The sequence below is a fragment of the Hordeum vulgare genome, chromosome 3H (genome assembly GCF_904849725.1).
Source record: "Hordeum vulgare subsp. vulgare chromosome 3H, MorexV3_pseudomolecules_assembly, whole genome shotgun sequence".
In the NCBI taxonomy this organism is placed as follows: Eukaryota; Viridiplantae; Streptophyta; class Magnoliopsida; order Poales; family Poaceae; genus Hordeum; species Hordeum vulgare.
In genome coordinates this window covers 10,833,424-10,903,390 of record NC_058520.1, presented here as the reverse complement: position 1 = coordinate 10,903,390, position 69,967 = coordinate 10,833,424, and the positions used below count along the sequence as shown (strand labels likewise).

Genomic DNA, 69,967 nt, shown 5'->3' with positions numbered 1-69,967 from the left:
TAATGTCGGTGAGAAATACGTACTCCCCTAAGCTTAGGCTTTTGGCCTAAGTTGGTATAAGGCCACGGCTGGAAATAACCCTCTCCTAGATAATCCGGGGGATACTGAGGGTTCCACTGATTTGCGATCTCTTCCGACTCCCACTGAAAAACTGGAGCCTGATACGGATCGAGGGTGGTACAAGCTCAGGTGCTAGGGGTTGCGACAGGCCCCAATATTTGTAAATGTCCTCGGGCATAATAGTCTACGTGCGTGAATGGGTATCGAACAAAGAAGAAGCAGGCAAAGCAATAATCCCACAAGTACCCTAACTAAATACTGAGTTATAAAACAGCATCTTATCGTTATCTTTCTTAATAAAATCATGTGCTACCATCCTATCATAATCAGCATTTCCTCTTCCTCGTCAAGCCTAATAGGTATCTCAAAGTGTTTAGCTAAACGAGATGCATAGATACCTCCGAATATAGGGCCCTTCGAACGGTTTAAGTTCAACCGTTGGGCCACTATAACGCCCAGACTAAAGGTTCTATCAGCAAGTAAAGCGTGGCGCAGAATAGTGAGGTCGGGAGCACCGACGCTTCCACTCTCGCCGCGACCAACTAAACATCTCCCTGCAAATAATGAATAATAACATAGAATAGGAAAAATGTACATTGTCCGCTCTTGCCTTTGATACCCCTCTCTCTTCCCCTACAGTGATTGCGGGAATAAAATCCTCCATGTCTCTAGGACGTGGTTCACTGATGCTGCCCTCAAAAGGTATTTTGCAAACATTGCAAAAATCATAAAGTGACATTTCCTTAGGCACATCATATAAATGAAATTCTACCATGGGAGGATTCTTCCTAGGATAGAAGTGAAAATTTTGCACGAAAGTATTATTAAGTAGGAGATACTAGTCACACTTATCGTCGAGGAAGTCGGTGATGCCTACATTTTCTGCTAGATAGTAGAAATCTTCATAAATTCTGACCGCCCTCAAGAATGCCTCACTTGGCCATTCACATGGTCATACTTCCGCGGTCCGAGGAATATTGTATCTAGGCTTTTCATTTTCATTTTCTTTAAAACCCCGGCTTGAAGAGCCTCTCAACAATCTCCTCGTCTTTTCTTTCTCCGAAAAATAAATCTGAAATTTTTAGTGACTCCACATAAAAATGAACAAAACTCAATCAGAACTTATATCAACTACTCCCACAAGTGTCTAGAAGCTATACCGTGCATCAAAACTACTTGGGAACCTACAAATTTGACATGCAAGCTCAAGAACAAGGTCACCACAACAGCAAAATTTGCAACATAAAAAGCACTAGAACAAAAACTAATTGGACCATTGGAGGAGTTACATACCGATGATCAATCCCCTAAAGTAGTTTTGCAAATGGGGCTTTGAGCAAGGAGATAGAAAATGGCAGCAAGATGAGCTAAAACATGGGTTTGAGCAATGGTGGGATTTTTCTGGAGGAAGAAGGAGTGGATGGGTACTAGAATAAGTGAAGGAGCCCCACGTGGGACCCATAAGCCAGGGGGCGCGCCCTGTAGGCTTGTGGCCCACTGGTGCAGCCCCCTGATGTGTTCGTAGTGCCAAAAATTCTTAAATATTCCCGAAAAGATCATACTAAATTTCGAGGGTGTTGTGAGAACTTTTATTTTCAGGTCATTTTTCTAATACACGGATAAAACGGAGAACGGAGAAATAATAGCATTTTTTACTAAACTGAACAAAGGAACAAAAAATAAAAGTTGGGTACAGAAGGTTGTGCTTTCTAAATTCATCCATATCATGCCCGTCAAAAAGAATCCATCAATAAGGTTGGTCAAGTATTATTGACAAACTTTTTTCAAATGACATGGAACTAGAGAACTTTCGAATAACACTAGGTTACCTCAATGGGGATATGCATGTCCCCAACAATAAGTATATCATATTTCTTTTTGACAGTAGGGAGAGGGAATTCAAAGTCTCCAACAGTAAACGTTGGAATTTTTTCAATGGAGTTGATGCTATGAACTTGAGGTTGTTTCTTCGGAAAGTGTACCGTATGCTCATTACCATTAACATGAAAAGTGACATTGCCTTTGTTGCAGTCAATAACAACCCCTCCAGTATTCAGAAAGTGTCTACCAAGGATGATCGACAAACTGTCGTCCTCGGGAATATCAAGAATAACAAAGTTCGTTAGGATAGTAACGTTTGCAACCACAACATGCCCATCCTCAAAAATACCGATGGGTGATACGTCTCCAATGTATCTATAATTTTTGATTGTTCCATGCTATTATATTATCAACTTGGGATGTCTTATATGCATTTATATGCCATTTTATATCATTTTTGGGACTAACTTATTAACTCAGTACCTAGTGCCAGTTTCTGTTTTTTTCCGTGTTTTTGACATTTTTCAGAAAACAATATTAAACGGAGTCCAAACGGAATAAAACCCGCGGGATGATTTTTTCCATAACATAAGATACGCAGAGGACATGAGAACCAAGGCAGGAGGTATCGTGGGAGGTCACGAGCCCCCTAGGCGCGCCCTAGGGGGGGCGCGCCTAGCAGGCTCATGGGCCCCCCGTGGCTCCTCTGCCCTACCTCTTTCGCCTATAAATTCCCAAAAATCCCGAAACCAAAGAAGAGAGCCACGAAAATACTTTTCCGCCGCCGCAAGCTTCTGTCTCCGCAAGATCCCATCTGGGGACCGTTCTGGTGCCCTGCCGTAGGGGGATTCGGACACGGAGGGCTTCTTCATCAACACCATTGCCTCTCCGATGATGCGTGAGTAGTTCACCACAGACCTTCGGGTCCATAGCTAGTAGCTAGATGGCTTCTTCTCTCTCTTGAATCTTCAATACAAAGTTCTCCATGATCTTCATGGAGATCTATCCGATGTAACTTCCTTTTGCAGTGTGTTTGTCGAGATCCGATGAATTGTGGATTTATTATCAGATTATCTATGAATATTATTTGAGTCTCCTCTGATTTCTTATATGCATGATTTCGTATCCTTGTAATTCTCTTCGAGTTATGGGTTTCGTTTGGCCAACTTGATCTACAATTCTTGCAATGGGAGAAGTGCTCGGTTTTGGGTTCATACCGTGCGGTGTCCTCACCTAGTGACAAAAGGGGTAGCAAGGCACACATCGTGTTGTTGCCATCAAGGGTAAAAGAAGGGGTTTATATCATATTGCATGAATTTATCCCTCTACATCATGTCATCTTGCTTAAGGCGTTACTCCGTTTGTTATGAACTTAATACACTAGATGCATGCTGGATAGCGGTCGATGTGTGGAGTAATAGTAGTGATGCAGAAAGTATCGGTCTACTTGTCTCGGACGTGATGCCTATATGTATGATCATTGCCTTAAATATCGTCATGACTTTGCGCGATTCTATCAATTGCTCGACAGTAATTCGTTCACCCACGGTAATACTTGCTATCAGGAGAGAAGCCTCTAGTGAACACTATGGCCTCCGGGTCTATTTTACACATCATATATTCAGATCTACATACAAAAATACCAAAAATACCTTGCTGCACTTTTATTTCTTTTTACCTTTTATCACCTTCAGATCTCACCTTGCAAGTAATCGTGAAGGATTGACAACCCCTTTATCGCGTTGGGTGCAAGTTTGTTTGCTTTTGCGCAGGTTCATTGGTGCCTCATCTTGATACTCCTACTGGATTGATACCTTGGTTCTCAAACTGAGGGAAATACTTATTTCTACTTTGCTGCATCACCCTTTCCTCTTCAAGGGAAAAACCAACGCAAGCTCAAGAAGTAGTAATGGGTAAAGCCGTTGATTTATCAGCCATTTGCAGAGAGATTTCAGTAGGTGTCAACTTATTCAAATCAAGTCTATGATATAAAGAGAACGACATAACACTAACACGAGCTCCGAGGTCACATAAAGCAGTTTTAACACAATTTCCTTTAACAGAGCATGGTATAGTAGGTACTTCGGGATCTCCTAGTTTCTTTGGTATTCCACCCTTAAAAGTATGATTAGCAAGCATGGTGGAAATCTCAGCTTCCGGTATCTTTCTTTTATTTGTAACAATATCTTTCATATACTTAGCATAAGGAGACATTTTCAGAATACAGTTAAGGGCATACGTAAAAAAGACATGTCTTAGCATTTCACTAAAGCGCTCAAAATCCTCATCATCCTTCTTCTTGGATGATTTAGGAGGGAAGGGCATGGGTTTCTGAACCCATGGTTCTCTTTCCCTACCATGCTTCCTAGCAATAAAATCTCTTTTATCATATCTCTTATTCCTAGGTTGCGGGTTATCAAGATCAACAACAGGTTCAATCTCCACATCATTGTCATTACTAGGTTGAGCATCAACATGAACATCATCATTAATATTATCACTAGGTTCATGTTCATTACCAGATTGTGTCTCAACATCAGAAATAGATATATCATTTGGGTTTTCATGTGACTCTACAACAGGTTCACTAGCAGCATGCAAAGTCCTATTGTCATTCTTTTTCCTTTTATTAGAAGGACCAGGTGCAACAATATTGACTCTCTAAGACTCTTGCCCAATTCTCTTAGGATGGCCCTCAGTATACAAAGGTTTCTGAGTCATTCTACCACCTCTAGTCACAACTCTAACAAAATGATCATTGTTCTTACCAATCATCTCATTGAGCAAATCATTGTGTGCCTTAAGTACATGTTCTACTTGAGTAGTTACCATGGAAGCATGTTTACTAATAAGCCTAAGGTCATTAACAGTCTACTCATATAATCACCCAAGCGATCAAGCATGTAAGCATTATGTTTCAATTGTCTACTAACATAAGCATTGAAATTTTCTTGTTTAACAACAAAGTTATAAAATTCATCCAAGCATTGGCTAGCAGACTTATTATAAGGGATATCACCTTCATCAAATCTACAAAGAGAATTTACCTCTACTACCTATGTCGGGTTATCAAGACCATGTATTTCTTCAATAGGTGGTAGATTCTTAACATCTTCAGCTTTAATACCTTTTTCTTTCATAGATTTCTTTGCCTCTTGCATATCTTCAGGACTTAGGAATAAAATACCTCTTTTCTTCGAAGTTGGTTTTGGAGGTGGTTCGGGAATAGTCCAATCATTATCATTGCTCAATATATTATTCAATAGTAGTTCAGCTTGTTCAATACTTTGTTTCCTGAAAACACAACCAGCACAATTATCTAGGTGGTCCCTAGAAGCATCGGTTAGTCCACTATAAAAGATATCAACTATTTCATTTTTCTTGAGAGGGTGATCAGGCAAAGCATTAAGTAACTAGAGAAGCCTCCCCAAGCTTGTGGGAGACTCTCTTCTTCAATCTGCACAAAGTTAAATATTTTCTGCAAGGCAACTTGTTTCTTATGGGCAGGAAAATATTTTTCAGAGAAGTAGAATATCATATCATGGGGACTACGCACACAACCAGGAGCAAGAGAATTAAACCATATCTTAGCATCACCCTTTAATGAGAACGGAAACAACTTAAGAATATAGTAATAACGTTTTTTTCTCATGAATAAATAGAGTGGCTATATCATTCAATTTAGTAAGGTGTGCCACAACAGTTTCAGGTTCATAACCATGGAAAGGATCAGATTCTACCAAAGTAATTAACTCAGGATCGACAGAGAATTCATAATCCTTATAAGTAACACAGATAGGTGAAGTAGCAAACTTGGGATCATATTGCATTCTAGCATTCAAAGATTTTTCCTTCCACTTGCATAGCAATTTCTTAAGATCATCTCTATCCTTACAAGCAAGAAAGTCCCTAGCTACTTCTCCTTCCATAACATAACCCTTAGGTATATTCATCAATTCATATCTAGGAGAGCTAGGTCTAGTAGGTGCATCATAGTGTATAGTTTCAATAATTTCATCAGATTCAGAAATATCATCAGTTTCAGCATTCACTCTAGCAATTTGTTCATCAAGAAATTCACCAAGTGGCACAATAGTATCAAGCAAAGTATCATCATAAGCATCAGGCATAGCAGAAGTAGCATCATCAATTACTTGCGACATATTAGATTCAGTAGCAGGTGGTGGTGTCGCAAATTTACTCATAACAGACAGTGAATCAAGTGCAGATCTAGATGGAAGTTCCTTAACTGTCCTCGTAGTTGAGGGGTATATCTTGGTTTTAGCGTCTTTCAGATTCTTCAAAGTGATCAACAGATATAAATTCCAAGTGACTCAGAGAATAAATCTATGCTTCCCGGCAACGGCGCCAGAAAAAGTTATTGATAACCCACAAGTATAGGGGATCGCAATAGTTTTCGAGGGTAGAGTATTCAACCCAAATTTATTGATTCGACTCAAGGGGAGCCAAAGAATATTCTCGAGTATTAGCACCTGAGTTGTCAATTCAACCACACCTAAAAAACTTAATATATGCAGCAAAGTATTTAGTAGCAAAGTAGTATGGAAGTAACGGTAATGGTGGCAAACGTGACAGTAGCAGTTTTGTAGCGATTGTAACAATAGCAACGGAAAAGTAACTTAGAAAAGATCAATATATGGAAAGCTCGTAGGCAATGGATCAGTGATGTATAATTATGTCAAATGGCATTCATCATGGAACAGTCATAACATAGGGTGATACAGAACTAGCTCCAATTCATCAATGTAATGTAGGCATGTATTCCATATATAGTCATACGTGCCTATGGAAAAGAACTTGCATGACATTTTTGTCCTACCCTCCCATGGCAGCGGGGTCCTAATGGAAACTAAGGGATATTAAGGCCTCCTTTTAATAGAGAACCAGACCAAAGCATTAACACTTAGTGAATACATGAACTCCTCAAACTACGACAATCATCGGAAATAATCCCAGTTATTGTCACTCAGGGGGATGCGGATCATAACTCATAATAGGTGTCTACAACTTGCAAGATAGGATCAAGAACACACATATTCATGAAAATATAATAGGTCCAGATCTGAAATCATGGCACACGTGCCCTAGTGACAAACATTAAGCATAGCAAAGTCATAACAACATCAATCTCAAAACATAATGGATACTAGGGATCAAACCCTAACAAAACTAACTCGATTACATGATAGATCTCATCCAACCCATCCTCGTCCAGCAAGCCTACGATGGAATTACTCACGAACGGTGGAGAGCATCATGAAATTGGTCATGAAGGATGGTTGGTGATGACGATGGCGTCGATTTCCCCTCTCTGGAGCCCAAATCAAACTCCACATCTGCCCTCCCGGGGAAGAATAGTAGGTGGCAACGGCTTCGTATCGTAAAACGCGATGAACTCTTCTCTCTGATTTTTTTTCTCCCCGAATAGGAATATATAGGAGTGGAAACGAGGTCGGAGAAGCCACAGGGGCCCCGCAAGCCAGGGGCGCGCCCTAGGGGGGCGTGCCCTGTAGGCTTGTGGCCAGGTGGTGGCCCCTCTCCGGTTGATTCTTTCGCCAATATTTTTTACAAATTCTAAAAATATTCTCCGTAAATTTTTCAGATCAATCCGAGAACTTCTATTTCTGCACAAAAATAACAGCAAGGCAATTCTGCTAAAAACAACGTCGGTCTGGGTTAGTTCCATTCAAATCATGCAAATTAGAGTTCAAAACAAGGGCAAAAGAGTTTAAAAAGTAGATACGTTGGAGACGTATCACTACCTTGTTGTTTTTACATTTTCAAATCACAAAAACCTATATCTACTATCCATACTAAACTTGTATCACCATCTCTTCGTCGAACTAGTGCACCTATACAATTTGCCATTCTATTGGGTGTGTTGGGGACACAAGAGATTTCTTGTATTTGATTGCAGGGTTGTTTGAGAGAGAACATCTTCATACCACACGTCCCACGGATTGATAAACCTTAGGTCATGCACCTGGGGGAAATTTGTTGTTGTCATGCAAAACTCTGCGTTTGAAGGCCCAACAGAGTCTACAAGAATAAATTTGCGTAGTAGACATCACTCTCTCACCAATGTTCGGGTTAATGTTCCATATCATCCTCACTCCTTACCTTCTTGACTGATCTATGCGAGACGGGGGGAGGTGGCGTGCAGCAACTTCTGGCAGTGAATGTTGCAAGCAGCGCCGCCAATGTGACTAACGACGAGGACGATGTTGCAAGCACCCAAGGGCGGCGGTAGCATGGCAGGTCATGGGTCATCTACTGTGACATGGCGTGTTTTTACGTGCTAGAGTTGCAAGGAGTGTGGAGTGGAACCTTGACATGCTAGGGCAACAAGGACCACCTAGGAGCCGATATCCAACAATTGCAGTTGTCCTAAGGCCAACTCGAACGCACGACCCCAAACAGACGTCCGTTTTGTTTGGATTTCACCCATTTGGGGGTGGCAATGGGGCCGTGTCCATCCGGATTTTGGTTTGCGTCGGCCGGGCGGCCATCGCGCAACTGCATCTTCGGTCGCTTCTCGTTCCCATTGATTTTTTTGTCTTGTTTTTTAATTATTTCCATCAACGATTTTTTGTGATACATTGGAATACATTCATCAAATCTTGGCTAGAATAGAAGCCCAAAGAAAACGAGAACTACAAGAAGGCATTTTAAAAGATATTCAACTTTCACAATGATCTACGACATCTTGATCTTGAATGCTTCTTTTTTTCTTCGAGTCTAGAGAATTAGACATTGCTTCCGTACATCTACTCTCATCTCTAGCGTCTATTCTACCAAGAAGTGCACGAAATCTATTAAATTGCGTGCTATCAATACATAAATGTATTCTTCTTCCCAAAACCAAAAATTACATTCATCCTACACAATAAATATTTAATTGTAAGTAAAATAAACCGAATCCAGAATCACAACCGAAGCTAAACTAGCACGTACCCCATTATTTTTGCACTTGGCAAACACCCATCCGGGGTGTTCCGGCGTTGTAGACACGCGGCACACGACCTTCAGTAGATAGTCGTCACACTTTATGAGTGGCATCGGTGCGCCGACGAGCATTTTGGCCACCACCGAACCAAGACGATGACCGTTGGTGTATTTGCCGAACCGCCGACGGGGTAGATCATAACGGCTAGAGGCAGAGTCAGTACCTCCATGCGGTCGGGGGGCGTTGACGGGGCTGTGCGGACCGGTACCCGGCCAGTCCATGGCACGTCGCAACCTCCAGTGGCCTCCCGCGCACAAATCCAGCTAGATCCTCTTCAAATCCGGCTGCCGGTTGTGTTGAAGGCGGGGCGGGAGTTTGAACAGCTCGTGATGAGAAAAAAAACGTGGGCGAGCACGCGGTCGTGCTCGGCAGCTACACGGCCGCGACAAGGGCGGCTAGGGACGAGAAGGGAGAGGGGGCGGGGGTGTGTTCGAAGTTTGGGGGAGGGCGAACAGAAAAAAGAAAGTGCGTGTCCCCGACGGACGGGCTAGGGAGCGGACAAGGGCACGCGTCGACGCATGTCCGTTTTACCGCAAACACGATTCAAACTTAAACCGAAAATGATCATTAAAAATGAAAAAAAAACAGTTATCCGTTTGCTTCCGCGAGGTGTTTTGTGTCGGTTTAGCCCAAACGGATCCGGAACGATTTGTGGTAGTGCGGAGTTGCCCTACCTAGTGCTGCTGGACTGATGGCGCCAGACCATCGTCCAAATATTTCGAGACATCGTCATTTTTCGCCTTCGCTCTTCTTCCCCCACTTTCTCCCCTTTCCCCACGACCGCGCCGCCGCTGCCGCACCACTCCAGCCGGCGACCGGCACCGCAGCTCGCCCCTGCGTACTAGAGGGCGTATCGATTAACTGGCAGCAAGAATCTGCTCTTTTCCTGATCGATTCCCCCCATATTTGGCTGGCTGGTCACCATCTCCATCTCAAAACCTAGCCACACGGCCATGGGTTCCAGTCCCGCTGCGCGCTCCAATCCCAGCAGGAACGGAAGGCGGGGGGATGCCATGGACGGCGCTAATCGACCAAGCAGATCTGCAAAGAAGCCCCCTTTTCTTCTCCCGAAGGGCTGGGTCGGAACTCCTCTGCTTTGCTTTGTCCATTCAGTTCAGTTCAGTTCAGTTCCATTCATATTACATCCGAGTCTCCTCAGCTGACCCTCTCAATCGTACCTTGCAGAGCGGGACGGCGGTGTACAGATGCTCCCCTCACCTCATTCCGTCGATAACGGAGCTCCTCAGCGAGAGGCAGAAAGGCTTCGTCAGAAAAATCGGGTTCGGGAGCCTGCTGTCCATGGCGGACTTCGAGATCAACAAGGCCCTTACCATGTGGTTGGTTGATAGGTTCAGTTGCGACACCGAGGCGCTCGAGTTTGGAGGCGGCGTGTCGATTCCGGTGAGGCCGCTCGTCAAGTGCGTCCTTGGGATCCCTTCGGGCCCCATCCAAGTCGTACCGGGTCAGAATGTCGACCATGCTCTCTACAGCCAGTACTCTTGTGATGCTAAAGTGAAGAAGGCAAAGGAAGTGGCTGAAGAAATGTGTAGCATAACCGAGGAGGAACCCTTCTGTACAGCCTTCATGATGGTGATACTCGCGATTTATCTAGCGCCAAATACAACCATGCTTGTCAACAGGTCCTTGCTTGGAGCTGCTCAACAGGTTGGCAGCCTCAAACAGATGGATTGGTGTGGTTTCGTCGCTGACTATCTCTTCAAAGGAATCAGGGAATTCAAGGAATCGGATGCACCCTTTGTTCATCTAAAGGGCTGTGTGCACATCCTGAGCGTAAGAAATGTTCCTACCGCACTTATGGAAATTACAAACTGTTCGGATGTGCTCATGTTGCTTGTTTATTTATAAATTTATTTCCATTCACTGTCCTTGAAATGCAGGTCATTTTCATTGATCATGTGAAACACGCTGCATTCCCAGTACCAAACGGCTTTCCACGCTTGGGGGTTGTCACTACAGAGCATAACAAATGGGTAGCTTCACATCCCTTTGGTAGCTTGCTGGTAATTACTCATGCACTAAATTCTGCAAGCAAACTGTGATACGCTATTTATTTGAAACACACCATTCATTATTATGGATTTCAATATCTTATTGGTTTTGACTTGAGCCTACCCCAACTTGTTTGGGACTGAAAGGCTTTGTTGTTGTTGTACACTATTCGTTACTATATGACATGTGCCTTGTTCAAAATAATGGCATGCACTATGCTGCTACAAGTACTCCCTCCGTTTCTTTTTACTCCGTGTATAAGATTTGGTCAAAGTCAAACAACATAAAGTTTGACCAAATTTATATAAAAAAATATGAATATCTACTATATTAAAATTATATAGTATGAAAATACATCTCGTGGTGCATCCGATAATATTGATTTCATGTTGTGAATGTTGATAGTTTTTAGTACAAAGTTAGTCAAACTTTACAAAGCTTGACTTTGACCAAACCTTATATGCAGACTAAAAAGAAACGGAGGGAGTATTACCAGTCTTGTAACCCACAACCATCCAATGAGTAGCATTTGTTTACCAAATTTTGACCGATCAAGTTTATTACTTACACGGAATTACATTTGAGTGACCTCTTTCAGAAGTATTTTTCTTTTAATTGAGTTGCATATAATGATTGCTACAGTCAGTAACTTTACGCGTATTCTCATTCATATAGGTACGTCATCTAGAAGAGTCTGTCTATGCTCCTGTGCTTAATAATGAAAATGGTAACATTGCTCAAGGCGGAAAATGTGCTGATTCTGATACAAATACTGATGCTCTAGCCAATCTGCCTGCTACCGACAACGATCAAAATAACCAGCATCCGGTTTCAGCAGGTCCTGGCAGCTTGTCCATTGCTGTAGCGTCAGAGACATCAGCTCAATCTGCAGGTACGAACCATCTTCACGGGGGCATGAGTTCCAATCCTGCTGCGCATGCTAATCCAAGCAGTAACGGAAAGCGGGGGAGTGCCATGGATGGTGGTAGTCCACCAAGTAGATCTGCCAAGAAGCCCCGGAAGGTACGATCACGGAATCCCTCCACTCCTCTCCTCTGCGTTTTTCAGTTCACATTACGTCTGAATCTCCTCAGTTGATCCGCTCGTACCTTGCAGAGCAAGAGCGCGGCGTACAGATGTTCCCCTCGCCTCATTCCGCCGATTATGGAGCTTCTCAGTGAGGAGCAGAAGGGCTTCGTCAGAAAAATCGGGTTTGGGAGCCTGCTATCCATGGCGGATTTCGAGATGAACAAGCCCCTTACCCTCTGGTTGGTTCATAAGTTCAGTTGTGACACCAAAGCGCTTGAGTTTGGAGGCGGTGTATCGATTCCGGTGAGGCCACTCGTCAAGTCTGTCCTTGGGATCCCTTCGGGCCCCATTCAAGTCGTGCAGGGTCTCCCTATTAAAGGGAAGAATGCTCTCTACAGTGAGTACTGCTCTGTTAAAGGGAAGAACGCAAGGAAATTGGCCGAGGAAATGTGCAGCATAACCGAGGAGGAACCCTTCTGTATAGCCTTCATGATGGTGATACTCGCGATTTATCTAGCACCAAACACAACCGTGCTTGTCAACAAGTCCTTTCTTGGAGCTGCTCAACAGGTCGGTAGCCTCAAACAGATGGATTGGTGCGGTTTTGTTGCTGACTATCTCTTCAAAGGAATCAGGGAGTTCAAGAATTCGGATGCACCCTTTGTTTGTCTAAAGGGCTGTGTGCACATTCTGAGCGTAAGAAACATTCCGACTGCACTTACGGAAATTACAAACTGTTTGAATGTGTTCATGTTTCTTGTTTATTTATAAATTTATTCCCATTCACTGTCCTTGAAATGCAGGTCATTTTCATTGATCTTGTGAAACACGCTGCATTCGAAGTACCAAACGGCTTTCCACGCTTGGGCATTGTCACTACAAAGCATAACAAATGGGTAGCTTCACACCCCCCTGGTAGCTTGCTGGTAATTATTCATGCACTAAATTCTGCAAGCAAACTGTGACACGCTATTTATTTGAAAGGCACCATTCATTATTATGGATTTCGAGATTTTATGGGTCTCAGCTCTAGGCCACCGCAACTTGTTTGGGACTGAAAGGCTCTGTTGTTGTACACTATTCGCTATTATGTGACATATGCCTTGTTCAAAATAATGGCATGCTCTATGCTGCTACAAGCATTACCAATCTTGTAACCCACGTCCATCCAATGAGTAGCATTTATTTACCAAATCTTGACTGGTCAAGTTTATTACTTACACGGAATTACATTTGAGTGTCCTCTTTCAGAAGTAATTCTCTTTTTCTTAAGTTGCATATGATGATTGCTACAATCAGCAACTTTACGCGTATTCTCATTCATATAGGTACGTCGTCTAGAAGAGTCTGTCTATGCTCCTGTGCTTACTAACGGAAATGGTAACATTGTTGAAGGCGGAGAATGTGCTGATTCTGATACAAATACTGATGCTCTGTCCAATCAGTCTGCTACCGACAATGATCAAAATAGCCAGCATCCGGTTTCAGCATGTCCTGGCAGCTTGCCCATTGTTACAGGGTTAGAGACATCAGCTCGATCTGCAGGTACAAACCAAACCATTATAACTGACTCCTATTACATTTTTTATAGCCAGACTATAAAAGATAATATTACACAAGCATTTTCAACCGTTAATTGACATGACATGTATGTAACATGCTATAAATTATGTATTGTATTCTCCCGACTCTGTTATCCTTGTACAAATATCTACATTCAGAAGCTTGCCTAAAAGATGTAAAGCATGTAGCCATTAATCAAAAAACAATCATTTTTCTTCAACATTGGTTATATGTATCTGAGACAAAATTCTTCCATGTATTGATTTAACTTTTGCAGAACACATTATTTCTCCAAGAAGCGGCGAGCAATTGCAGTCTGCTGGGCCTTCTTCTGAACCGTGTTCTGCACAAGTTTGTCAATGCTCTTCCCTCCCGTGACCATATTCTTTGAGTTGCGCAGAAGAAACATCTGTAGATTGTGGGTACCAATTCATGATGTGATGTTTTTTCCTTTGCAGCTTCCTAACGGGCTGGAGGTTCTTGCGGCTGCCGCCGAGAGCAGGAACAGGGGTTCACCCTCGACGATGGAGAAGCATGATCGGAGCGCCAAGAAAGCAAGGGTGGAGCTGCCCGAGAGTGGGCAAGTGGTGCGAGCTGGAGAAGCCACCATAAGGATGGACATGAGTTTGTTTAGTTGCCGCGTCTGCTCCCACCCTGTCAAGCCCCCTGTCTTCCAGGTTAATTTCTTTCTCCAATATGCTCAATCAGTTTCTTGTTCCATTCAGCCGAAGGTCTGAGGATGGCAGCAGTATCTGATACAATTTTGTGCAGTGCAATGTCGGGCATTTAGCTTGCGGCAGATGCCTTGCCGAGCTCCCCGACGAACAGTGCCAGATGTGTGAGCACGGCGGTGGCTTTAGCCGCTGTCCAGTGATGGACGACGTCGTCCTGTCGAGCACGATGAAGTGCTCCTACGACGGCTGCCAGATTTATGTCCCCTACCACGAGCTCAGCGACCACCAGAGGGCGTGCCCACACGGGCCCTGCTTCTGCACGGAGACTGGCTGCGGCTTCGTCGGCGTGCCGGCGGCGCTCCTCGGCCACCTTGCGGCCCTGCACTCAGTGCCAGTGCACAAGGTCCACTACGGCAGTGTTCATCAGCTCCGGGTGTCGGAACCACGGGTCCTGTTCCACGCGGAAGAGGACGACAGCGCGTTTCTCCTGGCCATGGACGTGCTCGGCATGGCGACCGTCGTGTCTGTGGTGTGCATCAGAGCGGGAGCGGGAGGGTCCCCAGAGCCGCGATACGCGGTCAAGCTCTGGGTGAACGGTCCGCCGCCACCGAGCGGCGCGGCGGGCAGCATTACGTTGGACATGACGGCGGCGACGAGCAGCTACAGGCCCGGCGAGGTGGCGGTGGAGGAGCTGCCGGCTTTCCTGATGGTGCCGCCTGCATACCTTGTTGACTGTGGGGCGTACAAGGAGGTGTCTCTCCACGTTCGCATTGACAGGATGTGATGCAAGTGTTCTGCATAATTTCTTCATTCATGGATGTAATCGCTGCTTAGCTTAGATGCCTCTCCTGATGGAAGTAGAGTAGGTGACAGACACCAAGCTAGGAGGTGTTTGGTAGCGGTAATTTTAACCTAATCAAATGACGGCGTTCAAGGAGGTATAGTGAGTTTTCTGCATGTTTGTTTGGTTCAGGCTTTGCTCTTGATCGGCTCTGCTGCTCGCCAGCCACCAGCGGCTCCGGATCTCAAGCTTCGCTGGACATCCCTGAAATCAAGCGGTTTCAGGGATGTCTGCGGTTCTGCCATCGATCATTGATCGGAAAGAGTTCTGGTCATGTTTATGTTTAACCCAACTTATGGCCACGCGTTTAAGTGTCATATATTTTCGGAGTACTAGAAAAGGAGTATTTATGAAAGAGTGTTCATAAAAAGGTTTTGGAGACACTGAAAATGTTCAGCGAGAACTGGAAATGTTTTGAATAAACCAAAAAATTGTTTCGGAGTAAACCATCAAGCCAAGAAAGTTTTGAAATTCGTTCGGAATTTTGATGGGGGGTGCCAAAAAAGTTGTAGGACCTCCAAAATTCCGGAGCACAATGATCACGCAAGGGGGAGAAGGTTCCCCTTTTCGTGGTTGGCCCAAAGGTCTGAGGATGAATTTCACTTGTTTTTCCATCCACTCGGCAAGTTCAGTGGCATCTAGCAGCCATTACACCAGTGTATTTTCCATGAAGAAATCATGCAAAATACTTACATCAGCCAGCATAAACCATATCACATCTTGTCAATGCGAATGTCGAGAGACACCTCCTTGGACGCCCCAGAACCAACCAGATAAGTAGGCGGCACCATCAAGAAAGACGGCAGCTCCTCCACGGCCACCTCCCCGGGCCTCCTGCTGTTCGTCACCGCCTTAATGTCCAACAGAATGCTGCCTGCCGCGCTGCTCGGTGGCGGCGGACCATTCGCCCGGAGCTTGATCGAGTATCGCAGCTCCGGGGATGCTCCCGCTCTGATGCACACGGCAGACACGACGCTGGCCATGCCGAGTGCGCACACGGCCAGGAGGAACACACCGTCGTCCTCTTCCGCATGGAGCAGGCACCGTGGCTCCGAAAACCGGAGCCGGTGAATGTTGCCGTAGTGGACCTTCTGCACTGGCACTGAGTGAACCGCAGTGAGGTGGCCAAGGAGCGCCGGCGGAGGTCCGCCGAAGCCGCAACGGGGCTCCATGCAGAAGCAGGGCGCATGTGGGCACACTCTCTGGTGGTCGTCGAGCTCGTGGTAGGGGACGTAGCTCTGGCAGCCGTCGTGGAAGCACTTCATCTTGCTCGACAAGACGACGTCGTCCATCACTGGACAGGGGCTAAAGCCACCGCCGTGCTCACAGATATGGCACTGTTCGCCGGGGAGCTCAGCGAGGCATCTGCCGCAAGCTAAATGACCGACATTGCACTGCACAAAATTGTATCAGATACTGCCATCCTCAGACCTCACCTGAATGGAACAGGAAATTATTCGAGCATTATTGGAGAAAGAAACTAACCTGGAAGACAGGGGGCTTAACGGGGTGGTAGCAGACACGACAACTAAGCAAACTCATGTTCATCCTTATGGTGCCTTCTCCGGCTCGCTGTACTTGCTCACTGTTGGGCAGCTCCACAATCGCCTTCTCGGGCCTCCAATCGTCCTTCGGCGAACCCCTGTTCCTTCCCAAAGTGGCATCTGGAGTAATCTGCATCTTCTCCGTAATCTGCAAAGGAATCAGAGGGAAACACATTACTTGAATTACATCCATGCCATGCCGTGTGGAATTGGAACCCGCAACATAACGTAATTCAAATAATAAGGTCACAGAAGTGAAGTGTCAACAAACTTGTTCGGAATACGGTTCAGAAGAAGGCCCAGCAGACTGCACTTGCTGACTTCTTGTAAAAACTACACATTCTTCCAAGAAAGTGCACGCTTCAACTCTGGGAGTGTTACCTGAATCTGTAGAATTATGTGCAGAAAGAAAAAGAATACATGTTAGAATTTTGTCTGAGATATACAAACACAATGTTAAAGAAAAACAGTTGTTTTCATTTCATGAATACACTGTAGAATTATGTGCAGAAGAAAAGAATACATGTTACTCCCTCCGTTCATAAATATAAGTCTCTCTAGAGGTTTCACTAGTGGACTACATACGGATGTATATAGACATACTTTAGAGTGTAGATTCACTCATTTTGCTTCGTATGTCTTAGTGAAATCTCTTAAAAGACTTATATTTAGGAACGGAGGGAGTACAATTTTGTCTGAGATATATAAACACAATGTTTAAGAAAAACAATTGTTTCCATTTCATGAATATGCATGCTTGTAAAGGGTAACAAAGTCGAAGAATACAGTGTTTATAGCATGTTATGTTGGCCGGGACAAGTCATGCCAATTAGTGGTTGAAAATGCTTGTGTAATATCTGTTATAACCTGGCTATAGATAGATAATGTAACAGGAGTGAGTATCTGGTTCGTACCTGCAGATTGATCTGATGATAACTCTACATATTCAACACAGGCCAAGCTCGTTATATTAGGGGTTGTTCTGGCAGTGCCAGGACCTGCTGAAACCGGATGTTGGTTATTTTGATGGGTGACAGTGATAGCAAGCTGATTGGCCAGTGGATCAGTATTTGTATCAGAATCAGCACGTGTTCCGCGTTCAATAATGCTACCCTTCCCCATGTTATTGAGCACGGGAGCATAGACAGACTCTTCTAAACGACGCACCTATTTGCATCAGAATGCGCATAAAGTTAGTGATTGAGCAAACATTACATGCCACTTCATAAAAAGGAAAAAAAAAACTTCTGAAAGAGGCCACTCAAATGTAATTCCGTATAAGTAATAAACTTGATCGGTCAAAATTTGGTAAATAAATGCTACTTGCTGGATGAATGTGGGTTGCAAGGCTGGTTTGAATGCTTGTAGCAGCATAGAGCATGCCATTATTTAAAACAAGGCATATTATGTCACATAATAACAGTCAGCTTGATTGCAGAATGTAGTACATGGGTAGTGATTACCGGCAAGCTACCAAAGGGGTGTGAAGCCACCCATTTGTTATGGTCTGTAGTGACAAATCCCAAGCGTGGAAAGCCGCCTGGTACATCAAACGCGGCGTGTTTCACAAGATCGATGAAAATGACCTGCATTTCAGTGAAACAAATTTACAAACAAACAAGCGACACAGGCACATTGAAACAGTTTCCATAGGAAATTTCTTACATACGTTCAGAATGTGCACACAGCCCTTGACGAAAACAAAGGGCGCGGCCGATTCCTTGAACTTCCTGATGCCTTTGAAGAGGAAGTCGGCGACGAAACCGCACCAGTCCATCTCTTTGAGGCTGCCGACACGCTGAACCGCGCCGAAAAGGCACCTGTTGGCAAGCAAGGTTGTGTTGGGCGCCAGGTACATGGCGAGCATCGCCATGACGAATGCTATGCAGAAGGGCTCCTCCTCGGTCACGCCGAGCATTTCCTCGGCCAGTTTCTTGGCGTTCTTCCCCTTGACGGAGCGGTACTGGCCGTAGAGGGCGTCGTCGACGTCGAGGCCCGGCACGACCTGGATGGGGCCGGAAGGGATCCCGAGGACGGAGGCCACGAGCGGCCTCACCGGGACGGACACGCCGGCTTGGAACTCGAGCGCCTCGGCGTCGCAGCTGAACCTGTCAACCAGCCACATGGTGAGGGCCCTGTTCATCTCGAAGCCCGGCATGGACAGCAGGCTCCCGAACCCGATCTTTTCGACGAAGCCTCTCTGCTCGTCGCTGAGAAGCTTTATTATCGGCGGGATGAGGTGCGGCGAGCACCTGTACGCCGTGTCGCCCTGTGTGCAAGAAGATGGTTCAGATGTGGAGCAGAGGGATTCCGGCCCTGTCAAAAAGATGTGCCCTTTGCGGGAAGAAAAGGGAATGTACCTTCCGGCTCGACCTCTTGGAAGATATGCTCGGATGGTAATGGCCCCGCTTCCTGCTCCTGCTGGGATTAGCAGGCATTGCTGCGTGGCTAGGGTTCGAGATCGAGACGGTGAGCGGCCAAGCGAAAGGGGGAATCGAGCGGAAGAGGAGCGGATTCTCAAACGCGGCTCCCGATTAATGGATCCTCCGTCTGGCAGGAAGCGGCGAGCTAAGGTGCCGGCCTCCGGCAGGGTGCGCCGGCTGGAGCGGAGTGGAGTGGAGCGGCGCAGCTGGGGAAGAAAGGGGAAGAAGAGTGAGGTTTCCTAGCGAGGTTTCCGGTCGACCGGCGCGGGCTCAGATCGGTCGGCTTCGGCACTGCATGATTAGGCCAACTACAGCCGTTGGATCTCGGCTCCTACAGCACAGACTGCTTCCACTCGCAAAGCGGATACGAGGCAGCCGTATATTATATAGAACTAAAATTTGTTCAAAGTATTTAAATTTTGTTTTGCGTTCCCAAAAGATGTTCAGATTTTACAAAGAACGTTCCAAGTTTAATTTTTTTTTCGCGTTTTGCAAACAATGTTCAAAGTTTTAAAAAGATGTTCCGGTTTTCAAATTTGTGTTCGTGTATTAAAAAAATTACCGCGTTTCCAGATTTATTTCTAATTTCAAAATAAATCTCCATTCGAACTTTGCTCTCAAAATTCATAGAATGCTCATGATTTTCTTGGGTCTGTCGATTGTTTTCCCATTTTCGAATTTTGTTCACAAACTCAAAAGAGGTTCATGTTTTCAAAAAAACACAAATTCAAAAAAGTTTCATGTTCCAAATTCAACGATTTTTTTAATATGGATTTGTTAAATGTCATTTTTAATACAGTTTCTTTTATTCCTTTTTGGACCAAAATTTTGTAATATAATTTTGTAAAAATAATTTCATTATTAATTCTTATCCTATTAAAAAATTATTTCAATTGTAATATGGAGTTTTACTTATGCACTTAGGTCCTTAACTTATGCTATTTGAATTGCGAACAAAATACTAAAAATGAGCAAAAGTCATGTTAAATGTTATACTTGAGTCAATCTCATCTAAATTCAACTAAGTCCACTGAAAGTTTTAAATGCACCCCAATGTTTAAAAGCATGAATGCAATGCACATTTGAAATAAATAAATAAAATCCTCTCCCTATCTCTAAACTACGAGACATTACAGAAGCGTGCACCATCTTTTTGATCTATTGGCCTTGTGACACCTCCATTTGACTTGGCTTTTGCTCCTACACTTGGTGTTTTGTTCAATATGACGAGTTTCTTTCATGTCCGGGTCCATTTCCTATGGAAACACATTAATTCAAGGATTTCATAATTTCTTGCATTCATTATTCGTTATTGGCAATATCAAAGTGATTCTCTTGGATATTTAGGGATTATCAAATTTAAACAACAGTGTGACGAGTGATATCACTCATCGACCTCCTCAAACTTAAAATATTTATTGTCTTCGAGCAAGAAGCGAAAGTCGCTAGTAAAGAACTCAATTGTTTAAAACCGAAATAACGAGAATGTTTCGGGTTCACTTGCGATCGATACACCTAGTGGTCTCCGTGTTATGCGGGTGGTCTTTGAACTTCTGGTGGAGAGGGCGTTGTTGCTTCGTGTCTTTGTCCTCTGGCTCCTTCTCCGGCAACGACATGCGACTAGCTTCACCTTAGTCGGGGAGCGTGTGAGGTTGGTCACCTCGAATTCATCTAGTCAAAATCTACTTGGACCCCAAACCCTTTTGTCGCCTTCCAAAATCCCATTTTCAAGAACTTCCGGTCATTTTCACCAAATTTCAGAGTCGGTTTGAAGAAAAATTAGCGCCACTATCAACAGAATTCTGAGTCATTCTCACTTTTAGCAATTCTAGATTTGCTTCTAAAAACAAAGTGTCAATGATGAAACAACCCCCGCATCTTCATTCACTGCTCGCTCGAACAACGAATATGGCAACGGATTGGCTTTCCACCTACAGATAACCTTGATGATTTTGGGGCTGTTGTCTACCTACCCAAGTAGAAGCGGTGATTTGGCACTCAATTCGCCTCATTATCCTATGAAAAAATTGGAACTCCAGAAATGCTATGATCTCATCACCACAACATTACACCCTCAACCGAATCATTGATGACCTCATGCCCTGGACATGCCGGATGAAGAAACCGGAGCATAAACAGGACGCCTATACTACCGACGATCCTATCTCCTATCACGTTTACACATGCTTATGTAATTCACCTTATAATCCGACAAACATTGGGTTATAAACTTGAGAAATATATTTAGGTGGGAAGCTCCCCCGGGTGAGTTTTCAAAAATAAAGACGAAGTGTCAATTTCAACAAATACGGTATGGCGCAGCAGCACAGCGTGTTGGTTGGAGCAGCGTGTTGGATCGGGCTGCACCGCAGGAGATTCTATCCATCCATCCATCCTTGCTCTTTGTCAGCTAACACCAGCACCATACGTACAGGCAACGCACGCAGGTGACGTATCTCTCGCCATGGCCATGGCCACGAAGCTCCAATGGCTGCCACGGCTCCTCCTGCTCGTCCACTCCACCTTCTTCCTGGTCAGCCACACCGTCGCCTTGCCGTTGCCGTGGACTCTCGACCACGCCTCCGGCCTCCACCCTGTGGTGCTGCTGCCGGGCAGCTCCTGCAGCCAGATCGAGGTCCGCCTCACGGACGACTACGAGCCGCCGTCGGCGCTCTGCGCCGCGCACAAGGGCGACGGCCGGTGGCACCGGCTATGGAAGAACGCCGCTGCTCCTGATGCCGACGCCGTGTGCTTCGCCGATCAGATCCGCCTGGTCTACGACGATGCCGCCGGCGATTACCGCAACGCGCCGGGCGTCGAGACCCGCGCCCTCTCCTTCGGCTCCACCCGCGGCTTCCTCGCCGACGACACCGCAGACAAGTAATTGCTTCCTTCGTTCTATAATATAAGATACTTTTACAAGCTATTTCAGCTAATAAGAACGTTTTATGCAACTAGCAAAAGGGTTCGTGCGTTGCAACGAAAGAAAAAATAAATAAATATTCAATGGTGCTGATTATGTCTTTAAAATTTTAGGACATTTCTTAAAATGCATGAACATTTTTTGAATTAGCATACATTTTTTTTCAATTGCACTCAAAAAAATACACATTTTTGTTTTGAAAATCATGGACTTTTATTGTTCTCACCAACATTTTTCTCAAAATTATGAACATTTTTCTGAATATGCGAATATTTTTACAAAAACCCCGAGCATTTTTTGAATTCACAAACATTTTATGTTTTCTTCAAACTTTTATTTCAAAATTCTCAGTCTTATAAATTGCAAAAGTTTTCAAAGTTCTAAATTATTTAAATTAAAAAATGGAACGGAAAAATTTAAATAAAAAACGAGACTAAAAACAGAGGCACAAATTGTTTTTAAGATTTTTACACGGACTTTTGTTTAAAATCATTGAATTTTATATTTTATGGACATTTTCTCAAAATTTAAACATTTTTTTGTATATGCAAACATTTTCAAAACTCCTCAGTAGTTTTTGAATTCTCAAAAAATTATGTTATTTTGAATATTTTATTTCGAAATTCTTAGTTTCTTAAAATTTAGCAAAGTTATTTGGAGTTCTAAATTATTTAAAGTACAAAAACAAAATGGAACTGAAAAGAAAAATAAAAGAACTAAACCAAAAAAAACAGGCACCCACGCATGGGCCGGCCCAAATAGGTGTGCTGCATCTTTTTCCAACGGCCAGAGCGTAATATAGGAGGTGCCTATATGGGCCGGCCCAGTCCGGAGATTTTCCTGTTTGAAACATTTTTTATGACTTATAGGTGGCATTGGTGGGTAATTTTAGTCAACTTTAGGGATAATTTAATTGACGTACTGCAGAAGCAATATTTGCTTTATTAGTAAGTAAGATAAGATAATAAAACAGAGAAATTAATTAATTATAGGGAAAAGCATATTTTTTGTCCCTCAACTCTCGGCAGAGTATAGATTTGGAACTTCAAAACCGAACAACTTGGACGCTGACTAGCAAAACCGGACAAGGTTCGTCCTCGACACGGTTTTGACCGGTTTTGGTGCTGATTTTTGCCGGTTTTGACCATGTTTGACTCAATTCTTGTACTTTCTTCAAGTCTGTTTATTTTTTCAAGGTACATTTCCAAATTCACGTGCTTTTTTCAAATCCGCCTACTTTCTACAAAAGTTCATGAATTTGAAAAGGTGCACGGGTTTAAAAGCAGTACACGAACCTGAAAAAATCAGGCGGATTTAAGAAAAATACGCGAAGGTATGCGAATTTGAGAAGTTACGTGAACTTGAAAAGGTTCTTAGAGCCTGTTTGAATTGGGACTGCTGTGCTTCTTAAAATTCAACTCTACTTCAGAAAAGACAAACCAAACGGAGTAGCTGCACGATATGCTGCTCCGAAAAAAAACTAGAATCTGGGATATAATTTCAAAGTTTTTATGAAGCTTCTGAAAGGGTGTTTCAAAAAACTCTAGAAGCTGGAGTTGAAGAGAAATTACCCACCACTGCCACCAGTAAGTGGATACACCTTCATTTTCTTTCCCCTTAACCAATCAAGTAGATTTCTTTCCACCAATTTTTTTATTCTTGAAGCTGGAGCTAGATGGAAGCCAAACATTCTCTTGATAGTGCTATAGCTTTCGTATGAAACTGCTTCAAAGTGAATTTAATGAAGTGAAGCTGATTTTCATGAATCGAAGTAGTCGGAAACAGGCGATTGATTTGGTTCATGTGACACAGGGAGCTGTGCATGGGGAATCTGGTGGAGGCGTTGGAGCGAGCGGGGTACCGCGACGGCGAGACCCTCTTCGGCGCGCCCTACGACTTCCGCCACGCGCCCGCCCCGCCGGGGACGGCGAACAGGGAGGTGTCCCGGTTCCGACGGCGGCTCCGGGAGCTGGTGGAGCGCGCGAGCAGGACGAACGGCGACATGCCGGTGGTGCTCGCCTCGCACAGCCAGGGCGGCTACTTCGCCCTCGACTTCCTCAACCGGAGCCCGCTGCCGTGGCGCAGGAGGTTCGTCAAGCACTTCGTCATGGCCTCCACGGGCGCCGGCGGGTTCGTGCTACTGATGCAGGGCCTCCCCTCAAGCGGCAGCTACGGCTCAGCATCCCCCGCCGACGTCCTCTCGCCGCCGCAAGCCAGGATGACCTTCCCTGGAACTCTCTCGGCACTGCCGTCTCCCGTCGCTTTCGACAACGACACGCCGCTGGCGGTCACACAGAACCGGAGCTACGCCGCGCGTGACATGCCGGCGTTCCTCGCGGCGGCAGGGCTGTCGCCATTAGAGGTGCGGCTTTACAAGACGCGTGCCCTTCCCGTGGCGCTGAGCCTCGGACCGCCGTTGGTGCCCATGACGTGTGTCAACGGCGTCGGCGTGCCGACCGTGGAGAAGCTCGTCTACACCGGCTCCGGCGGCCTCGGGGCGGCCCCGGAGGCGGTGTATGGCGACGGGGATGGCGTCGTGAACTTGGCGAGCATACTTGCGCTTGATGTGGTGATGGGGGGAGACCCACGGCAGGAATACTATAGGTCCATCAGGATCACCAATATGTCTCACCGCGGCGTCGTCTCCGACTCTCGAGCCCTCGAGCAGTTGCTCGGTGTGATTCTTCACGACGTCGCATCCACGGTGGATACGCATGCGATGTAGTGAAAAGAATTGGGGAGCTCACTCGTGAGGAGATCTTGACCCAAATGGAGGTCTCTCTTCGGAATGGTGGTGGTGGTGGTGGTGTGGATGGAGGTGGCCGTCGAGATGGTGTGGTGATTTCCCTCACGAGGATGGTGTTTGATTTCGTGCATGCATTTGGTTTGGCTCGATCCATAACATGAAACATGCTATGTTGTAGTGATTTCGGATCAAACTTAATCGATGTGACGCCTTCCGAATAAACTATTTGCATGTTTAGATTTGAATTCCTCAATCCGTGCAACTATATGATCGTTCATGATATTATGTGCAATTGTTTGAAATTTATGTGGCTAGGTAAAAACATTTTTATTTAAATATCCTTCTCTAAATATAGGGGGTCGGTTAGCTAGACTCGGCCTCCGTTATCGTCCTTCTCTAAGGATACTCAGCCGTTTACTCCTCTAACGGATATGTGATTATTCTGGGTCATTTATAAGAATTCAACCTCACTTACGCCTCCAAATAAGAGCTAAGGAGATGAAGTGATTTTATCCACCATGAAAAAGAAACCATTGAAATGAGAGCTAGCAACACATTTGCATGATAAGAACCATAAGCTTCGAGGGTTGTCGACAATGCTGAGGAATTTTATTTTTCTCCAAAGAAATGTAGGTTTGATAATGTAGGCAGATGACAGTCAAATTTTTTTCATGTTGCATACCATGTGTACTTAGGTGAATGTTGGTTAAACTACCGTCGATTTGCTTCTGCATTTCCCCAAGTTGCTTCTCCCGGTTGAGTGTCACAAAAAGATTGTGTGAACTTGTTTTGTGCTTTGAATTATCAGGTTGTATTTTGACACGGCGATATATAACGCAATAGCCGACATGTCGAAGGTTGAAAGCAAAAGTTATAGGCCAAAATTTATGAGCCCAACGGGCATTGTTAAAACTTGAGAAAATTGGATGGTTTGGTATGTGAAAGCTACATACATTGTACTCAGTGTTCACAGATGAATTTACAACAACACCAAGGTGAATAACAATTATTTTTTTCTTTACAAACAGCAGAAGTCAGTGCTACTTGCATGAAGCTCTAACCATGAACATAACCTGACATTTTCACACAGCATATCCTAACTTCGGCAACAAAATGTGTAGATACATCGTTATTAAGATGGCACATTTACTAGCTTATCTGATGCTATGCCGGACCCAACTGTTGTTACTATGGTTCAGAAAAGATGGTGACACAGCAGGACTTATGTGAAACATGCATGGATACAAACTTCACTTTGGATGCATGATCCTCTGTCCCCAGTTTGTACTATTTCTCACCTTTCATGTGCTCTTCTAATACGTCTCACACAATAACACACAACTTGACGCCAGTCTGATAAGAAGAAGAAAACAATATACTTTGAAATGTGACCCTGTTAGTTCGAACCTCAAGGTCCTTTGACTCTGAGCATCAGGTCCAGCTTGCTCCCCCCCCCCCCACCCCACCCCCCAACACACACACACACACACACACACATAAACCTGAGAATGGTTTCATACTTGAACCATATCCATTCATTTCTCTCTTAAAACCATACTTGAATCGTACCCATTTTATGTCATTTTTAGCCCAATCAAAACCGAACCCACTATTTTTTTCACCCAAACCAATTTAAACCCAATACATAACCGTGGGTTTAAACCCAGTACATAACCATGGGTTTGTTTCAATGTACATATGATTGCACAAATTGACATGTTAAGAAACAAATGAGATAGAAAAGGCATAAGTGCGTCTACAACAGTTTAGAAACAAAGTAATCCTTGAGATACACTCAACACACAGTAAGAGGTAAAAAGAACATGCCCATGGCTGAAAAGCTCACTAACAAGTGTATTAAAACCAAATTGCTTAGCGAAAGCACAACAAAACACTTCCGATTTTCATCTGTTGTTTCCCCATAATACATAATTACATAGTACATTACAGCATGCACGCGGATCAAAGATACTCGTTCTCGGTCGTCGTTGATTATTACATATAACCAATGCCTAGAAACCGGTTTGGACCCATAGTTTATAACCGCTAATAACCAAATCGTTTAAACCCATAACCAACTATACCCAAACTGTTTTCTCCACATACCCAAACCAAAACCCAACTAAAAAAATCTCAGTCCAATAAAACCTGAACCAATCAAACCCAAAATAAGACCGAACCGTTAGACCCGGTTTTTTAATAACCATTGTCACGTTTACACACACACAAACAAAGAGAACTATCTGAGACAAGAAACCAAAATGGATGTTGGTTTTCCTAATTAAGGGCTGGATTTATGATCGCCTCATTCACTCCAATCTTACAATAACAAAAAAGGAGTCGCAACATTTTCCTTGATGCCAAAAAGTAATTCCCAGAGAAGAATCTGCACATAGTACAGTAATAACCGCTACAACAAATGCATATTTCGCCCTGCATACTCTGCTGCAGGTTATAGTGATTCTGGTATAGGATGTTCTATTTGACTTCAATCGGTTGCGCAACTGAAATTAACTTGGATCAAATACAAAGCAGTAGCTGAATTTACTACTCCCTCCGTTTTCAAAATACTTTTCATGGTTTTAGTTCAGTTGGGAGTACTACCGAGGCCACTTTTTCAGAACAAAGAGTGAAGCATCCCTACCCTTGCTTAGCAACATTACTGCATTGCTGCTCAACAATCCTTCCCTGGCTTTGCTGCATTACTAATACTCCCTCCTCCCAAAATAAGAAATTAAACTTATCTACTCCTACACCAGATCATAGTTACCATCCATAACGTGCAGCAGATCAAGATCAGATGCATACTTGACTGCATCCTCTGCCCCGGGATCACTACAACCTGATACATACTCTGCTGCGGGTTATGAAAAGAAAATATAGAACATGCTCTGGTGCAACATCTTCAAATTAACTTGAATTTGTTGCACTTGACTCAGATCAAATACTACAAACCAGTAGCTGCATTACCAGTAGTACTTGTGCCATTTGTTCAGATTTTAGAACATGCCTACCCTTGTTTAGCTGCATTGCTACTTATGAGAAGCCATGTAGCTTAACAAGCCCACACAATTCATAGTCTCTCACACACTCATATACTGATCATGCATAGCTTAACAATACCGAATTGAACTGTTCATCATACCACTACTGCTACTGCATCAAACAAGTGAGTTATTAACCATCAGAAGACAGAACAAGCTAACCAGTGGTGCAGACAATCAATCAAACGCATAGTACTTGACTCACTGCATCCTCCTCGGCGTCCTGGCCAGTGGTGTGGCGGACTTGGGAGCGGCGCCGGCGGCGGGTCGGATCAGGTCAATGCGGAGGCTGAGCGTGAGCGTGTCGCCGGACAGCAGCTCCTGGGGCACCGCCAAGAACATCCCCTGCCCCGGCGCCGGCGCGCCGGTGGACAGCGCGCTGTTGCTCACGGCCGAGGCCATGAGGACCACGTTGTCCTTGCCGTCGCCCGCCGGGCGCTCCACGGAGAGCTTGCACCGGAACTGGGGCGCCGCCTCGCCGTCCGGCCTGACGCAGAGCAGCGACACGGCGGTGGCCGCGCCGAGCGGGCCGAGGGAGACGAGGAAGACGCTGCGGTCCTCGTCCCCGACGAGCGCGTGCCAGCGGTGCGACAGGGAGAGGCCGAGGTTCCAGGCCCGGCCGTAGCGGATGGTGACGGCGGGGCGCTGGTGGGCGGCGGCGAAGTGGCCGAGCAGCATGGCGCGGGAGCCGACGAAGGCGCAGCCGTGCTCGGGGCAGGAGCAGGGCGCCCACTGGCACGCGCGCTCGTGGCCCGCCGCGTCGTGGTACACCACGTAGCGCTCGCAGCCGAACGCCTTGTAGGGGCAGGGCACCTTGGCGGCGCCGACCACGGCGTCCAGCTCGCCGCAGTGGGCGGTGGCGCGGCTGCAGAGCGCGGCGTGGCCCGCGCGGCAGAAGCAGCACACCACGTGCCCGGCGGCCTCGCACTGCGGCCGGGCCGGGCCGGAAACGCAAATCATCAGCTTCCAATGCCGTGGCAAGAAGACGGATAGATTGAAGGGAAAAGGGGACGAAAAGAGGGTTTTTTTTTGGGTTCTTGGGAAACAGAATCGTGGGTGAGGGTGAGAGGGGAAGTGTGGGATCACCTTGAACACGGGGGGCTTGAGGGGGAGGAGGCAGGCCTGGCAGTGGAGCAGCACCACGTCCATCCTCACGTCGATCTGCGCCGGCGGCGCCATGGCCTCCGCCGCGGCCGGAGACACCACGGCACCCCCTCCTTCGCCTCCGTCCTGCGTCGCCGTCATCATCAGCGCCTGTCCCTCCTCCCACTCCGGCTCCCCCTCCTCCTCCTCCCCACTCACGCTCTTGCCGCAGCTCACCCCTCCCTCCATTGTTATTTCTGCCCGCAGAGTGTTGGTTAGACGGTGAAAAAGTGGGAAAAGAGGAACGCAAAAGGAGCCATGGCGGCCATTGCGGACCAGCAGAGCATCCCAAAACGGAAAGAAGCCGGACAATAATTCGAGATGGCACCAGAGGATTGTACAGCTGAGCGCTTTGACTGTTCAAACACTGAAGCAGCTCAACGTTACTTACTAGAGGACTGCACATAGGAGTATGTACCGTACACTTTTGATGATCCTCCGTTTTGTTGTTGCTTTACAAAATTTACAACGTGGGATTCGACCTTACGAGATTTTACATCTACAATAGTGAGCACTCCCTCCCTTTGTAAAGAAATACAAGAGCTTACTTCCTTATGAATTGCGTGGTTAGTCGTGGAACTTGTGGCTCGCATAATTCAACATGAAAACTGTGTGCGATTTGAATTAACATCGCATGCGGTTATTTCATGAAAATTATATGTAATGCGTGAGACATCGCACACGATTGAAAAGAAAAGACTATGTGTGTGATGTAAATGCCATCACATATAATTAGATCCAGAAAATTATGTGCACTGTGAGGGGTCATTGCTTACATTTGTACTGTTCAAACTGTGTGCAACATGTGATCTTAACGACGCGTTAATTAGTCTTAAAAGCAGCTAGGCAATAATTAATTTAGTATGATTACCTTTTCACAAACAAACATGGCGTAGATCTTGAACATTCAAAATCAACTATATGATTTAGATCCAAGGTTTGTCATACAATATACACCAATACTGCCATACTATCTCACAACATACGACAGCCAACACATACAACTAGTAATCACATTTAGTTACGTAGTAAAGCCTTACCAATCTCTTGTTTATCAATGACATGAACTATCAAACGTTCTAATATTTCTTATTGTATCTCATACGAAACCAAGAGAAAAATATGACAAGGTCAAAAAAATACATGACTACACACAGCAGCGATTCTTTGACCAGGCTCATGTGCACCTATGATACATAAAAAAAATCAAAACAAATACTAGAAAAATTCAGAAAAATCCATTTTTTTATGGTGGAGAATTTGGTGCGGGAGGTGCGCTCCAAATTTCTGATCAATTGGATATTTGAGTAGTCCTCGGCAAAAAAAGATAAATTTGGGGTATGTAAAAAGTTTGATGTTCATGTATTGTTCTGATCCAATTTGTCTTTTCTGCTGACAGCTACTCATATGTCCAAATAAACTGAAATTTATAGCATACCTCACGCACTAAATTATCTACTATGCAAAAAAAATGTATTTATTGATTGATTTTTGTTTGGATTTGTTATGAATTTTTCATATTATGTACTCAATTATCCTACCTGAAATTAGCTCTTCAAGTGATTATGCATATGTTTTTTTCTCAAAAAGTATTGGAAGAGAAAGTTTGATGCCTTAGGGCATCTAGATGGATAAGGAGAATCAAGAGGAGACATCATATTTAGACATAGAAAAACAAGATTGGATTAATAGTATGAGGATTGCTAGCTAGCAGCCAGCTTGGTGGACCGATTCTTGGAAAGAGACATATGAAAAGCTAGCTTACATGGCCACGAACTGCGTTGTGGTAACCCGAGACCGACGCTTCAGAAAATTCCTCTTTTATTCCATTCTCACGGTGTGATTCCTTTGGTTGTCGCATTCATCATCGCATCATGCGCATCATCTGCATTGTATTAGTACTACGTTGCCGTTAGTTTTCAAACATGCATCCGTTATTAGTTGCCAGTTCTTTCTGTGTTCGTCCTTGACCGTTTTGAGGCCAACCACACACGCACGCACCCGCAACATCGATAAAATATTGTTTTTAAAATTGTCTGGAAAATATTCTCGGATTGGGTCGAAACTTGACGTGCGGTCTTAATAAAGTGTAGGTAGACCACCTGCCAATTTTCGTCGCAATCGGAGTTCGTTTGATAACCGTACCGTTTATTATATAGCGGCACTATAGCCGGTTTAATTGTGGACGTTCGGTGTTTTAAAAAAACTCTGTCACAGGCCACATCATTTCCCTCTCATCCCTACTTAGCCCATTTACACAACGCATTAACCCACCTAGCCACTTCTTCGGTTCGTGGTTGTCGGATCGCGGTCGGACGCACGAGGTCCACCCCACCTTCCCCTAGGTATGGACTGATCCCCTCACTTCCCGTTTCCCTAGGTCTCTCGGGCGAAAGCCCAAACTTTGTTGGGCAGCGACGGCGCTCACGGCATCGTTCCCTTCTTGAAGACGCCGCTTTGGGAACCTTGGGGCTGGGTGGCTTGTGGGTGGTGGATGACGTCGGTGGTGCGGCCCTATCCTAGCATGGATCTGTGTCCGCTGCTTGGAGATGGACTCGCGTAGGAGGAGGTCGTCGTTTGGCGTCATGGTGGCGTCAATGGAGGAGGCACCTGCCAAGGGTGGCACCTCAATCTGCTCTGAAGATGAACAGGTGGAAGATGGTAGCGGCGACACATGTGAGTGCCCCAGACCGGTTTGTGCCCCGGACCTGGTATGTGGCTTGTTCGGGCCTCTGGCTTTAGATGTTAGGCTTAGGTGAGAGGTCTGGGTATTTGGCCCAGCTTGCACCCCTTCATCATATGGATGGAAGTAGCGGCAGATTGAGGCATATTGTTGTACTACTTTGTAAAGTCCTCGAGAATAATCAATAAAATGATCGCATGCATCCCCAGATGCAGAGATCGGGGTCATCCTCCTTTTCTAAATAAATGAAAGGATAAATTATTTATAACAAATCGAAGTGGTGTCATTTGATAAAATGGAGGGTACAATCGATAGTACTAAAGCCCATGTCTTCAAAATAAAAAACATTTGACCAACAAACAACTATGAAGCACTTCCATAGATTGAATCGGAGACAACAATCTAAGAATTAATCCAAACGGCCCTAACGTCTTCACAATAGATTGAGAAAATTTGTAAAACGTGTCTGAAAAAGTCGATGTGTTGACTGACGAACGAGGTCGACGCGACAACGCCTCGACTCAATCTCCACGCCGGATGTATGAGCGGCATCGTCGTGTGCCGGTGCTGCACTGTGCCTGATGCCCCTACCGCCGTGTGACGTGCTAGCGATGAGAACTGGGAGTGTGGAAGAGAACAGACGTTTGGAGCTAGGCCTCCATGGAGGCTGAATTTTTTAGAAAATTCAAAATTCAAACTTTTTGGTTTCAAAAATATCTAAAAAATATGCAAGTAAAGAAGGATGTTATGTGTATGTGTGTAAAATTTTAGGATGAAATACTTTAAAATATGATCTGCACAAAAAAGAAAAATTCATGGCCTGAAACGATGAATAGTATCATGTGTAAAAAAACCTCAGATTTGTCCTTTTTATACAGCCCTCATTTCATTGTATTTTTTCTGAAAATTTATACACATGTGTGTTAAGCCTTCACTTGTCTCCGTATTGTTTTTCAGAATTTTTTGAACTATGAAAATGTGAATTTTCATGAAATTTGAATTTTAAATTTAAAGGCCTTCATGAAGCTCGGCCTCCAAACGCAATTTCCGGAGTGTGGAAGCGGTGGTTCGTGCGATCGGTCGATCGTGCAAGTGACCCCACGTCCACTACAGAGTTTTCACTTGGGTTGGGACTGACTGACTACTATGTACTCCCTTCGTTCCTAAATATAAGTCTTTTTAGAGATTTCACTAGAAGACTACATAAGGAACAAAATAAGTGAATGTACACTCTAAAGTATGTCTATACACATGTGTATGTAGTCTTTTAGTGAAACATCTAAAAAGACTTATATTTGAAAACGAAGGGAGTAAAAGATAACTGGGCCACTAGGCCATGTTGAGCGGGAGGGGAGAAAACGGGAAGGGGGCTGACTATTCCATTAGGCTGAAAAGCGTATGCAACCTGTTATTCTTTGTAGATATTGTCTTTTTAATATAATACTCCCTCCATACCATAATACTTGTTATTAGAGAGAATTAGTTTAGTTCTCCTCAACAACAAGTATTTAGGAACACAAGGAGTACATGGTACATGCTTTATCTTTACTTATTATTAATAAATCACCTATTGCTTCTGTGATATGTCATGAAAATTGCTCCTGAATTTTGCATAATTACCCACCATGCTACCGGTAAGTAATAGAAAACGTTTCACAAAGCGAAAAATCTCGGACGGGGCCGGTCTATGTAAAAACCTCCTATATTACGCTCTGCACCCTGGGAGAATATCCAGCACACCGTATGGGCCGGCCCATGCACAGGCGCCAGTTTTTTAGTTCCGTTTATTTATTTATCTTTAGTTTCATTTTATTTTTCTATTTTAAATAATATAGAACTTCAAGTAACCTTTAAACTTTTAATAAACTTAAAATTCTAAATCAACATATTTTAAAAAATAAAATGTTTGTGACTTCAAAAACAGCTCGGAGTTTTTGTAAAAAATGCTCGCATACACAATAAAATGTTTGCAAGTTTGAAAAAATGTTTGTAAAATAAGAAAAGCCCATGATTTCAAATCAAACTCCATGTATTAAAAATTATTAAAAGCATTTAACAAAATGCTTTCTAATTCAAAATATGTTAATGCATTTAAAAAATGTCCTAAAAAAATTTAAAAATAGCTAATGCCTGTTTTGATAGTTTCTTTTTTTATTTAAATTTTTCCGTTCCATTTTTGTTTACTTCTAATTTAAATAATTTAGAATTACAAAAGCATTTGCATATTAAAAAATAGGAATTTTGAATTAAAATGTTGACGAAAACATAAAATGTTCGTGGATTCAAAAAAGGCGCCGTTTTTTTTTGCAAATTCCGAAACAATGTCCGTGAATTTAATAAATATATTACTGACTTATGAAAATGTTTGTTTATTCAGAAAAACTTCATGCGTTTCAAAAATATTTGTGACTTTATAGTAAAATCCTCCAACATCAAAAATTATGTTCGTCTTTTCTAGAATTGGTCGACAATTCAAAAGAAAATATTTAAACCCGTTTGAAATATAAAAAATATTCACTATTTTTAGTAAATGTTTGTAAATTGTAAAAAATGTTCTCGATTTTAAAATTGTTGTCATATTTGTAAAATTGTTTATGAAAGATCTAATTTATGTAGTTAAATATTAATGCTTCTAAGTGTTTGGGAAAATATACCCGTGTGATTTTTGAAGAATTAACTGTTGGATGGATTGGATTATTATTGTATGTTTTTTTTAAAAAATCTTGAAAAGAATAATTATTTACGTTACCAAGATTTTTAACAACCATGATATTTTTTTTGAAAATGTAAAGATTGCTTCAACTTGTGAATAAATTTAAAAGAAGAAACATTTTCTTGCATTTGTGCACAAAATTTCAAAATCAAGCGATGATGTGTGAACATAATGTGGTCATCATCATTGAAGATTAAGTTTTTTTTTCTCCCGTTGCAACGCATGGGCCATTTTGCTAGTATATGCAAATTTATTTGACAAAAATTGTGGGTATTCAACTGAATATCCATGGATTGAACTGCCCCCCCCCCCCCCCCCCTGCATATAGACGCATGCATTATTTTGATGTAGAGATCAACGACAATTCCCTTTTTATAAAAGTGGTTGCCGAGCACACAAATCCACACAGCAGGCTACAAGAATGTAGATGGAATGAACATGAGTATGCCAAGCCTTATGCCAGAAATGAATAGGGTGGGAAGATTGTCCATTTTACTACTACACAATATTTTCTTTGCTCTCTTCCCGGCTGCTAGAGTTGATCCGCACAGGTGGGGTCAAAAAAAGTTTAAAATGAAAAAAAATCAAGACAAAAATTATTTATATACTTAGTCACATTCAAATGCTACATGCAAATTTCGAGACAAGAAGATTAAACATTTCTGCTTGTGCAAAAAAAATCGAACACCAAAAGTTACCCTAAAATGTCATTCCAAATTATTATTTTTTCCAACGAAACACCGCTGCTCCTTGTTGCACGAAAATTGTTACGCATGCTTGCGACACTAATACAATCATCTAAAAGAAATTCAGAATTTTTCGAAAATATTTGTTATATTCTTTGCGTTGCTGTTCACCCAGGAGTATACCTAGCCTGGTCGGTCCGACCTGACCCGGCCCAAAAAAGCCCAACCCGACCTTGCCCACGGGTCGGGCTCGGCCTAGATTTTGAGCCCGTCGGGCTTACCGGGCCGGGCTCGGACCTGAAAAAACCCAACTCTATGCCTATGTCGGGCCGGGCTTCTTCAAGCTCGGGCCCAAAAAATAGGCCTGACGGTCGGGCCAGGCCGGGATCGGGCCTGAGTTTTGTACCACGGTTTTTTTTAGACCCGCCCAGTTATACACGGGAGCATATACTCCCGGGAACCAAAACACCGCTCTCGGGAAAACATACATTAGCTTCTCTAAACACATTCCATCAAAACATACACGGACCCATTATCACTATGTGATTAGGCCCTCGAGGTATGTTATCGTATTACTTGTGGATAGTTATTGAATTCAAAATTAGATCTCGCCTCAAACACGAATGTAACTGCATGATTACTATGGTGGTGAATATCACCTAACACATTGAGCAATTTGTGGCATGTGCAACTCGTAACTAAATTTGTGTGATGTTGATAACTACATAATCACTATGTTGGTAATTATAGCATGGGCACCATGGTAACTGCAACACGAGTAGCATGATACCTACAACACAAGGAGCGTGATAACTAAAGCATAATTAGCCTAGTAATGTCAACATGATTAGTCTTAGCACGACCAGTCTGGTACCTATAGCATGAGTAGCTTGGTATCTTTAGCATGAGTAACCTGGTACCTACATAATTGATATGTTGGTAACTATAGTATGGCCATCCTCATAAATGTATGATGAGTAACATGATAATTTAAGGATTAGCAACATGGTAACTTCAGCATGAATAGGCAGATAGAGAATGAGCGCCTTTATAACTACGGCATGAGTAGCATGGTAAATTTAGAACGAGTAGCATGGTTAGTTTAGCATGACTAGCCCACGGCAGGCTAGTCATGTGGATCGGCTTGCGTACACACAAATAAGCTCCCAATTGAAAGACATACACAAAAGTTTCCTTGTTCATTTGATTCAACTAAGTACTCTCACATGAGGTCAATGGTTCAATTCCCATCTCTAGCACATTTTGCTCTTAAAAGTGGAAGCTAAAAAATCACATTACGTTTGGTGTAGTCTAAAATAGCTGGATCACCTTCAATATGTGCAACAATCGAATATATAGCTTACTAGCTTAGAAGTTCGACAGTCGAGTCGTTCGCTAACTCGCCCCTCCCCCTCGCGGGCGACGGGTGAACCCCTAGACCCCCCCTTCTCCGACCCCCTCCCCATCGCTCACCCCTCCCGCTGTCACCGACATGGTCCGCTAGGCCCTGTCCGCGCTGCGCTGGCGACGATGGACCTCCCCCCTCCTCGCGACAGTGCGGCTGTCGTCGCGTCCCGTCAGCTCCGGGTTCACGGGGGAGGCTGTCTTGAAGGGCGTCGGGTATGCCCCTCCCCCGCTATGTTCTGTGCACCGGGGGAAACCTAGTACTAGTCCGGGCAACATCTACGTCGTCATTGCATTTCTTTTTGAATGTGTTGCTTGGTACGCGACGCCTCGGAGTGCTGGGAACGCGGTGGTACTTCTCCGGAGGATGCAACGGTTATCGATCATCTTCGCTTCATTGATCTGTCGGTGTCGGCATTTGTTTCTTTTTTTTCTTTCTTTTTTTCTTTTAGGCTAGTTTGTGCGGTATTGATTGGTTCCTTTATGCTAATATAAAAAGGGAAAACACTTTTTCGTCCATATGTACAACAATCGCTACTGGGATAGTTGGCTAGTTTGTTGAAGCTTCACCGAATCAAATAACCCGAATTCAAATCCTACAACCCACACACATTATTTTTGCATTAAATCCTATGAGAGAAAAATGGCAGAAAAAGAATAATTAGATATCAGGATCGGGCAGGAAAAACCACACGCGTAGACAAGAAAAATGAAGAGGAGCGGACCAAATCAAACAACCTGAGTTCAAATCCTACGACTTGCACATATTATTTTGGCATTAAATCTCATGAGAGAAACGCTAGAATTTTTCTTTAGAAATCAGGATGAGATGGTTTCACACATGTCAGAAAAATGAAGAAGAGTGGTGGTTCGTCCTTAGCTTTTTTTGTTCAATCACTTGCCTTGGTTTTGAGTTGAGAGAGAAAAATACAATCAAATTTAACAAGTACTTATCTGATGTGAAAGTAATCGCTGCATTGCCACCAAAATGCAACCACACCCTTCCCAAGCTAAGCTAAACTAAACCAAACCAAACTAAACCAGAAGACTCAGGGCTGATTAGTGGCATCCATCAGGAGGCGATCTTGTCTATGCGAATGTGGAGAGACACCGTCCTGGCCGGCCCAGCTCCGGCCAGCAGCTTGGGCGGAACCGTCAAGAAGGTCAGCTCCTCCATGGCGACCGCGCCGGGCTCCTTGCTGCTCGTCACCTGGAAGTCCGCATGGACAGTGTCGGACCCGCCGTTTGCCCAGAGCTTGGCCTCGTAGTGCGGCAGCGGGAACGCCCCCGCTCTGATGCACACCACAGAGACGGCGATGGGCGCGCCCAGGCCGACCGAGCCGCCGACGACGAGGAACGCACCGCCGTCCTCCTCCCCCAGTAGCAGGCGCCGCGGTTCTGCCACTGGCACCTGCAGGTGGAGCACCATGCCGTACTGCACCCTGTGCGCGGGCACGGAGTGGACGGAGCTGAGGTGGCCGAGCAGCGCCGGCGGCGGGCCGTCGAAGCTGCAGCCGGGGACCGCGCACTTGCAGGGCGCGCGCGGGCACGCGAGCCTGTGGTCGTCAAGCTTGTGGTAGGTGACGTAGAGCGCGCAGCCGTCGTGCGGGCACTCGACCCTGGCCGAGGAGACGACGGCGTCCATCGCCGCGTTGCGGACGTCGAAGCAGCCGCCGCGCTCGCACCTCTGGCACTGCCACTGGCTCCCCGGGCGCTCGCCGCGGCATTGGGCGCATGCCAGGTGCCCGCCGCTGCACTGCATGCGCAGATCGAACACCACACCACCACGACGTCAAGGAACCTTTACCAGGTGAACGCACGCGACGCAAGAGGAAAGTAGAATGCTGGACCTGGAAGACGGGGGGCTTGAAGGGGCGGTTGCAGATGGGGCAGCGGAGCACGGCGACGTCCATCATCACGCAGACATCCATCGTCGTGCTCTGTTCCGCCGGCTCGAGCACGACCATCTCTCCCTTCACCGGGCCTTTGGCCAGCTCCAGCTCCAGCCTCGCCTTCTTGGCGCTCTGGTCGCCGCCCTTCTCCATGGCCGACGGCGAGGCCCTGCTCCTTTCCTCCGAACTAGCACTGGCGCCAGCAGCCTGCATTCTCAACCACTCTGGACCGTTTGAAGAGGGGGAGAAGACGAAGACAGCAGGAGCAGGTAATAAAAGCCGGGCTGCTGAACTAATGATGCCCCGATTCTCCGGACGATTTGATTGGACAGTAGTTGAAAAATAATGTGGCTTGACTGACGAGTAGCTGCAGCCATAGCTCAGCTAGATAGGCAAAGATGGTCATAGAGCCCGACGGCCAGTAGTCTTACAGCATCTACACACGACCCGTCAAATCCAACTCGTCCAATGTCTGTGAAGAAACAGTTACTGGTCCCGTCTTAAATAATACAGTCTACATTTTAACATTATAACTTTCATATATCTTAAATTCCATACAATCCATACAACTACTACGTGGAGGAGCACACGTCGTTCGACTATTCCGTCATTGCTAAACATGTCATCGAACTACCAAAATTTGACATGTTTGGTTATGGTGGAAATCATATACAGCTACCCTTGTCATCCTTGTCGTGTAAGTACCGGTCGAAGACGCAGTACAGATCGAGCCGAATCTGCTTATCGTCGGAGCTGTTCTCGCCGCCTCTCAGCTCCTTCTCCTCCTTCGTTGGCAACCGTGCAATTTCACGGACTGCCCGATTCTGTTGTGGGCGAGGGCACGCGTGTTCCGTCGCTCTCGTTTCTTCAAAATGCGGGCGCGGATGGCTTCCTCCTCCGCGACCGTCCGTGCCGGCGCATCAACCGCCTCCGCCATTTCCTTCGTGAGATAGGCCTCGGTGACCCTTATCCTCTCATTCCCACAACAGGCAGACCGTTCCCGGTGGGTCTCGAAGTCCGCAGGTCCGGTTGATGGATCCACCCATCGGGACATGGGTGATCTCGCTTCGATTCTCGGGAAATGCGGGCGCGGATGGCTTCCTCCTCTGCGCCCGCCCGCGTCGCCGCATCAGCCGCCTTCGCCTCGGTCATTTCCTCCGCAAGGCTTACAACATGTACATTCAGACCCCTCAAATCCCGCTCCTCAAACTCTGGCGGACGCGTCTGGGCATGTCCGCAGATACTGATCGGTCGCATCTCAAATAATGCAGTTTACATTCGGACACAACAAATCTCATACTCCCTCCGTCACGGTTTAGAAGGTGCGGTTCCGTTTACATGCATTCGAGAATAGAAGAGGATTAAAGCGTGTGACATTTCGTACTTGATTAATTAAGAGTACTAGTAGGCTACATGTACTCCTTGTTTAGTGGTTGTCTGAGTTATTGTGCATTATCTTTTCAAATAATTAGGTGTGATGCTGTTATTGTGTGAGCACTTATAAAAAAAGTTAGAGCCAATCGAAATTCACCTTGGTCCCTGAGATCACTCATACGCGCCTTTTAAAACGTGACAGAGGGAGTATCTCAAATCCATACAACCCATCCAACTACTACGTCAAAGCGCACACGTCGTTCGACTACTCCATCGCTTCTTAATATGCCATCAGACTACCAAAATTTGGCATGTTTGGCTATGGTGGAGATCATCTACGGCTGCCCTTGTCGTCCTTGTCGCGGAACTATCAGTCGAAGACGCAGTACCGATCGAGCCGGAGCTGTCCTCGCCGTCGCTCACCTCCTTATCTTCTTCGGTGGCAGTCCGGGCATTTCACGGACCGCCTGATTTTGTTTGTGTGTTCTGTCATTGCCGTTTCTTCAAAATGCGGGCCTAGATGGCTTCCTCCTCTACGGCCGTCCATGTTGCCGCATCATCCGCCTTCGCCTCCGCCATTTCCTCTGCGAGATAGGCCTCGGTGATCCTTATCATCTCCTTCCCACGACGCGCAGCCCATTCCCGGTGGGTCTCGAAGTCCGCGGGTCCGATCGATGGATCCGCTCGTCGGGACATGGATGATCCCGCCCTAAAGGAACCGCACGCCCTTTGAGCGGATGCTATGAAGTCGCGACGGACAGATCCTCCCGTCGGTCGGGCGTTGTCCTCGCGCGAGCTGCGGAGTGCAATACGAACCGCCATTGCCTCCTCCACTCCGCACTAGTCGGAGTTGGATCCGTTGGAGGCCATGCAGGAGAAGGCCTGAGATCTCCGGAGGTGAGCTTGAGTGACGGATGGGAGTGGAGTGGAGTGGCTAGGCTTTGGTCCGGCGAACAGATGAGGACGAATATATGTGGGGTCGATGTGGTAAATAGTGGCCAAACGGGCGTGCCCGGGCTCCCCATATCCGCCCCTATTTGTGCTGGAAATGGAGGGTGTCGGTCAGCCTGGGCGTTTGAGGCCGGTTTAAGAGGCCCGTCTGGATCAAATTTTTGTTATCAGGTAGTGATCATACGGCTTGTCCAAGTGTTTGAGGAGGGTTTAAAAGGTTTTTCTTAGAATACTTTTTTTAAAGTGTAGTCCTAGAATAGTTAGTCCTGACAACTTGCAAACAATGGAATCAGCTCGACTATAAAAAATAGAACCAGCCAAACACCTTCGTCTTATTTACATCAAGTTTGGATCTCTTATCACATGTGTCGCATGTTGGCCATTTTCTTCATATGCTCTATTCTTGTTATTGTTTTCTTCACTTTTACCATTAGATGGATTTCTGCTATCTTTTACATTATGAATCTTTTTCGTTACTTTCTAAATATCCTTGTTCTCAAGTTTTAATTTGTTTTCTTTTCCCATGTTGTTCATGACATTCTTTTCTCTTTATATATATATCTCCTCATCTTTTCTCTTTAACTATAGTTGATACTTCCTAACTCTAATTCTCTCAATATTCAACAATGTCAACTCATCATGCTATCACGTACTCCTTTAGTATAAAAGTTAAGTTATTTATTTTCGGACGACGAAAGTATGATGGAACAATACTCATCTCAAGAAGCAGAAGCGATACTTATATTTAATAAATATGTATGTATAATTTGGTATGAGAGGATATGAGAACAATGCAATCGGTTGGTGCAACAACAAATTATACATCAATAGAGCTTGCGCAGCGGCGACCCGCCATGGATGCCATGCCCGCGAGCACCACCGGCCATGGAGGATAAAAAAAAGAGAGGAGAAGCGGCGGGATTTGTCGGTGGAGTTGGGAAGAGCCGGCGGAGGCGCCGGGAGATTGTGACGGAGGCCATATGGTTTGCTTAAGCTGATTACTAAGGTTCTAAACGACAGGGTGGCTCTTTACTCTGATGTGCTCATCAGTAGACATCAAAATGCTTTTATTAAACATAGAAATACTATGGATGGTATCCTTACTTTGCATGAGATTTTACATCATACTCAGAGGAAGAATAAATGTGGTGTAGTCCTAAAACTGGATTTTGAAAAAGCTTACGATAAGATTAACTCGGAGTTCCTTTTGGAATGTCATAAGAACAGGGGTTTTGGAGAAACTTGGTGTGGTTGGATTAAAAAAATCCTATATGATGGCACGGTTTGTATCAAGTTGAATAATGAGAAAGGTCCGTACTTCCAAAGTCATAAAGGGGTCAGACAAGGTGATCCTTTCTCCCCATTTTTGTTCAATATTGCTGTGGAGGCCCTGTCTAAGATGGTGAGAAATGCTCAGAAGGAGAAATTGGTTACAGGTTTTGGCTTCTGACCTTGTTGATAATGGGGTGGCTATTCTGCAGTATGCAGATGATACTGTTATTTGTTTTGAGCATGATATCACTGCTGCTGTTAATATGAAACTCTTGCTGTATATTTTTGAGATGATGTCAAGTTTGAAAATCAATTTTGAGAAAAGTGAGGTGTTCTGTGTGGGTGGCGATGACATTATTATAAATACTTATGCTGACATGTTTAACTGTCAGATAGGTCATTTCCCTATGAAATATCTAGGAGTTCCTGTTAGTGGCTCTAGTCTCAGGAGTATTGACTGGTTGTTTTTAGATGAGAAGTTTCGTAAATGTTGTGAAGCCTGGATTGGGAATGCGGCATCTTCGGGGGGCAGGTTGATCATGATGAATTCATCCTTAACTAGCATAGTGTATTACTACATGGCTATGCTTATGCTTCCTAAGATGGTCATATATAAACTGGATAAGCACAGGAAGAAATTTTTTTGGCGAGAATCTGAGGGAAACAAGAGATATCATCTTGTTAGGTGGGATCGTATCTGTAGATCCAAGAAAAAAGGGGGCCTGGGGGTGAAAAACTTACATAAGCAGAATGTGAGCTTGTTAGTCAAATGGTGGTGAAAGTTAGAGACACAACAAGGGTTGTGGCAAGATGTGATTAGGGCTAAATAATTTAGGAGAGTTGATGTGACATCTATCTCCAGCAAGTTTTCTGATTCTCCTATTTGGAAGGCTATTATGAAAGTTAAGCCGCATTATATGGCCGGTAGAGAGGTGATTTTGAGATCTGGTAATGTGACTAGATTGTGGCATGATTCGGTGAATGATACTCCTCCTTTAAAAAATGTGTATTCGGAACTGTTTTATATTTGTAATAATCAGGATATTACCGTGAGGGATTATAAAGCCTGGGAGGGAGGTGATCTGTTTAGGAGACAACTGACGCCTATTCTGGCGGGCCAATTGGCAGAGCTGAATGCGGTGGTAGATCAGTGGGTTTTATGTGATGATCCGGACCAGATTAGATGGAAGTTTGGAAAAAGGTTTTCTACTAAATCTATATATGAGCATTTGGAGAAAAATATTGCTGGTTGTGACTTTCGCTGGATCTGGAGTGCAAAATTACCTCTTAAGATTCAAATTTTCCCGTGGCGGCTATTTCAGGATGCTATTCTCACACGAGATGTGATGAATAGGAGGAATTGGAAAGGTAACCCTAGTTGTTCTTTTTGCTCAGAAAGGGAGACTTCACAGCATTTGTGTTTTTCCTGTCCTGTGGCTAGAGTGGTTTGGAGAACAGTATGGTGTATGCTGGGGACTAGTAATGGCCCTGATAATTTGTGGCAATTTTACGCTTGGTGTTTTACATATATGCCGAATGGTGCCAGGTTTTATACTTTTGGTTTAGCTTCTGTTTGCTGGGCATTGTGGAACTGCCGCAACAGCGCGACGTTTGAGAGGAAAAAGTTGGGGTCTCCTTTTGATGTGGTCTATTCTACTTGTGGATTCCTGACGTATTGGGCAGGACTCCTTACAGGGGATGATAAACTGGCGATGGAGAGGGGCGCGAAGATGCTGAAGATGAACGCGTCAAATATGCTGAGGATATGTGCAGCCCCAGAGGAGGGTTGCTGATGGTTGGAGTTGCTGGCAATGAGTGCTTTTGGTTTGATGGTCTCCCCTGTAAGGAGTTATCTCAGGCGTAGACCTGTGTAATATACTATTTGCAACTTGTTTCTTTAAACTTGGTAGTGGTTTTGTGCGTGTTATGGGTGTTCTTGGTTTTTTACCCTACGATAGACTGCTCGATGACGAGTGTCTATGTGTAGGTTTTCCAGAAATGCTCTGAACTCGTACCCCTTTTTCTGTTTTCCTTTTTAGACGGAGAACACTTGTATTTTCGTTATGCGAGTAATGGAAAAGGGGTTGCTCGGTTCAGGTTTGCTTATGCTAAAACCCGACCGACCCCGTAATACAGTAGTTGGGGGAGGATATGCGGGTCACATGTAAACATTTTACGTGTCTGACTTTGTTAACTGGATCTGTTCAGACAAAAAATAATAATTGTTAACTGGATCTGTTCAGACAAAAAATAATAATGATATCCTGCAAAACGGCTGGAATTATACGGATCGACGAGTTTTTGCGGGATGTGCAAGAGATGCCCTTGCAGGCATGTACGAGCATCCGAGGGGAGTACACATGGGAAATGGCATTTGGTTTTATCCATAAATTCGTAATAATCCTCAATTAGTGAAGTCCTAATTCAAAATATTAAGGGCATCTTCAACGGCGATCCACATATTTTCTCCGGCATCCATGGGGGAGGAGGGGTAGTCCGCATACAAGGATGCGGAGAATGACATCCAACCAAGCTGCATACATCTCAGCCCGCATTTTAACAAGTCGGACGATATTCATCAAAGTTCGTATAAGAAATAACACAAATCATTCATACATACCATGCAAATTAAGTCTAGTACAATAAGATCTCAAATTAAAGAAATGTGCAACAAATTTTTTCTCAACGAATCATGTCGTTCCACACATACTGCCCCTTCATATTCATCCAATAGTGTGTGCACGTAAATTGTCGCCTCTCTTTCTTGTGATACGTCACGACAGCGCGTGTGGATTACATATGATGCGTAGACCAACATTGAGTGAATGAATCAATTAACAAGTTGATCAAGAGGAAGAAAAAAACTTATGAGCCTATCATCTGTGGCGTGCAATGGCCACATTTCCTCGAGCTTATGAATCATGTTGCAAAATTTAATGACGCTGATTTGGATCATGTGCCAGCGATACGACAACGACCTTACAACAACGACCTTACGTTACGTGGTTGAATGATGTATATGTTGTAGGACGCAATGTCCTTTCATACGTAAAACGTTTCGTAAATGACGAGCGAACCCGTCGGTGCTGGTTATAGACATCGAGCAATGCCTCCGTGGAGGCGAACACGTACAAGGGACATCGGCGGGAGAGGTGGAGGGTCGAAAGCAAAGGATAGAAGGGACAAAGTGCAAGAAAATAGAACCGAAAAGAGGGATTGTGTTTGCCAGGGTGTCTTCTGGTGGGCCGGGGTGTCAGATATCGTGCGCGGCTAGCCGTGCCTGCCATTGTCATAGCTGCACCGCGCATGCATAGATAGATCGGCTCGTGGCCGGGAGGGTGCGCGACTTCAACTCTTTGGTTCGTCTTCACCGTGCCAAGCAAGCACCGCTACAGCCTTCAACGAACAAAATGAACCATCATAAATTGATGGCAGGCCACTCGCAGCTGAGGAAAGAGACTGGCTGAACTGGGTAAAAATGTGGGCCATCTGTTCCGAAGGCCGGCAAGGCTGGGCAGACCTGGTCAAACGGGCCGGCCCGGCCCGGCCCGTCACAATCGTGCCAGGCACGGCACGGCATGTCTGGGCCCGATTATTAACCGGGCCGTGCCGTGCCGGTCCACCGACGCAGCCTTCCAGTCCAGGCACGACACAGAGGCTATACGGGTCGGCCCGTAGGCACGCCAGGCCCGCTAGCATGTTAGTTTTTTTTATTTTAGGCTGTTATTTGGGTTAATTTTGACCTGTTAGGCTGTTTCTTGGGCCGACTTTAGTATATTGGGCTGTGTTTTGGACCGATTTTGGCTTGTTAGGTTTTTTATCCTATATATGTAAAAATAAATAATAAAATGGTAAACGGATCGTGCCGTGCCGGCCCGCGTGCCCAACCCTTAGGCCCAGGCATGGCCCGAGGCGGGCCGCGTGCCTGGCACGACCCGTTTAAGTCGTGCTGGGCCCGGCCCGTGGCGTGCCTGGCTGGCGTGCTTTCGGGCCGGCCCAGAAAGCACGGCCCGTTTGGCCAGCTTTGAAGCAGGGGTTTCGGAGCAAATATAATAAAGCTGAATCAATGAATTATAAAGAATAAATTAGTACATTTGTATTTAGATGAAGAAAATAGAAACGGAGAGAGAAGGTAAGAGTTGGATTAATGCTTTCGAGATTACTGATCTTAATGGCTTCAAACTGATAAACTTCTTCTATGATATATGGTTCTTTTCATTTGAAGAACGGCTTGATACGTCTTCATTGTAACGTATCTTTTTTTTAATGTTATTGTCTTCATTTTGGACTTTAATATGCAGCTCTAGCACGTGTTTTTAGACATTTTTATAAGAGTGAAAAATAAGTCACGTAATAAAAAAATAATACACTTTTTAGTAAAATATTATATATGTTGATTATAAAATAAACTATAGAAGACATAAAAATAACTTATAACCAATAGTTGGCTATACTATTAATAATGCTCGCACACTACTTGATCAGGGACCGACGAAACGTTTGCTTGTGTGAGCCCCTTGATTCTTTTTGTATCCCACACTTTGTGACTCAAATTTGAGCAATAAAACTTGGTTGAACCCCTAATAAATAAAGACTCGAAAATCGTACACCGAGCTATGTTTTGTATGCACGGTGGTTCTAGTTCTGTATCAGATTAGACACCGGTCCGCACCGGCCAGCACTCGCCACACCCGTCCACGCTCGGCCGTCACGGTCGTCGCCTGCTTCCTCATGCCGCGACCGCCGCACCCCGCTCCTCTCCTCACCCGAGTAGCCCCGCGCTGCCCTGACCTCGCGAGAGGAAAAGAAAAGGGAAGGCCCCGCCACCGCCGACGTCGCGCGCGCTTTGCCCGGCAGCGGCGATGGGAGGCGAGATCTGGGAGGGAAGTTGGAGAGGCGGCTAGGGTTTCGTCAGTGTCGCCCACGGGGAAGGCGATACGAGCGTGCTAAGGCTGGTTGTAATGGGTTGTATCATATACTAGTATCATACATATGATACTAGTGTATGATATCACATCCGTAATGCATAGTATCATATGTTAGTATTATATGATAGGTCATTTATTGTCATGCAAGACACATAGTAGCACATCATTTAATATGATACGGTATCATGATATTATAGTCAATCCTCTCTTTCTTCATTTAATTATATATCACCTCATCAAAATTGTCTAGTTAACATGCATGATACCAGAGGCGGAGCTTCCGGTAGGGCAAGGTATGACGCTCGCCCTACCTTGATTTGGGGTGAATTCTTATATACATATATGTATGTAGCGTATAAGCATAGAATTGATTGATAAATAATCAAGAAAAGAAAATCAGTCGTCGTCCCGGGTAATTGGGGGCCGGATGCAATCCTCTGTTCGTGAACGCGAGCAGGCTTCTCAGCCTCGTACACAACCAATCCTCAGTTCCTTGCTTCAAAGTCCAGAGCAGAGAGGAGGGACCTAGCTGCCTAGCTTGCTAAATACGTCCATGGAGCGAGCGCCGCGCGTTGACGGCCAGCAGCAGGGGCTCACGTTCCAACGGCAAGCAGCAGCGGCTCCATTCGCGGCGGCAAGCAGCAGCAGCCAACAGGAACGCTCGCATGGGGGCTGGGCTGGCAACCAGCAGCAGCCAACAGGAGCGTGCGCATGGGGGCGGGGCTGGAAACCAGCAGGACTGTAGTCCGCATGTGGGTGGCGCTCAATAGTCTGAATTTTACTGTCATTTTCAGGGAATGACTTAGCAACCTACAATCGAGTGATTTTACTAACTTTTTTGTGATAGTAGATTGTAGATTCTGAGGCTGTTGGTAGTTGCAGTAGCTTCAATCCAAGTATCCATGAGGCCATGAAAGTCTCAATGCTATGACACATTTTGTTCATCAAGATTAAGCACATGCTGAACAAGTTACAGATTTAGTGAAAGTAGAGAATGCAAACTTCACACCTGATGAACAAGTTACAGGTACCGTTGAAGCCACAATGAAGGAGAATATTGAGGATCAAGGACATGAAATATCCATTTTTGTGTAGATAACATACAAAGGTGATCCAGGTCTGTCTGTTAACGTGTTTTATCTATGCGGGGTTTGCATTAAAAAATATGCTTCAGTGTTTGCTTCACCTTATTTATTTTTCATCCTCCGTCACTGCATGATACTACTTATGATACTTCCATTAGAGGCAGCCTATGGGTTGTCCCGTGCTTTGATCTTGATTATCAGTCTACAGGCATTAATAATTCACTTGCATCCGTTTGTTACGTTACGTCGATCTTCTGGCCGAGCATGCATACGTGCGCGCATCTTAAGGTGCGTTTGGTTTGCTAGCTCACCTAGCTTTGCTGGGCTAGGTTTCTGTAGCCCGCTGTCAAAAGCAAGTCTTACTGTTTGGAAGAGAAGCAAATTAAGTGTTAATTGTCCAAAGCGCCCACGATCTCTTCTCTTGCCCGTGCGGGGGAGCTGAATTGGCTCGCCTCCATTGTCAAGTTTTTTGTGACAGTTGCAGGCGTGGTTGCCTTCAAAAGCTAGCTTAATTTATCTTACCAAAGGGCTATCCTTGCCGAGCAAGGCTAGGGACAGGCCTTGCCTACGATCCAAACGCACCCTTGCTAGCCACGGGGCTGTACGCCTACAACGCAGCCGCTGCTGCATGCAGCACCGGACCCCGGGCACACGCTGCATGCACCGCACCCCCTATCTCTCTCTCTTTCCGATTTTGTTTCTTCTCGCGTGGTCAACCGTCCACTGTGACGCCGTCTCTGGTCACATCTTCCGATTTTGAGATCGTACAAGTTTCAGGTCGGAAACCTTCTATAAGTTAGAAATTCTGATTGAAGAAGAGAAAAAGGGGCTGGGATTTCAGAAAGTTCGCCCTGCAAATTTCGAAAATTGCCACAGAAAAAGGAAACCAAATCAACGCATTCGATTCCCTAAGTGCCCGCCAGCTTCTTAGGTTAGCACACGCTGAAAAATAAATTTGGCCATCATCGATGTGCAGATGTGAAAGTTCTATTATTTCTTGTTTGCGAATCGCCTCCCAACAAAAGGTTGGATGTTATAGGTGTCTGCACTAAAAGGGAGAATACGATAAAAAAAATAGGTTCAAATTGTTGAGACGATTTCAACTCCAAGAATACAAGATCTCCTCCAATTTCTAGGGTCACCAGCCAACATTTTAAAGCAATGACAAAAACAGGAACCAAGCCCACCCATGCCTATCTCGGGACGTGCTACACGACATCGAGCATCGTGAATATTTGCAGAGGGAATGGGGGCGCACATGGCACGCTATAAATTAGCCTACGCTAGCCAGCACCTTCCAAATACAAACTATACATTACCGATACTAGTGTTTCCAAATTTTAATTTGATATGGTTAGCACGAAAGAGAAAGTTTCAAAAATGGCAAAAAAAGAAAAAGAAAGAAGCAATGCAAGTTTCATTTTGGTGACAATATTCTGCTTGGAGACTTAAAATACATTCAAGTAAGAGGATGGTTAATAGTACAGCCAACTGCCGGCTATATGAGGTTGACACATTATCTATAGTTAAACTTATAGCCGGCAAATACAATAGATAGATGTAAATAAGTACTATTTTATTGATACAGGGTCCACCATCCTCACTCATAAAGTGCGTAGGAGCACGCGTTACAGCCGTCTGTTAGTTTGTAGCCCGCTTCTCCTCTCTCTCTCTTCCAACTCATCACAAATATATTATTTTAAGTCTTACAGCCCGTCTACGTCATCCTATTGTACTTGCTCTAATTAGAACGGGCAAATTATCATGTTGGGTACATCATCAATGATAATCTATTGGTTGAATGTTCTAAAGCGTGCCTTGCCACCGCGTAACCTATTTCCTACCATTTCACCGTTGGTTTTTATCCGTGTGGTGTTGCTAGAATTCATGCAGGAAATGTGGCCGGCGGCGGTAAGTACTAAAATTGACCGTGCGCGACACTGGATTTTGAAATCATGCAAGAATTCGCTCCGCGTTCGTCTTACAAACCCGAACGAAGGGAGCAGGAGTGAAGTCCGTTTTAAACCCTCAACTCGTACGCGTCGTCGATTTTGAACCCCAACCTCCAAATCCCGGAAATCGGCACCCCCAACTCTCTAATCCCGGTTGCTTAGGCCCTCATCGTTGTCTGATGAGAGGATTTGCTGCTTAAGTACTCCCGGCGGTGGGGAATCCGTGGGCCCTCTCTCCCCATCTCTCCCCATCTCCCTCCCGGCGACAGAGTAGCGCCGCCACCGCAAGGACAAAGAGATAGGGTTCCTCCCGGCGACATGTCTTTCTCCTCTGGTGCTTCGTTGGCTTCTTCTCACGGCGGAGGCCTTCGAAGGAGAGGCAAGGCTGCCAGGTCTCCGGTTCCATATCGGGAGCCACCGCTGGGGTATGAGCCGGCAAGGAAATGCGAGCAGTGCGGCAAGAAGGCGCCGCGGTGGATCTCCTCGAGTCCGGCGAACCCTGGCAGGAGATACTATTCGTGCGTAGATACTCGGGTATGCTTGATTTCTCGAAAGTTTTGTTTCTGTTCTTTTTTACTTTCGTCTGAATCTCTGAACTTTCTATGATGAACTGGACAACATGGCTTCATTGACTGGCATGACAACCCAACGACACCATTTTTGCGTCAATTGTTGGGTGATCTACGGGATAAAGTGTGGAGGTTGGAGGATGAGCTTGATGGTTCTTCAAGAGAAGGAGAGGTTGCTCTTTTAAGAGAGGAATTGCAGAAGAAAAATGAGTTGGTTGCAGAAATTAGAGCTAGATGTGCTAGTAAAGATGAGATGCAGATGTACAAGTCTTTGATTTATGGCATGGTTTTCTTTGTTGCTGGTTTAGTTGCACCGTTACTGATATGTAAGCAGTTCCTTTCATAGGAAATATTAGGGCTAGCTAGTGATGTACTGAATCAATGAGGTTGTAATGGATATATTGTGTTATTTTGGAAGTAATGAAATTGGCGGTAATGAAATTGGTAGCATATCTTGGCATCCCCACATTAACACAAGTTGAAACAACCAACAGCAAAAGCAAAATATGTTCACAAGTTCACACAATAGTCATAATGCAAGCTGTAGTAACACAGGTTCAGAATGCCAGCTCCACATTAACACAAGTTCAAACAACTGAGAACAAAAGCAAAATATGTTCACAAGTTCACACAATAGTCATAATAACACTAGCTGCCATTAACACAATTACTGAAGATCTAAACCATTAGCTGGAAAACATCTTTAGCAATTGCCACTTGCAGTAAAGTATGACATCCACCCTGTTCCTCTCCCTACTCCTCTCCCTCTCCCTGGAGCTTGTGAGCTTGATGGAGCTCCTCTCCCTGCTGTTGATGCTCCTCTCCCTCTCCCTCGAGCTTGTGAGCTTGATGGAGCTCCTCTCCCTGCTGTTGCTGCTCCTCTCCCTCTCCCTGGAGCTTGTGAGCTTGATGGAGCTTCTCTCTCTGCTGGTGCTGCTCCTCTCCCTCTTCCTGGAGCTTCTCTCCCTGCTGTTGATGCTCATCTCCCTCTTCCTGGAGCTTCTCTCCCTGCTCTGCTTTTCGATGCATCAGTCTCTGCTTGCTGCAAATTCAACAGAGGAAAGAAGAAATGCTTAGTAGCTCAAAAGTATAGAAAATAGAGAACTGCAAGCAGCTCAAAGTATAGAAAACAGAGAACTGCAAGTAGCTCAAAGTACCTCTGTTTCTCTCTGATTTCTCCCTCTTTTCCCAAGATGTGATCTTATTTTTTTGGTTCTATCTCCATATTTTTACAAGAACTTTTGTTGTGTCCCTGACCCCCACATGATCCACAAGTAATCTGACAGCCATGCTTGCTCAACTTCTTACCCTTAGGTGCTTCTCCCTCTTCTCTCCTCCTATCATTGTTCTTTTTCCTAGCTCCTAGCATGGCAATGTACCCAGGTGCCATAGGCCTAGGCTTATCAGAAACAGGCCAGCTTTCTTCCCCTTGCACAGGTTGTAGACAGTGTTCATATATTTTGTTGAATGTTTCTATGTAGTAGCACTTGTCAATATAGTCCTCTATATTCCTTCCACTCTTGTAGATAGCTGCAATGGCATGACAACAAGGCAGGCCTGCCAGCTGAAAATAACCACAAGTGCAGTTCCTCCTTTCAAGATTCACTGTGTATTGTTTTCTTCTCCCTTTCATGTGTCTCACCTCAAAGCCCTCCTTGCCATTCCATAGCACCTCAATATATTGTGTCATCTTAATGCTCACATTCAATTTCCTCAAAATATTGGGGCAAATTTTACCCTTCCATTTTGCACTTTTGGATCTCTGCTCTTGCACTCTCACATACACCTTCTTTCTAATCATTTCTTGTTGTGAGATAATGGGATAGAACCTTGCTTCTATAATGGCATTGTTGAATGACTCGCAAAGATTGTTATCAACAGATTCACAATTTGCTCCAGATGGGAAAAATGCCCTAGCCCAATGCTTTGGCTCTGTCCTCATGATGTCCTTAGCACCTTCTGGAGTGAGTTGTGCAAGCTTGGCCTTGTTGTAATTAAAATCTTCTCTGTTTGCAGACTTAGCAATTGCCCAAAATCTTTTCTGGAATTCATGGTCCTTGTGCTTCTTCCTCCAGTTGGCATAAATGTGTCGAGCACACATTCTATGTTGTGCTTTGGGAAGATAGTCCCTCATGCTGGTGATCAATCCCTTCTGTTGGTCTGAAATAAAGACCCATCCTGCTCCTTGATCATTGATATCCAAGTCTTTGATCAATAATGCAATAAACCACTTCGAACTATCATTGGTCTCTTTCTCAACCACTGCCCAAGCCAGTGGATACATTTGATTATTAGCATCCCTTCCAATTGTAGCCAATAGTTCACCTTGACAAGCTCCCTTGAAAAAGCATCCATCTAGTCCAATGACTTTCCTGCACCCTGCTTTAAAGCCTTGCTTCATTGCATGGAAGCAAACATAGTATTGCTGAAATATGTTATGTTCCATATTTGTTGGATCTAAGGTTATGGCCACTGTACTGCCAGGGTTGCTCCTTAGCAGTTTCAATTGGTAGTCAAATACCTTTGTGTACTCACTTTTCATCCCACACATGAGCTTATCCAGAACAATTTTCTTTGCTGCCTTGAATTTTGAAACTGACACATCAGCAAACATGTCTTTCAGCACTGTGACTTTAATGCTGTCAATTTTCCAAAGTGGATTGGCTATGATGATGTGCTCATATCTTTTTGCAATCACCTTGGTAGTAACAAGCTTATTCTCTCTGTTTTGTGCACACTGGTGTTCATCTTCAATGGTGATTATTTGAAACCTAGAACATCTACTTGTCTTTGCTGCATACAGCATCCATGGGCAATTAGGCGAGTCACATTTAGCTCTCACCCTCTGCCCCTCAAATTTCAAAAAAGAGATGCTCCTTTTAGTAGCAAGCCCATACCTCTTCACTGCTTTCACCAACTGATGTTTGCTTTTGAAAACCATTCCCAAACTAAATTGTGGAATTTATGAATCAGGATTAAACCTAATGTACTTGTTGTTCCTTCTCACCATCTGCCCATCTTCATCTTCATCATAAGAGTAGTCCTCATCAGAGGACTAAAACTCCATGTGTTGTACAACTTCTTCAACATTAGCCACTAGCTCAATAGGAACTGGACCTGATGACTCCTTTGCAAACCAAATTTCTGAAGCTTTCATCTTCTTCTTGAATTTTCTGGCATGCTTTCTCAGCTCAACCACCTCTCATTCTTCCCCACTATCATCAGTATGTGCCACATAATCAGGGTCATCTGAATCCTCAGAGTCTTCACCATTTTCTACAACTTCTGGAATTGGAGGTATAACTTGGCTAGCAACTACTGGCTGAGATGGATTGACTACTTGAGAACATTGGGAAAGATCACCACTTCTGAAATTATGCTTCACAGGGCTTTTGATCACTTGAGTAACCACTCCACCTTCATTTGGAACCAGAATATGTTCCAAAATTCCTGACTTTTGGACTGAACCAACTTGTTGCACATTGCTTTGCATAACATCTTCTTCTTCTGCAGTGATAACTGCATCTGGTTCACCCTCACTGCCATTGTTCACTAGGTCATGCAATTCATCTTTTTCAAAATCAGAGGTACTATCTTCCTCATCTGCATCATCTTGCTCACCATTGTACTCCACATAGATGTCATGAACCCCTGCATCTGTAATGTAATCTGACATCTTCATGCAACCTTCATCAGTATAGAGAAAAAGTAATCCATTAACCAAATCTCTCCCTGGCATAAGAAAATACAACTTCATGCTCTCTTTCATTGTCAAATGATCAGCCAAAAATCCCTTCAACTCAGGCAGTGACAACTTATCCCTCTCAACAACAGACATTGCAGTATCTCCTCCAACATAATCAAGAGATGGGCCAATACGGATGAACTCCCCTCCAAAGTGAAACCTCACATTCAGCACCTCTCCTGGATCCATGCTGAATATTCAGAAATAAACTGAAATGAACAATGGGATTCAGTTAGTTCAGATGATTTACTTTGCTACAAAATAATGCATATCATTAATCAGTCCCAAAACCATACTCTAGATTAATAGTACAAGATGTTGCCCCCAAAACAACAGATTAAACGAAAACAAATCCCCCCCAAAACCGCACCTTTCATCCCGTGTAAAACCCTAAACCTAACTCTAGGAAGGAGGTCAAAAACTCCAGATTGTTTGTAGAGGAAGAGGATAACGCACATGTTCGTTTGCTGCGGGCGTGGTCGTCGGAGGTCGCCGCGATCATTCGCTCTGCATCGCCATTGCCGGCGCAGGAGGAAGCTGATGCGTCCACAGAGAGGGGAAAGGGGCGAACAGAGGGAGAGGCGTCGCTGCGACCTGGTCCGGCTGAAACATTTTGTGTTTCCAGCGACCAAGCGGGATGGGACCCACAAAACCCTGCTGACTAAGCGATCCCAGCATTTTCCCCGTTTGGATACAACGATGAGGGCCAAAGCAACCGGGATTAGAGAGTTGGGGGTGTCGATTCCCAGGATATGGAGGTTGGGGTTTAAAATCGACGAGGCGTATAAGTTCAGAGTTTAAAACGGACTTTACTCAAGGGAGCAGCAACACGTAGATTGTCCCGCGTTTCGTCCACGTAAGCAATCGATGACTAGCTAAACTTAAGTGGTATCACAGCTCCCCTCCCTTTTAGAGAACCCGTTTCTTGCCGTTTGATCGGACGTGGTATGAACAACAACTGTCACATCTTGAGTCATGCTACGTATATATAGGAGTAAAAAAGACGGGCAGCACAGCCACGACGCAGTCTCTCTTAGCGGAAGCCGTTCCGTTCTACTCTACTCCGTGTAAACCGGTGGGATCTTGTTGGGCTTGGTCGCAGGGGGTGGGAGTAGTTAGTTGGATCGAGGGCGGCATGGCCGGGCAGGACAAGAGGTGTTTGCCGTCGATGCCGGCGTGCAACGGCGAGCACGGCGGCAAGAAGGCGCGGTACCAGGCCGTGGTGAAGCAGGAGCCGCAGCAGGAGGAGGACGTGGAGGAGGAGCGGGAGGAGGGCGAGCTGACGTCCCATGGCGGCAGCCCGGGAGTGGCGGCTGCGACGGAGGCCCTGGTCGGGGCGGCTCCTGCGCCCGCGCCGGCGCAGATCGACGTGAGGATGGACGTGGCGCTGCTCCACTGCCAGGCCTGCTTCCTCCCCCTCAAGCCCCGCGTGTTCAAGGTACGTACGTACGATTTGTGGAAATCCATGGCGGTTTCTCCGACGATCTTTCATGCCGCCGTGGTCTCCTTGTGATGAACCGCAGTGCGAGACCGGGCACGTGGTGTGCGGCTACTGCCGCGGCGCGCACGGCGAGGCCTGCGGCCGCGCCGACACGCCCTGCCCCGAGCTCGACGCCGTCGTGGGCGCCACCAAGGTGCCGTGCGCGTACAGGGACTTGGGCTGCGACCGGTTCGTCGTGTACCACGGCGCGGCGGAGCACAAGCGCGCGTGCCCCTGGATGCCCTGCTCGTGCCCGCAGCCGGGCTGCGCCTTCCTCGGCCCCCCGGCGGCGCTCCTCGACCACTGCGCGGCCGAGCACTCCCGGCCCATCATCCAGGTGCGCTACGGCCGGCCGTGGACCCTCAGCCTGCCGCTGGCGCAGCGGTGGCACGTGGTGGTCGGCCAGGAGGACCGTAGCGTCTTCCTCGTGTCCCTGGCCGAGTTGGGCGTCGCGGCCACCGCAGTGTCGCTGCTCTGCGTCAGGCCCGACGGCGCCGCGGCGCTGCCCGCGGCGCCCCACTTCTGGTGCAAGCTCTCGGTGGAGCACCCGGGCGGCGACAAGGACATGATGGTCATGATGGCTTCCGCCGTGGGCAGCAGCCCCCTGTCCGCCGGCCCGCCGGTGCCCGGGCAGGGGATGTTCTTGGCGGTGCCGCACGAGTTGATGTCCGGCGACGTGCTCGCCATCAGCGTCCGCATTGATCATCTCCAGCCTCCTCCTGCAACTGCCACTGTTGTTGCTGCTGTCGCGGCCAGGGCACCACCACCACCACATGCCAATGCCATTGCCAGGACAACAGCGAGGAGGCTCCAGTGAAGTCACCACTCTGGTCTGATCTTCTTGATGACGTTGTGTATGTTTTGGCTTCATTCATATATATGGCCGGTTGTCAGTGCTATGCGTTTGCCTTGGCTGTTAATTAGGCTTGTTCGCCTAGTTTGGTCTGTGTCCAAAACCAACCATATCAATTTTTTCAATCCATAGCCCAAAAAAGAATTCTATGTTTGTTGGATGATAGACAAAAAAATTTGTATGAGCATGACAACTTGCCCTCTAGGGTTGGTTTTACTTTTGGACTTCACTAGGGAGCGGTGCCACATATTAGTCTTTCCCGTGCTAAGTCTTCTATTTATTTCTTGGATGCATGCAACATGATATCATTACATATTCTTTTGATTTTGCATTCTAAAATTTTTTATCTCCAAAACCGTTATCTCAATTAATGATCCATTTTCATCATTGACTTTATCGCGACGAGATCTTCAAAACTAGATCTCATGTGGACATGTTTCGATAACTTTTTTCATCGATATTTGCCAGATTACTACCACTTACCTGTCACGTTATTTGTCACATAGTTCTCTCATTAAATCAACTTAGTTTTTAGGTTTATGAATGTTGATATACCCTGCTATAAAGCTTGATTCATTGTATTTGTGTTGGTTCATGCATTTACTTGCTTATTGTTAGTGCTTTAATACCAATTTTTTAGCTTCACATAACACTGCAGTACTTAAAAATTATAAAATTATTGTCCTGATAACTATGTATAACTGTTGTGACAACTGTACATCCGTAAGATGACAACTATGTAACATAAATGTGGCAACTAGAAACGACAAAAAAATAATTAACGAAACATGTCAACATGTGATCTTATTTTGAAGGTCTCGTCGTCGAGACGAACCTAACAATGAAGGAGAATCTTCAATCAAATTATTAATATGTGAGATAAATTATTTTCAAAATTAAAAAAAATTAATGCAATGATGTAAGTATGATGTAGAAGATGCTTACATGTACATGGGACTGTGCAAGCCGCCGCATGGAAGAGGTGTGGTGCGGTGCTTCTCCTTACATTTTCCCTTTACTTTTCAAGATTAGTCATGAGCAAGCAAAACATCCATGTGAGCGTTATTTCCTATGAAAAATAACAACTTTATTAATTGAAATTAACGGCTACATGGTCTGTAAAGTACAATATCACCCATAGGCTCCTCAAACCACTCCATTGTCGCAGAAACTCTTGCCAACCTAGTAAGTTCATGAGCAAACTTATTCACTAGTCCCTTTTATATTGTTCAAAGCTAGTCAATCACATCTTAAGTTAATTACAAGACGATTACATCCTGCCGCAAGAGATAAGCCAAAGCTTATGTGGTGAGAACATCTACACAGAAATCAATCTTTCAGTTTTCGTTGATGATGATCTTTCCGTTGTCATCTCTAAGGACGATTTCAGTTTTGCATGTGGCTGTTTGATCGCGTGGACTTGAAAGAAAAAAAGAGAAAGGCCAGATGTATGCGATTACGGTTAGATGTCGTCTTCCTGCATCCAAGTCCACCTATTGATCACCCTGTCCGCAAACGGATCCGGGAAAAAATTTGCGGCTCAACCTTGAGATGCTCTTAAGTCAATTTTGTGTGAGCAGGAACAATTAGAGAGGAAGAAGAAAGAAAGTTGGCCGTTGGATCTTAATCTAATGGATTAGAAAATTTACTTATTCTAAATAAATTTTAAGGCTACTTGCATCACATATTTGACATTCAATCCCTCCGACAATTATCGGGTACGTTCTTTCTATTGATAATTGTTTTTTTTTTACATCTATGCCCCCGTTTCTTAGTTGTACTCATTCATCTTCATACTCTTAACTTTTGCTCATTTTTCCTACTTCCTTGTCCGAAACCCTCACAAATGGTCATAGCGGAGGATGTCGTCGAGTCAATGGTTTGACCGTTTACTCCGACGAGTAGGGCTGCGTTAGAACGGGTCCTCCTTTGACCGTTGTGACGTGTGGGGCCGCATTGATACAACTCAGATGGGCTTGTCTGAACCTCGAGCTCGAGCCACTACAACGCCGCGTCGCTCTGCCCCTCCCCCGCCATCGTGCAGCCTTCGTCGCCGCCATGCCCTTCACTAGATCTACCCTCGCATCCCCATCTGGATTAAGCAGCGATGTCGGGGGAGGAGGCTCTCAAGCCCGTCGAACGTGGAGAGAATTGGGTAGAATTGGCGGCGGATTATTCATGGATTACACCTGGGTAAGCGTCATTTCCCCTCTAACTGTTTTGTTGATTCGTAAATTCGGCCCTATTGGACCGCTAGTCGCGTGAATCGCTCAAATTTTGCTGAATTATTCCCGGCCTAACTACGACCCTTATTTGAATCGACTAGGATTGATCCTGCACTTGCTTTCCGGCTGGCGGTTAGGATGAAAGTTAGTGTGCTGCGTGGTAGAAAACCGCATATGATTACTGGATTTTTCTATCCAAAGATGGTAAAAACGAGTATGTCATTCAAATATTTGCTCACGACGCTCCAAAATTCTTCATATGGGTGGAACACTGCCGATGCTATTGAAGCGACAACGGCGTCTACGCGTCTTTACGCTGAAGGCATCACCATTGCAACTAGCTTCTACCCACTCGCGCTCCTCAAGGGAAAACCTCAGATCCTGATATCCCAGATCAGACAATGGCGACGCTCTCAGTGTTGCTCTCCCTCATGAGGGCATTGTTTTGGAGCAGCTGCTGGACGGAGGTCGCTGGTGGACCGACGTTTCATGTGATACATCGACGACGTGGAGTCTCGGCGACACGATACTGTTGGAAATATGCCCTAGAGGTAATAATAAAATAGTTATTATTATATTTCCTGTTTCCAAGATAATCGTTTATTATCCATGCTATAATTGTATTGTATGGAAACACAAATGCATGTGTGGATACGTAGACAAAACACTGTCCCTAGTAAGCCTCTAGTTGACTAGCTCATCGATCAAAGATGGTTAATGTTTCCTAGCCATAGACAAGTGTTGTCACTTGATGATGGGATCACATCATTAGGAGAATGATGTGATGGACAAGACCCAAACTATGAACGTAGCATGTGATCGTGTTATTTTATTGCTATTGTTTTATGCATGTCTAGTATACATTCCTATGACCATGAGATCATGTAACTTACTAACACCATAGGAATGCCTTGTGTGTATCAAACGTCGCAACGTAACTGTGTGACTATAAAGGTGCTCTATATGTATATCTACAAAGGTGTCCGTTAAGTTAGCATGGATCAAGACTGAGATTTGTCACTCCGTATGACGAAGAGGTATCTCGGAGCCCACTCGTTAATACAACATCACGAACAAGGCTTGCAAGCAATGTGACTAAAGAGTTAGTCACGGGATTTTGTATTACGGAATGAGTAAACAAACTTTCCGGAAACGAGATTGAAATAGGTATCTAGATACCGACGATCGAATCTCGGGAAAGTAACATACCGAAGGACAAGGGGAATGTTATACGAGATTAACTGAATCCTTGACATAGAGGTTCAACAGATAAAGATATTCGTAGGATATGTAAGATCCAATATGGAAGTCCAGGTCCCTCTATTGGTTATTGATCGAAGAGTGTCTCAGGTCATGTCTGCATAGTTCTCAAACCCGCAGGGTCTGCACACTTAAGGTTCAGTGACATTTTCGTATTATTGATTTATGTATGTGGGTGACCGAAAGTTCTTCGGAGTCCCACATGAGATCCCGAACGTAACGAGGAGCTTCGGAATGGTCCGGAGGTAAAGATTGTTGTATAGGAAAGTTGCATTTGACTTCCGAAAAGATCTGGGCATTATCGGTAAAGTACAGAGAGTGACGAATGGATTCCGGGGTTTTACCGGGAGGGGCCACCCACCCGGGAGAGAATCTAATAGGCCTAAAGGTGGTGCACCAACCCTTAATGGGGTCGTGCGGCCAGTTCAAGAGGGCCCATTTCGGTCAAGTGCAAAAAGGAAAAGGAAAAAAAAAGGAAGGAGGTGCCCAAGTAGGAAGGGAGTCCTCCTCCAATTGGGGGAGGACTCTCCTCCCTTGGATCGGCCGAGCTCTCCTCCTTGGAGTAGGAGGCAAGGCAACCCTCCCTCCTATTCCTCCTATATATAGTGGAGGTTTTGAGGGCAAACTACACGAGAAAAGCCACATGCTGCCCTCTCCTCCATAGATCGTCTCCCTCGTCCAGATTAATCCGGCATAGTTTAGCGAAGCCCTACTGGATTAGTTCATCACCACCACCACCACACCGTCGTGCTGCCGGAGAACTCATCTACCACTCCGCCCCTCTTGCTGGATCAAGAAGGCGGAGATTGTCATCGAGTTGTATGCGTGCTGAACGCGGAGGTGCCGTCCGTTCGGTGTTAGATCGGGACGGAGTTCGTGGGACAGCTTGCGATTTGGATCGCGAAGACATTCGACTACATCAATCATGTTTCTTAACGCTTTCCGCTTAGCGATCTACAAGGGAATGTGGATCCGATCTCCCCTCTCGTAGATGATCATCACCAAGCATAGGTGTTGCATGTGCGTAAGAATCTTTTGTCTCCCATGCAACGTTCCCCAACAGTGGCATCATGAGCTAGGTATATGCGTAGATGATATCTCGAGTAGAACACAAAGGAGTTTGTGGGCGTTGATGTTCAATTTTCTGCCCTCCTTAGTCTTTTCTTGATTTAGCGGTATTGTTGGATGAAGCGGCCCGGACCAACATTACTCGTACACTTACGAGAGACAAGTTTCATCGACTAACATGGAACTTGTTGCGTAAAGATGACTGGCGGGTGTCTGTTTCTCCAACTTTTGTTGAATTGGATTTGATCGAGGCGGTCCTTGAAGAAGTTTAAATAGCAACTTGCATATCAAAATCGTGGTGGCGTTGTCTCGGTGATTGATGTGTGATGATGGACACACATAGGAAGGTGACATTGTCTATCGTCGTGGTGGCGTCGACGACATGACTGTCAAAGTCGATGCGTGAGTACCTGCTCCGAAGATGGTCTGGTGGAAAACGATGGAGACGGTCTTTGCAGCATGTGCATACGGGGCGTGTTGAGAGTGAACCGGACCGGTCTGTGGCCCAGACGCGGCAATTCAGCTTGGTTGGGGCATCCGGTGTTAGATGCTGGATTTCGGTGTGAGGCCCCGTATGAAGCCCAGAGAATCTACACCGCTTCATCAAGTTGTTAGGAGTGGCGACAGTTATTGCCAAGATGATGACTTTGGACTTATTGATGCATTCTCTTATAAGGTCCTAATGAACAATTAATAAAATGAGTGCATATGCAACATCAATTCATCATGATGCAGAGGTCGAGAGTCACCCTTCTTTTCCAAAAAAATGTATTTACTTTCCCAGCCCTATTTTCTCCCATGGACAGTTAGCAATGTGATGTATGACCTCATGGGAAGGGTTTAATTCAAATATTGTATACACGGAAATCATCCGATTATTGTCAACTGAATAGTTGGTTGCACGTTTGTTACAATAAGTAATGACGCATTTACATTTACTCCATTTGGCCCCATGGCCTCGACAGCGGGGCTCTCAAGGTGTACAAATTTCGACTCTCGGGTGGAGTTCGAGTCCTCACTGCGGGACATGGCCACATTTTTCGTGCAGGCTTGAGGATGTTGAAAGGAGCCATCGCTTGACGATTTAGCATCCTTTCGTTCGAGGGCGAGGGGACACGGGTTCATTGGCGTCTAGGCGTCGATGTTGGCATGTTGCCTTCTGTGGTGGCTTCGTTCTCGACTCCGGTTGCTTGATCACAGACGGGATCTTCAATTCTGTTGTGAGAGCATCTTCAGCTCTTGGAGCCCTCAAGAACACTATCGAACCAAACAAGTTAGTGTCAAATGCTTCATCCGAAGACCAACTGGATGCATGGGGAGGGCATCTTCCAAACCGCACCGCACCCGAATCAAAAGATCGTGAGAGAAATGATTAGGTGGACCAAAAAAGAGGACACGTGGGGAGATATGATTGGCCTAAACTTTCGCCGGGGCGCCCAAGAGCCCCCGAGCGCGCTGCGGTTTGCATGGATATGCCGACGCTATTTTACGTCGTGGTGGGGTGCTGTGGATGTGGGTGCGCTGTTTTTTAGCCAAAAAGCGTCCTCAAACCTAATACCAAACCTAAAAAGACCGGGGGAGTGGCGGCTGGAGATGCTGTGAGTAGAGCATTTTGGAGAAAAACAAAATTCAAACTTTTCAATTTAAAAATTGCATTTTGAAGAAGAACAAAATTCAAACATTTCAATTTCAAATTTTTCCGAAATAATACACATGCGTACAACGGTAAAAGGATGTAATTCAGCTGGTCCCTCCAAGTCATGCCTTGTCACTTTGTCAGTGCAAGGGACGCACGCCCTACACAATCTTACCCATATCCATCAATGAAGCAAGCATTAAGGGGGGTGTTGTTTCCACGGATTTTTTGATGTAGGGACTAAAAAAGTCTTAAAAAGTCCCATGTAAAACAAACAGGAGAGACTTTTAGGGACTAAAAGGGGTATTTGGGACTATTTAGAAAAGTCTCTATGGAAGGGTCTTTTTGAGACTTTTTGTCACTTTTTCCAACAATGACCCTACTTTTAGCATGTCATTTAATAACTACTACTACATTACTAAGGGTAACATGATCTTTTTGCCTGTCATTTAACGACCTCTAATCCTTATTTAGTCCCTGGAAACAAATAAATAGGGACTAGGGACTTTTAAGTTGACACTAAAAAAAAAAGTCTCGGGACTTCTAAAACAGGGCCTAACTCAGCCGCTTATTTTCCCCAGGCTCTTCTGTTCTCCCTTCCACTGTTCCACAGCTCGTGTGATTTTTTGGGTAAGCAAGAAGGTTAGTACCTCAGCCAAAAGATTATCTTCTTTTCTTCTTCTTCTTCAGTGTGTAATGTATCATCCTGCGGCTGCGCCAGTTTCAGTGATTCATGAGTACGCGGCAGGTTGCTGCTTGCTCTCATGGACGGGACAAGGGTTCGCCGGCGACGGTGGACAAACTAGTTGTGCACGAAACAACCGAAGCCGGAGGAGGAGGAAGTGGCGGCTCCGGCTCGGTCGTCGTGCCGGCGGCAGGCGCCTCGAGAGACGCAAAGGTGAAGATGGACATGCGCGTGCTCCAGTGCCCCCTCTGCACCCTCACCCTGAAGCCTCCCGTCGTCCAGGTTCCTTTCTTTTCTCCTCGACACTCGAACTCGACCGATCTTCTGCCCGTTCCATCCCACCAGTACGAATTTCTCCGGTCTGTGCAGTGCAAGGGCGGGCACTTGGCCTGCGGCGGCTGCCCCGCCGAGCCGTGCCGGAGGTGCGAGCACGGCGGCGCCTTCGATATCCGCAACACGGCGATGGACGCCGTCGTCTCCGCGGCCAGGGTCGAGTGCCCCCACGACGGCTGCCGGGCCTGCGTCGCCTACCACGAGCTGGGCGACCACCGGGGCGCGTGCCCGCGCGCGCCCTGCTCCTGCCCGGAGCCCGGCTGCAGCTTCGCCGCCCCGCCGAGGGCGCTCCTCGCCCATCTCTTCGTCCGGCACTCCATGCCGGCGCACAGGTTCCAGTACGGCAAGGACTTCCGGCTCCTGGTGCCGGCGTCGGAGCCGTCACGGCGGCTGCTCATCGGCGGAGACGACGGCCGCGCGTTCCTCCTCTCCGCGGGCGCGCTCGGCGCGGCCACCGCGGCGTGGGTCGTGTGCGTCCGCGCCGGCGCCGTCCCGCGGCCGCAGTACTCGTGCAAGATGTGGTCGATCATGCCGCCCAGCCAGGACATCGTCGTGGTGAAAACCAAGGTGACGAGCAGCTCGTCGCCCGGCGCGGTGACCGCCGCGTCCTTCTTGACGGTGCCGCCGAGGTACTATCGGGCTGGGCCTGCTGGGGTGTCCAAGCTAGTGCCTCTCAATGTCCGCATTGACAAGATTTAACGCTGCAGTGTTGGAACAAATGGTTATTTCGGTGATCCAGCCATGACGTTAGCATATAGCTAGCTGACCCAAATGTGCTGTGAGTCTAGTTGTTTATGAATAGTATGAAGGCAATGTCGTCCTGTGAAAAATGCATTTTCGAATCTCTGATAATGTTGTCTTATTTTGTGTATAAATTCCATAATGGTACTAGATTTCACTCCAGTACAGCATAAATTCCATATAGGTAGTACATATAGTTAAAAACGTGAGTGAGAAATCCACCCAAAAAAACGACAAATATAAATGTCTTACTAAAAGTATTCTTGTGAACTTGAAGGCTCTGATAATCGGAGATGATTGCATTTGTGTATGTACTCCTTCCTTTCTGGTTTATATGACTCAAATCTAAAATCTCATCTATTAATGTGAATAATGAATGGATGACACTAGTTTAAATTAGCCAATGAAATATTTGTCACATATGCAATTTTCAAGGCAATAAATGTAGCATCCTTTCTTTCATTGGACTTGCATGATGGATGTAGAAAACGATGCATGCATAGCCACTTATCTCCTTTCTCTAAACTCTATGAATTAAATATGGCGTGAGACTCAAAGCACTTTAACTCACTTAGACTCAAAATAAATCTAATATAATGGAAATCTGAAAAATTTCAGATGAGTCCTATAAACCGAAAAAGAGTGAGTAATAGTACTTATTTACTTGTGTCATTGCATTGTTCATTTATGCTGTCTCATTATCTGATAATCTCCTCCAAAATCATCAGCCTTCATTTCTTCATTTGTACTCAAGGCTTGTCTGGCCATGGTATTTGTACTCAAGGTTTTCGTTGCAGCCCAGGGCATACAACCACTACTAGTACTGGTGCACCCAACAGATTTACTATGTACTCCCTCTGATTCTTTTTTCTCTGCGCATAAGTACAATCCCGAGTACAACATAAATTCTCTTTTGCCAACTGCCAAGGGCCAACGGGCAGATTTACGGTGCTTTGGAGGCAAAACTGACAAAAATGACTTCTTGGGGAAAGAACTCACAAAGTGACCCATCGGGGAAATACTTTACCGGACTGACCTTTTTATATGGCGCCCGACACCTAGGCGCCACACTACACTGTGTGACGCCTAAGCCTGAGGCGTCACACATTGTAATGTGTGGCGCCGAACGCTTAGGCGCCACACATTGACTTAACAGGCACGGGCCAGCCACCCTCCCCACCCCTCCCCATTCCCCTCCCTCATTCAAACAGAAACAGGCACGGCGGCGGCTGGCTCTCATCCAATCCCTAATCCCCTCCCCCATCTCCTTCAGATCCGATGATTTCTTTCTTGGATTGATCCCCCAAGGTTGGCTACTAGGTAATCTCTTTCGTTTCCCATCCTTCTATCCAAGTGGAATAGGTTTTTGTTGAGTAGATTGATATGACTAGATTGATATGAGTAGTTAGGATATGAGTTCTTAGGATTTGAGTAGTTAGAATATGAGTAGATTCATATGAGTAGTTAGTATTAGTAGTTAGTACTCCCTCCGTCTCAAAATAACTGTCTCAACTTTGTACTAGCTCTAGTACAAAATTGTACTAAGCTTAAGACACTTATTTTGGGACGGATGGAGTATATGAGTAGATTCATATGAGTAGTTAGGATATGAGTTCTTAGGATTTGAGTAGTTAGGATATGAGTAGATTCATATGAGTAGTTAGTATATGAGTAGATTCATATGAGTAGTTAGGATATGAGTTCTTAGGATTTGAGTAGTTAGGATATGAGTAGATTCATATGAGTAGTAAGGATATTAGTAGTTAGGATATGAGTAGATTCATATGAGTTCTTAGGATTTGAATAATATGTAGATGAGTGGATTAGTAGATGAGTAATTTTTTGAATATGAGTATTTTTTTGTGATTTGTAGGATGGTGTGGCTTCTGAATGATGTTTATGACGTTGAACACCGGGCCTATTTCATATCGGAGAAGAAAATGGTAAGTAGATCATATGATAAAAAATCATGTATTTAATAAGCACTTGAAAATGTAATGATATCACTTACTCCTATCTGTTTGCACGAGCTTAGGCCCTTGAAGATCCGGTCTCACGGGGCATCGTCTGTAATGCAGTAGGTGAGCGGTACACCCCATACATCGAGATGACAGGACTCCTTTCATTCATTCAGCTTGTGAGTCGGTCAACGCCCAATCTGAACGCTGCGGCAGTCACAACACTTATTGATCGTTGGAGGCCGGAGACACTTAGTTTTCACCTCCGGACCGGAGAGATGACAATTACTCTTCAAGATGTTTCCATGATCACCGCACTTCCGATCGAGGGGAAGCCTCTTTGTATGAGCACTGATTCCGAGGGATGGCGGCAACAAATGGAGGCCCTTATTGGTATGTCGCCTCAGGAGTCGGAGGTAGAAGATGGAGGGAAGAAAGATAGAGTCCCGACCGGCGCTCCGTTCACTTGGATTGCCGCGAACTTTGCTCATTGTCCTGAGGACGCAGATGACGAGGTGATCCAGAGGTATGCTCGCGTGTACATGTGGTACGTCATCTCTAGGACTATCTTCGCTGACGGCACTCGCAAGAATGCTCCATGGATGTGGCTGAAGGCGTTGACTGTTTTCGACAACAAGTTCAGTTGGGGCTCGGCCGCACTGGCTTACTTGTACGGGCAGGTAATAAATTGTTAATAGTAAGTACTCTGTGTTATCCTTTTCTGCTAAACTGATGCATGTTTGTTGTTACTTGTAGTTGGACGATGCTTGTCGCAGGACCACAAAGGACGGTGGAGTTGGTGGTTGTATGCTCCTACTTTCAGTATGGAGCTGGGAACGCCTACCTGTTGGACGCCCTAAAAGCTCAAAGTGGAATACCTGGGATGACCACGGCAACCCTGTACGGATTCCTACATGGGCTTACAAGTGCGACTTGGTATCGGAGGTGGCAAGCGAAGTGAACCTATTGTACAAGCAATACACCAACGAGATGGATTCGGTTACCCCCGAGCAGGTAAGATGGTTTCAGAGTTGACTTCCAGCTTTTATGTTGTGAGTAAAATGAATTGTGCCTTTTATGTTGTGTTGTAGGTGGAATGGAAGCCATATGGTGCCGGGCCAAACTTTGGTGATGCACACACGTTCCAGCTCAATCCACTATGCGTGCAGGAAAAACATCTTTGGCTAATGCGTTGTCCCCTTATATGCAATTGGGCGGTTGAGTTTCATCTCCCGCATCGTTTGATGCATCAATTTGGGTTGTTTCAGCCACACCCGCCGGAGTGGGTGGACACCGACACACAGCTTCACAGGTAACAAAATCATGCACAATAAAGAAGTACTGATGAGTTTTGTTTTTAGTGTTGAGAGAGCTAGTGATGGGTTTTGTTAAAAGCGGGTTGGATAGGAGGAGGCAGCAAAAGATCAAGGATTGGCATAAGCATCATAAGAACTATGTCATTATGTTCGAGCAAAGTGTGTAGGCAGCTTCGAGTGCGCAACGAACCCAGCACCGCCAGCATTGTCCACTTGCGTTCAACAACTACCTAAGATGGTTTCAGGAGAGTACTCGTGTCGAGATTTGTACGCCGGTTTACGAGGAGGACATATTGGAAGAACCCACTGAGTACGATGCACTTGCCCATGGCGATTACAACAAGTTAATTCGCGAAGGGTACCAAACTTCCTTCGCCCCTGTCCTGAACTTTGTGGTAAGTGTGCTCACCTATGTTAAGTATGAATGCTAGTACACCTATTCACTTGCATGTCATTGTCTTGAGATCATAGCGCAAAGAGGTCAAGAAACAAGCTGATGAGTCCGAAGATATTCTAGAGAAGACACCTGGAGGAAAAAAGGGAGAATCTGCACTTCGTCTTTTCATAAAGGTGTTGTGTCATTATTATTATTTTGCCCACGAATGCAACATACGGTACCTTATATATGTCATTTATATTTGAATCTAACATGAATAGGGCAAGAAGTTGCGGCGCCTATCCAACATTTTAGGTTGCCGTGACCCTGAATATGTTTCACCTTCGAGATCCGATTCATCCCAAAGAAATACTCTAGACGATTCAGCTTCTTCGGGCGCTCGTATGGACGACGGTGACATTACCTCGGCAGCTAATACCCAAAGAAATACTGTAGAGGATGATGTTGACACTCCAGAGGTATGACATAGCCATAAAATATTGTGCACTTTCAACCTTCAACCTTCAACCTTCAACTTTCAACTTTCAACCTTCATATGTATTAGGTTGCGGACGGGATGACGTTGAAGGCTTTCCAACGCTCCGCTTACATGTTGAAGCCTAGGAAGGAATTTAGGCGGTACTCACCGAATGATTATGCGAAAGGAAAGAACCCGGTCGCCGGGGGCTCTCGTTTGTCAAGGATGAGAAGCATGGACGATGAGGATGAGGATGACGATGACGATGAGTCGGATGACCCGGAGCAATTTGTAGTTTCGAGAGGAAAGAAGCTAGTTTCTAAGAGGGGACGAGGCGCCAAGATGTGAACCGGAGCCATTTGGAGTTTTCAATCATTTGCACTTGTTGGTGTTGCACTTGTGTTGTGAACCATTTTTACTTTTGTTGTGAACCATTTGGAGTTGTGAACCATTTACTTGGTGTTGCACTTGTGTTGTGAACCATTAGGAGTTGTGAACCATTTACTTGTGTTGTGAACCATTTTCTTGTGTTGTCAACCATTTTCTTGTGAACCATTAGGAGTTGTGAAGCATTTGCACTTGTTGGTGTTGCACATATGTTTTAAATTTCTGTCAAAATATATGCTGTCAAAATATATGTTGTCAAAATATATGGTGTCAAAATGATGTATTGTTGTCAAAATTCAGCTTCGAGCAGGTTTTCACATGTGTGGCGCCTAAGCCTTAGGCGCCCCCCATGTGCAACGCCCAAGGCTTAGGCGCCACACATGTGAAAACCTGCTGGAACCTTTGAGCACACTCTTTCCCGCCACCTTTCCCTCCTCCGTTCCCTCAAATTTTGAGCACACCCTTTCCCGCCACCTTTCCCTCCTCCGTTCCCGCCAATATTTCCACGTCTTCTTTCCCGCCACCTTTCCCTCCTCCGTTCCCGCCAATATTTCCACGTCTTCTTTCCCGCCACCTTTCCCTCCTCCGTTCCCACCAAATTTTTGATGTCTCCTTTCCGGTCTATAAAAGGAGGCATTGGACTGCCTTCCTCCGTCATCCAGCCTCACTTGAGAACACTACCACCGCTTTAGTCAATATGAGTTTGCCTTGCTCGGATCAAAGCATCAGGCCTAAGAAAATGAAGAGTGCGAGTTTGCCTCGGGGGGTGGAAGCACTTCGATGTTGGTGCGGTGATCTCTGCAAGGTGAAGGAGGTGGAGGATTTTTCATATTGGTTGGGCGTGAAGTTTTTCATGTGCACCAATTATGAATATGATCCACCCGAATCTATTTCTGCGTACATCAGGCCTCCGGTATGCTCAAGTCATCCAGATTATTGTTTACTTGATATTATTGTTTACTTGAATCTGATCCATCCGGTAGTCTCCTCCTCCTCTCTGCATGTACTATCGTTGGATTGACACGGAAATGCCGGACTGGGCGGGGACCGAGATTCGTGAAAGAGGTCG

General features: G+C 45.3%; 7 protein-coding genes across 7 annotated transcripts; 4 read left to right on the top strand and 3 right to left on the bottom strand.

The window, feature by feature from the left end:
- Window positions 1-9,616: 9,616 nt before the first annotated feature.
- On the top strand, window positions 9,617-15,121 carry LOC123442490. The gene is made up of 10 exons (XM_045118548.1): window positions 9,617-9,987; window positions 10,094-10,699; window positions 10,807-10,929; window positions 11,594-11,941; window positions 12,035-12,643; window positions 12,751-12,873; window positions 13,276-13,492; window positions 13,788-13,861; window positions 13,969-14,187; window positions 14,282-15,121. Exons 1-10 carry the CDS (start codon window positions 9,862-9,864, stop codon window positions 14,966-14,968), a joined length of 3,132 nt encoding a protein of 1,043 aa, XP_044974483.1. The 5' UTR covers window positions 9,617-9,861; the 3' UTR covers window positions 14,969-15,121.
- Window positions 15,122-15,488: 367 nt separating this feature from the next.
- LOC123442491 lies at window positions 15,489-19,259 on the bottom strand. Its single transcript, XM_045118549.1, has 7 exons — window positions 18,930-19,259; window positions 18,239-18,838; window positions 18,033-18,155; window positions 17,484-17,736; window positions 16,841-16,956; window positions 16,511-16,717; window positions 15,489-16,419 (listed from the first exon to the last, which is right to left on the bottom strand). Exons 1-7 carry the CDS (start codon window positions 19,005-19,007, stop codon window positions 15,739-15,741), a joined length of 2,058 nt encoding a protein of 685 aa, XP_044974484.1. The 5' UTR covers window positions 19,008-19,259; the 3' UTR covers window positions 15,489-15,738.
- Window positions 19,260-21,309: 2,050 nt separating this feature from the next.
- On the top strand, window positions 21,310-24,914 carry LOC123442489 (lecithin-cholesterol acyltransferase-like 1). The gene is made up of 2 exons (XM_045118547.1): window positions 21,310-21,872; window positions 23,728-24,914. The coding sequence occupies exons 1-2, from the start codon at window positions 21,457-21,459 to the stop codon at window positions 24,638-24,640; spliced, it is 1,329 nt and encodes a 442-aa protein (XP_044974482.1). The 5' UTR covers window positions 21,310-21,456; the 3' UTR covers window positions 24,641-24,914.
- A 2,692-nt stretch (window positions 24,915-27,606) lies between these two features.
- Window positions 27,607-29,373, bottom strand: LOC123439229 (putative E3 ubiquitin-protein ligase SINA-like 6). Its single transcript, XM_045115970.1, has 2 exons — window positions 28,792-29,373; window positions 27,607-28,632 (listed from the first exon to the last, which is right to left on the bottom strand). Exons 1-2 carry the CDS (start codon window positions 29,035-29,037, stop codon window positions 27,907-27,909), a joined length of 972 nt encoding a protein of 323 aa, XP_044971905.1. The 5' UTR covers window positions 29,038-29,373; the 3' UTR covers window positions 27,607-27,906.
- A 7,830-nt stretch (window positions 29,374-37,203) lies between these two features.
- Window positions 37,204-38,489, bottom strand: LOC123439228 (putative E3 ubiquitin-protein ligase SINA-like 6). Its single transcript, XM_045115968.1, has 2 exons — window positions 38,185-38,489; window positions 37,204-38,090 (listed from the first exon to the last, which is right to left on the bottom strand). The coding sequence occupies exons 1-2, from the start codon at window positions 38,437-38,439 to the stop codon at window positions 37,407-37,409; spliced, it is 939 nt and encodes a 312-aa protein (XP_044971903.1). The 5' UTR covers window positions 38,440-38,489; the 3' UTR covers window positions 37,204-37,406.
- Window positions 38,490-55,237: 16,748 nt separating this feature from the next.
- Window positions 55,238-56,680, top strand: LOC123441303 (putative E3 ubiquitin-protein ligase SINA-like 6). Its single transcript, XM_045117784.1, has 2 exons — window positions 55,238-55,540; window positions 55,626-56,680. The coding sequence occupies exons 1-2, from the start codon at window positions 55,238-55,240 to the stop codon at window positions 56,397-56,399; spliced, it is 1,077 nt and encodes a 358-aa protein (XP_044973719.1). The 3' UTR covers window positions 56,400-56,680.
- A 6,004-nt stretch (window positions 56,681-62,684) lies between these two features.
- LOC123439227 (E3 ubiquitin-protein ligase SINA-like 3) lies at window positions 62,685-64,548 on the top strand. Its single transcript, XM_045115967.1, has 2 exons — window positions 62,685-63,266; window positions 63,346-64,548. The coding sequence occupies exon 2, from the start codon at window positions 63,358-63,360 to the stop codon at window positions 64,339-64,341; it is 984 nt and encodes a 327-aa protein (XP_044971902.1). The 5' UTR covers window positions 62,685-63,266; window positions 63,346-63,357; the 3' UTR covers window positions 64,342-64,548.
- The last annotated feature ends 5,419 nt before the right edge of the window (window positions 64,549-69,967 follow it).

Excerpts from the sequence above, each read along its gene's own strand:
- LOC123442489 (XM_045118547.1), top strand. The coding sequence starts at position 21,457 with ATGGCCATGGCCACGAAGCTCCAATGGCTGCCACGGCTCCTCCTGCTC. Across the intron at positions 21,873-23,727 it reads GCCGACGACACCGCAGACAA|GGAGCTGTGCATGGGGAATC; the intron begins GTAATTGCTTCC and ends CATGTGACACAG.
- LOC123442491 (XM_045118549.1), bottom strand. The coding sequence starts at position 19,007 with ATGCCTGCTAATCCCAGCAGGAGCAGGAAGCGGGGCCATTACCATCCG. Across the intron at positions 18,156-18,238 it reads GCTGTGTGCACATTCTGAAC|GTCATTTTCATCGATCTTGT; the intron begins GTATGTAAGAAA and ends ACTGAAATGCAG. Across the intron at positions 16,718-16,840 it reads CTGAACCGTATTCCGAACAA|ATTACGGAGAAGATGCAGAT; the intron begins GTTTGTTGACAC and ends ATTCCTTTGCAG.
- LOC123442490 (XM_045118548.1), top strand. The coding sequence starts at position 9,862 with ATGGGTTCCAGTCCCGCTGCGCGCTCCAATCCCAGCAGGAACGGAAGG. Across the intron at positions 9,988-10,093 it reads TTCTTCTCCCGAAGGGCTGG|AGCGGGACGGCGGTGTACAG; the intron begins GTCGGAACTCCT and ends CGTACCTTGCAG. Across the intron at positions 11,942-12,034 it reads CTGCCAAGAAGCCCCGGAAG|AGCAAGAGCGCGGCGTACAG; the intron begins GTACGATCACGG and ends CGTACCTTGCAG.
- LOC123441303 (XM_045117784.1), top strand. The coding sequence starts at position 55,238 with ATGGCCGGGCAGGACAAGAGGTGTTTGCCGTCGATGCCGGCGTGCAAC. Across the intron at positions 55,541-55,625 it reads TCAAGCCCCGCGTGTTCAAG|TGCGAGACCGGGCACGTGGT; the intron begins GTACGTACGTAC and ends GATGAACCGCAG.
- LOC123439228 (XM_045115968.1), bottom strand. The coding sequence starts at position 38,439 with ATGCAGGCTGCTGGCGCCAGTGCTAGTTCGGAGGAAAGGAGCAGGGCC. Across the intron at positions 38,091-38,184 it reads TCAAGCCCCCCGTCTTCCAG|TGCAGCGGCGGGCACCTGGC; the intron begins GTCCAGCATTCT and ends CTGCGCATGCAG.
- LOC123439227 (XM_045115967.1), top strand. The coding sequence starts at position 63,358 with ATGAGTACGCGGCAGGTTGCTGCTTGCTCTCATGGACGGGACAAGGGT.
- LOC123439229 (XM_045115970.1), bottom strand. The coding sequence starts at position 29,037 with ATGGAGGGAGGGGTGAGCTGCGGCAAGAGCGTGAGTGGGGAGGAGGAG. Across the intron at positions 28,633-28,791 it reads TCAAGCCCCCCGTGTTCAAG|TGCGAGGCCGCCGGGCACGT; the intron begins GTGATCCCACAC and ends GCCCGGCCGCAG.